The sequence below is a fragment of the Eucalyptus grandis genome, chromosome 11, assembly GCF_016545825.1.
Source record: "Eucalyptus grandis isolate ANBG69807.140 chromosome 11, ASM1654582v1, whole genome shotgun sequence".
Classification (NCBI taxonomy): Eukaryota; Viridiplantae; Streptophyta; class Magnoliopsida; order Myrtales; family Myrtaceae; genus Eucalyptus; species Eucalyptus grandis.
Window position 1 is genome coordinate 36,744,404 of NC_052622.1, and position 72,089 is coordinate 36,816,492.

At 38.4% G+C, this 72,089-nt stretch overlaps 2 protein-coding genes and 1 pseudogene across 2 annotated transcripts; 1 reads left to right on the forward strand and 2 right to left on the reverse strand.

The window, feature by feature from the left end:
- Nucleotides 1–22,841: 22,841 nt before the first annotated feature.
- On the reverse strand, nucleotides 22,842–33,606 carry LOC120289920. Its single transcript, XM_039305315.1, has 4 exons — nucleotides 33,595–33,606; nucleotides 32,552–32,854; nucleotides 26,330–26,388; nucleotides 22,842–24,061 (listed from the first exon to the last, which is right to left on the reverse strand). Exons 1-4 carry the CDS (start codon nucleotides 33,604–33,606, stop codon nucleotides 24,001–24,003), a joined length of 435 nt encoding a protein of 144 aa, XP_039161249.1. The 3' UTR covers nucleotides 22,842–24,000.
- A 956-nt stretch (nucleotides 33,607–34,562) lies between these two features.
- LOC120289921 (tRNA-specific adenosine deaminase TAD3-like) lies at nucleotides 34,563–36,124 on the forward strand. Its single transcript, XM_039305316.1, has 4 exons — nucleotides 34,563–34,688; nucleotides 34,775–34,902; nucleotides 35,355–35,546; nucleotides 35,840–36,124. Exons 1-4 carry the CDS (start codon nucleotides 34,563–34,565, stop codon nucleotides 36,036–36,038), a joined length of 645 nt encoding a protein of 214 aa, XP_039161250.1. The 3' UTR covers nucleotides 36,039–36,124.
- A 6,481-nt stretch (nucleotides 36,125–42,605) lies between these two features.
- LOC104431142 lies at nucleotides 42,606–44,635 on the reverse strand (annotated as a pseudogene).
- Between the last annotated feature and the right edge of the window lie 27,454 nt (nucleotides 44,636–72,089).

Here is a 72,089-nt window from a genome sequence, read left to right on the forward strand (position 1 = left end):
TGGCAATCAAAATGCGGGCATCAGAACAGATAGATCTATTGATGAACACGCACAATGTCATATGAGAAAAAAAGTATTCCTTTTTTTCTTTTTTTTTGGGAAAAAGGGATAGATTCAGCGAGGATCGATAGATAGAGTTTCCATTGAATATTTTTGTAGATTCACCTAATGGATATATGTAGTTCAAACGTTGAATTAAATTGATTAGAATCAAATCTTATCGTAATGTACGAATGATGAGCCAGTCTATATTAATTACTATGATCTCAAAGGGATGTACTGATAGTATCAATAATACACTTTAAATTTAGAGATTACTGTTTTTCTTTGCAAAACATGGCAATATCGTATACCTGGTATTGTGGCAAGATTCCATAGTGATATATTGATCCAATTAAGCGCTTTTAGTACTACCACCACAAAGAGGAGAGAATAAATCATGTCAGGAAATTAGGAATTGATGATGAACAAAAAGATACATAGCACAATCATGAATTGAAAATTGCTCATGCTTTATAATGCTTGATTATGTTTAAAAACAAATTGTATCAATCAATCTCCATGACCTGAAATCCAAAATCTACAATTCTCAATAAGCCTACTTGGCAATTCGACAATGACTAAGACTTCTCCACTAGCTTTTCAAATGTTACATTAGATATTAATTTGTGACATAAATCATCATTAAGATATTAGTTTGTATACATCGATGCAGTCCTTGTTCCTGAACTTTTTTGTAAAATAGGATCCCTGAATGATATGCTTTTTTTTTTTTTTTTTTTTGTTAGTTCTTCCACTAAACAGATCAATAAAATTACCTCGAGCCAATTTTGTGTCCTTGGAGTCGTCAAATGATGTATCGACCAAGCAGAGAGGGATAACTAAAAATGGGAACAAATAGAGTGAACGCTACGTGGATGGAGTTGCTTGAATTGCACGTATCCAACAAAAGAAGCGCAGCCAATACCTACATTTGTAAATACATTTTTCCCAAAAATTGAGTTGAGCTCCACTACGGAAGTGAAAAGGAATTATCGCCAAGAAATCCAAAAAGCCCACGCCATCAGTTTCCTTGGATGTCGTTGAGCCAGGGTACTTGCGAGCTAAAAATAAGCATATGTCTTTTGGGATGCAAGAACAAAAAAGTTAATTCAAGAAAATATGAGATAAGATGAGTCAGTGTGAAATCCTACCCAAATGGCCGGCTATAATAAGATGAGTCGGTGTGAAATCCTACCGAAATGGCCGGCTTCGACAAGGCTGTTCATGATGCGAGAAGATGGGGCGCATGTTAAACGCCTAGCCATGTACCACATGGCCTCCTTATTTTGCGGAGCATAATTAATAGCAAGGTGTAGGGCAAAGTCTCTAATATAAGGTCTGGCATCAGCTTTGTCTATTAATGCCTTTACCATCTTCAATCTTCCTCCCTGAGCAGCATAGAGAAGGGCTCTATGAGGATTGAGATCTTCATAAACCCGAGGGAATCGCTTGACCAGGTTCTCAACCAACTGATCTTGTGTGGCCATAATCGCAATATCAAGCACAGTAAAAGACTCATCTTCTATAGTCATAATTTTGGCCATCAATGCTGCATGATCTTTATTGAGGATTTTCTTGATAGTTTTCCAATCACCTCTCAGTGCGGCATCAAAGAGTGATCGATGGTTCTCATTCTCATTGACGACCGCTCTTGGTAGGACTGCAAAAATGGCACATAAAAAATTCCTCAGCCTTTCGTAATTTTTTATTTTCAGATCAAGTGTAATCATATCACTTGCTCAAAGTTTCGATAAAACATGGATGCAAGTGAAGAGGTGGTGGTTTACTCAACGGACCTTTTCACCTTCCTTACTCTTTGCAAGCAAAAAAGTTTTTTTTCTTTGGGTTGTCCGAATTGTTATTCAAGATATTATTTAGATTTTAAAAATAATTAATAAATTATATTCAGCATGTTGATATATCCCATATCACTTGACTATGAAATTTAGATACTTTGTATATATGTTCTCCCTCCAACTATTAGCTTGAAGTTTATGATTGAACTTTCTTGCACGATATCAAAGAAAGGGTTTGCACTAGTTAATTTGGCGCGTGGGTCCACCCCATTGGTCAAATTACCTTCTCTAACAATTTGTCTGCCGTGAAATAAAAATGTTTTGGATTAAATGAATCAGTACATGAAACATAAGATTTATGAAATATGAAAATTAAAAGTGTAAAGTGACAAACCTTTAGAATAATAGATTCCTCGCCTTTTGTTGCCACCACCTCGGATAGTCTTCCTCAGGACGTGCCATGTTTTCATAACTTCCTTCTTCTTCTTCTTTTTTTCTTTTTTTTCTTTTTTTTCTTTTTGGTCGGTCATAACTTCCTTCTTCATTACCAAAAGAAAAATGAACATAAATAACCTTGAAAACATGACTCCTATCATGCTCATTCATTGCATGGAAGTTTATGTTTTGAACTTAGATGAAATACTTTTAAATAAATAAAACTTTAAAGTTAAAATAATAGAGATCGTAAGTTTTTTTCGAGATAGGCATTGTATCATGAATTAGTTTTGTGGGACCTTCTAACTTTCATATCTTGGACAATTTTTTTTTTTAGTTTTTTATTTCTCATTGCCATTGATCTTGTCCACAATACCATTCATAAATTATGACTGCATTCTTTTACTCTTCGCAAGTAAAAAAAATATCTATTTTTGGGCTTTCTCAATTATAATTCATGATATTATTCAAAATTTTAAAATTAAGATAATATTATATTTGAATTTATATGCTAGCATTTGTATACTATGAACTCCAAGGAAAATTTCAAATAAAGGCCTAAAGTGCCCTCATTTTTTTTAAAAGAGCCTAAAGTGGACATTATTTCAAATAATGACTCAAAGTACTCTCATTTTCTTAAATAAGGGCCTGCAGCGAATCTTGTTTCAAATAAGAGCATAAAGTGGCCATATTAGTCTCAAAGAAAGGCCTCAACTCACTATTTGATAAGGGCAATTTTGTCTTTTTTTCCATAGAAAACAAATTAAACAAATTTAAAAAAAAAAAGATAAAAGAATAGAGACGGGAGGGAGGGCTCCCTTTTGCCTGGGGCCACCACCCCATCACCGGCACCTGGGCGAGAGTCGACAACCCTCGTTCAGCACCCTCGGACCTCACCCTAGGTCTGGGGGTGCTAGGCAAAGGCCACTAGTGCCTATGCGAGGGTGGGTGACCCTCTCCCAAATCTAGGAGAGGGTTGCCGCCCTATCCCACCTCTGGTGAGGGGCATATGGCCCTCACCTCTGGTTAGCGAGGGTCGTTGGTGCCTGGGCAAGGCACTGGCAACCCCGCCCCGTCAACGATGGGGCGGCGGCCGCTCCTCCCACCTCTATTTTTTTTTAAGTCTAATTTTTTTAAAATTTTTAATCTAAAAAATGTAATTTAATCTAGATTTAAATTGTATTTCGACGAAAATACCCTTGATCGACCAAATTTTTTTGCTGATCAGTGAGCCGGTGAGGTTAGGCCCTTATTTAAAACAAATATAATCACTTCAGGTCCTTTGAGACTGATGTGGCTACTCTAGGCCTTTATTCGAAATAAGATCCACTTCAAGCCATTTTTTTAAAAAATAAGTATACTTTGAACCCTTATTTGGAATTTTCCCTGAAATTTAAAATGTTTCAAATTAAAAAAAGTTAAAATGGATGAAACACGATATTTAAAGGGAATGAAAATTAGATGTTCAAACTGACAAACCTTTAGTTGTTTTGGCACCGTCTTGGGAAGCTTAATTTGTGGCTATTGTTGAGAAAACCTCCAAGAATTTTGATTTCGACAGAACCATCATGTGACATCCTGATTTTCCGATTCTATTTTCAATAAATTGAGACGGGCATTTCGTTGGCACGCATATAGTTCTTTTCCTTGAGTCGGCCACTCATGTGCAAGCTAGTCTATCGGGTGAAGCTGTTAAGAGTTCCTAATGCATCAGACTCGAGAATTTGATCGGGAAGCGATTTTTCGACCGAGCTAATCTGCAAGGGTCATTACGGCACAATTAAAAATCAATTAGAGATCGGAGATAGGTCGACTCGACAGAGGCATGTGATCAGGTGTGGGTGATTCCACCAGATCACACAATTCTTGTCGATAGGCACTGGACCGATTTTTCTATCGATTGGGTACCCTGTGTTCGTATTTGAAACCTTGAGATTACCCCGACAACCGAAAGTCGCCAATGTTTCAAAGATGTACATCGTGGCTTGAGATGATCAACCACAGGTCAAATGTATGAAAATTTCTAAAGGCTACCCAGAGGTAGGTTGAGGCCGCGCTAGTATCGTGCCAAAGTGAAATTAACCGTGGAATTGAGATCGAATTCGAAATTGGAAGTCTGGGTGTGTCACAAATCATTTTAGGATCATTGATTTATCTTCGGAAGATTTTTCATGCAAGCCGAGTTTTTCGGCAAATTAATCAAGGTATGGTAATTTGGCTCGAGAAATTAGTAGGCCCGCTTTTGGTCGTACTTTTGGGAGTTAAATTGGTTCTATGGACAAGTGAAGATGTGAATTGAAGTGTGGTGATGTTGGATTAATTTTATGATCTTCAATTTGATTCAATTAGAAGAGAATCATGTGAAATTGGAGAATTGGTTGTCAAGGTGGACCCCGGCGGAAATGCAAGTGTACTCTATTATTGGAATAAGGTTGGGGAGATAGTGGAGTATGATGTCATGCATGAGGTCATGGTGGGGCGCTTTTTGTGGATTAAAGGAAAAGAAAAAGAAAAGAAAAGGGCCCCCTCCTTCTCTCTCCTCCCTCTCTTCTTCCTCCTCCCGTCGGCTCCCTCTCTCCCCGATTTCTTCTTGCTGTTTGAAACCCAGCACCAGCGAAGCCGGAGAAGCCGCCGGACCTCACGCCTTTGCCCGTCCGCTCGTCGTCGCCGCCGCCAAGCTGCTCGCCGGCCGCACCACCGTCGCCCGCTCTCCTGCGCAACCGACCAGCTCGCCGCTCCGCCTCAGCCCATTTCCCCAGCAGATCTGAGTTCTCGTGCAGCAACTGACCGGGACCAGCCGAGCTCGCCGCCGCAGCAGGCAACCGGAGCTGAAGTCGTCGCCGTCGAGTGCCGCCCGCGCGTCTCCGCCTTCAGCCGTGTCGTCCCTTGTTTGGCCGACATCCCGAGCTGCTGTCCAGCTCGTGCAGGAATCGCCGGAGCTCCCTCCGCCGCCTCTAGCCACCGTGAGACCCCGCCGTTGGCCGCCTGAGCTACCGCCCCTCTCCCTCGCCGTTCCTCCGCCCGATTAGGCTCGGATCAGCCCTCCTCCGCCCATGATCAGAAGCTGCAGAAAATGGGTATGGCAGCCCATGTTGGCTCGTTTTGGTCGCCTTCCTGAGCCCGGATGCTCGGCCCGCCTTGAGGAAAGTCGATCCTCGCGTTGTCCTCGTCGTTTTGGTTCGCTCGGTTCGCTAATCCGGTGAGTTTAACTCACTAAACCTTGATTAGACGGTTAATGATGCCCTAACTGTGCTTAGCCTAAGTTAAGTAAGCTTAGTTGGTTAAATTAGTTTATTTGGTTGATGATTAGATTATGGTGTTTAATTAAGTTAAAGTGTGTTTAGTTTAAAGTTAAGTATGTTTATTTTTAATATAAAGCCTTGATGTGACATAATAGGGTTTTAATTTTGAATTATTTAATTGCTTCGAAATTCTGGAAATTTATAATATTATATTAATTCCGAAATTATTAAATATTATTATTTAAAAAAATCAGAAAATTATTTTTGACCTGGTTCTTTCAGAATTTCGTCGCCGGTCGCTACGGTACATTCGGATTTTGAAATTGATGATTGGATATTATAAATTGAGTGTGGATTTGAAAACTATTAATATTATTATTTAATTAATTTTCGGAATAAATTTAATTATCTATTAAATTCCGAAAATTTTCATTGGGACCTTATTTGCTCTAATTTCGTGCCGATCGGCACAGTGCATTTAGAATTTAAATTTGATGAATGGATGTGGCGAATTGAGTGCCGATTGTGATAAATATGGATTCTTTATAAAATTCTAAGTGTGGAAATTGATGGACGATTGGCCGTGATATGCCACCTATTAGAGGTCGTCGCCCGGTGGGGCCGTGATATGCCACCTATTAGAGGTCGCGCCGGTGGGGCCGTGATATGCCACCTATTAGAGGTCGCGCCCAGTGGGGCCGTGATATGCCACCTGATAGAGGTCGCGCCCTGTGGGGCCGTGATATGCCACCTATTAGAGGTCACGCCCAGTGGGGCCGTGATATGCCACCTACTAAAGGTCGCGCCCTGTGGGGCCGTGATATGCCACCTACTAGAGGTCGCGCCCTGTGAGGCCGTGATATGCCACCTACTAGAGGTTGCGCCCAGTGGGGCCGTGATATGCCACCTACTAGAGGTCGCGCCCAATGGAGCCGTGATATGCCACCTATTAGAGGTCGCGCCCAATAGGGCCGTGAATTGCCACCTGTTAAAGGTCGCGCCGAGTGGGGCCGTGATGCCACTGATTCTAATTTTGCCGAGTAGGGCCGTGATTGTGAGCAATGATTGATTTGTTGGAATGGCATGTAATTGGCCGAGTCGATTGATCGCTGAGACGATCCAAGTGGTTGAATTGTTTTGATAATGTGATTGAGCCATGGTTGTTTGGTTATCATAATTGTACGTGGTTGAATTATATAAATTGCGCTAACCCGAGATGAAGGCCGAGGCGAGGTAAATCTTCGTGTGATGTGGCTAGGCCACCCGGGGTGTATTTTCTTTCTAATAGGGGTTTAGGGGTTGAACTTGCTTGAGACATCGTCTCATCCGGTTGTGGGATTAAAATTTGTCCCCGGTGGACGGAGCCAGATAGCTTTGGTTGGCCTTGAGGAGTTGCGAGAGGTGAAGTCATAAGGGTTGGAAAGCGTGTCCTGCTAGTTGGTTGTAGGATAGTTCCCCTTTTGTCGTTTGATCTATTTTGTAGAAAGTCCAGTGTTGTATTTAAACCCTTTGTGTTTGTAAATGAGTGTTTGGTATTGTGATCGATTGCCTGCTTTTCTATCCCAAGTTAAATGTTGTCAGGGGATTTGTTTCGCTTCCGCATGCGTAAATAAATGAATGGGTCGGCGACATATCCTGGGATGTCGCATTTTTGATCGACCGTAGTGGGATGTGCGCGCGCTCGGGGTTTGGGGCGTGACACATCACTTGGAACTTATGATCTGATAGATTCAAGTGTTGTTTCTGCTCGGGCGGTACAAACTAATGAAGACTAGATGGACTTTATGGGTGAACGACTTAACAGAACAAGAAGTTTGTAAGGACTTGGAAGAACCAATAGGTAAATAAGTCTGTGGAAGCCTCATTCACACATATACTTAAGAAAATTGATGAAATATTATCAGCTGAATAACTGGGCAAAATTGCGGAAGGTCGACAGAAGCTATCCTTATATCAAACTGAGAAGATCGTTCTTGATGACATGGAGTAATAACGAAGACCCATATATTCCTTTGATTGTTATTACGTATCTAAATGAAATCGACGGCCAATCAAAAGCCTGGAATTGCGAATTTATTTACTCCGAGGAGAATCCAATCAATTATCCATTATACCGATGAACAAGGATTATTTCCTATTTCGGCGACTATTCCTGGAAGCGGCGAATTTGCTAGAAGATTTGGTTGCATGGACAACTGGATCTCCATTGATTTTATTCCAATCTGCAATGGCTAAATTGATTTTCTTTGCATATTGAGAGCGATTGTAAATCTTTTGAGAAGTGTACAAGTACTATAGTAATGCATGTATTTTGATAGAGTGATCTACCAACTTAGGGTAGTAGAAATGCAAGCCACATGTGTAATGACTCAAGAGCTACTAGTGAATTTCAGCCTTGTTGGTGCCTATCAATTTAGTAGAGTGAACATAGGCATGATCTTTAGCCGAACTAGTCCAATATCTGCGTGCACAATCTTCTATCTCTATTTATTTTCATATATATGTCTGATAGAAACCCCACAATCGATATTAGTGGCTTATCCTTGCATATGTCAAATTGTTCCTACTTATATCCACTTGATTCCGTTTAATTCTGCAAAATTTATCAAGTTGCAATATAAAACTTATTCGCCCGCCCCCCCCCCGGCCGCCCGCTCACCTACCCGCCCTAGGTCATATCATTAGCCGTAACAGCCATTCTTCCAAATTCCTTTCTTAGTGAACCTCTTTGTTACCAAAAATTGGAATGAACATAAATAACCTTAGAAAAATGGAATAAGTGCATTAGAGGTTTTAAAACTTGTCACGAAATGCAATTGAGTACTAAAATTTCCAAAATGTGAAATTAAGTCCTAAATCTTGTCATGAAATACAGTTGAGTCTTAAAACTTTCAAAAAATGCAATCAAGTCATAAAATTTGTCAAATTGATCCAATCAAATCCTTCGGTTGATTGCACTTTTTAAAATTTTTAGAAATGAATTGTATTTTCGTAAAAAAATTTATGACTCAATTGTATTTTGATGACAAGTTTTAGGACTTTATTACATATTTTGAAAGTTTTAGGATTTAATTACACTTTCGTGACAAGATTTAGGATTTCCAGTGCATTTATTCCTAGAAAAATTAGTTTACACTTTGTATGCCTTTAATCATCTACACATGACTATTATGAGGCTCATTCATTACATGGAATTTTTGACATTAAACTTTGATGACTAACATTTAAACAAAAGAAAAGCATTAAACTTAACAGAGATCATGAGTTGTTTTCTAGATAGGTATTGTACCATGAATTGGTTTTGTGGGACCTTCTAACTTTTTTTTTTGGTAAAGGGGACCTTCTAACTTTCATACCTTGGACAATGTGTTTTTCATTTTTTTAGTTAGTTTTTGTTTCTTATTGCCATTGATCTTATCCGCAATTCATTCATAAATTATGATCGCGTTCTTTTTCTCGTTGGAAGTAAAAGGTATTTCTTTTTGGGCTTTCGCAATTATAAATCAAGATAATATTCATTTTGAAAATAATGATAAGTTTACATTGAATATATATGTCAGCGTTTATATGCTATGAAATTCAAAATTTTTAGGAAAAAAAAGTCAAAATACATGAAATACGAGATTTATGAGAAACAAAAATTAAATGTCCAAAGTGACAAAAAGCTAGTTGTTTTTTGACCGCCTTGGAACGATTTATTAGTCGTCATGCCTTCCCTATTTCCTTCTTCGTGAGCCTCTTTGTTACACAAGAGAATTGACCAAAAATAACCTTAGGAAAAATAATTACACTGCTTTAGATTATCTACACATAACTAGTATTAGGCTCATCAATTGCATGGAATTTTCTGCATCATGGTAAACTTTTAAACGAATAAAAAAATTATCATTGAACATAACAGACATCATGATTTGTTTTCGAGATAGGTATTGTATCTTGAATTAGTTTAGTGGGACCTTCCAACTTTCATATATTGGACAATGTGTTTTTTAGTTAGTTTTTATTTATTGATGCTATTGATTTATCCACAATATCATTCATAAATTATGACCGCGTTCTTTTACTCTTCGGATGTAAAAAAGTATTTCATTTTGGGCTTTCTCGGTTATAATTCAAGATATTATTCACATTCTAAGGATGATGAACAAGATTATAGTTAAATTCATATGTCAGCTTTTGTATGCTGTGAAATTTAAAATATTTCGGATTAAAAAAAAACCAAAATGCACGAAACACAAGATTTTTTAGAAACAAAGACAAACCTCTAGTTGTTGTGCGACCGTACTGGGGAGAATCATTAGTTGCCATGCTTTCTGAACTCGATTCTTCATGAACCTCTTTGTTACCAAAAGTGAAATGAACATAAATAACCTTACAAAAATTAATTACACTAATGCTATAGATCATGTACACATGACTAGTATCAGGCTCATTCGTGCATGGAATTCTCTGCAACAAACTAGATGGTAAACTTTAAAAAAAAAAAAAATGTCAACATTAAACTTAAAAGAGATCATGAGTTAGTTTTCGAGATGAGTATTGTATCAAGAATTAGCTTTTTGGGACCTTCTTACTTTCATATACTGGAGAATGTGTCTTTAGTGAGTTTTTATTTCCCATGGCCTTTTATTCATCTGCCATATCATTCGTAAATTAGGACTATGTTCTTTTACTCTTTGGAAGTTAGAGAGTATTTCTTTCTGGACTTTCCCAAATATAATTCAAGACATTGTTCAAATATTAAGAATCATGGAAGCATCATATTCAATTGTTGATAGTCCATAGCTTTGCTTTGGCTTCGACAAATCAATTCAGGTTTAAGTAGCAAAAGGGTACTTGTAAATAGGGGGTGAGAAATTCTACGTTTCTCTTAAAACGTCAAAATAGGTTCCTCGTCTACTAAAATCCGAAACCTACCCTGCATATTCTAAAACCTAGAACCAGATCGGTTCCCACCAATTCAATTCTCCGATTTTAGGTTCTACCATGAAATCATGCTTACCCCTAACTAGTGTGGGTTAATAGTGGCTGCCCATGTCTCTGCTCATGCTCAATTTGATGATGCCTTTGGAAGAACGGCTGAGGCGGCGCAGTGATGGTGGCCGTGCATGTGAGCAAGCTCATGCTTAGTTTGATGATGCCTTTGGGAAAATGGCTGAGGCGGCACAGTGATCGATGGTGGCCGTGCATGTGAGCGACAGGGACGAAGAGCGATGGTGACAAGGAGGGTGATATCGAGCCCCAGAACCTTCCTTGGGTGTGATGTTGTTTTTGATTGGTTGGATTAAGTGATGTCATTTATGCCCTACCCGGCCACGTTGGATTGAGCCATGTCATTTTGCACGTCCACGTGGACTAGATTTCTTTAAAAAAAAATGCCAACTCATTTTAATATTTTAATTAGAAGTGCCACATGATACTTTTAGTCCGAAATTCTTGCTAGACACTTAAGGGCACAAATGATGGTCATTATGTTCCAGAATTCAGTTTTTCTTCTAGAAATAAATTTTCTATTTCTATTTCCTGGATAAGTTTTTGAATAAAAATACACGTTTGATAATAATACAAATTTTTTGTTTCAAGAATAGAAATTCATTTGATAATGACACAAAATTTCTCATTCTAAGACGCAATAGCAAATGGCAACTGACGATCGGCGACCACTAGCCATCGAAGGGCGGGCAGGCAATTAGTAACATGGGGGAGTGATGAGAAGTTTTTTATTTCTCATTTTTGTTTAGGAAATAGTAAAGTAAAAAAAATTTACTTCTCATTTTTATTCCAAACTTATTTCTAGACTAAAAATTTATTCAAGAAATAAAAAAATAAAATTGTATTACCAAACGGGTTTCTATTCCAAACCTATTCCTGAGAACAAAAAAATAGTTTTGACCAGAAATAAAATGGTTATCATTTGCGCCCTAAATGATCATTTTTCTCTAATTTGGCACTTAAGTGAGCTAATGAAAACTTTTGGCACTAAAACAAGCATCATATGAAACTTTTGGCATTTATGATGTCCTTTAGCCCATGAAATTTTCTGTATTAAACTTAGATGGTAAATTATAAAACAAAAAAAAAAAAATTAACGTTAAACTCAATAGAGATCATAATTTTTTAGGATAGGTATTCTATCATGAATTAATTTTGTGGGAACTTCTAACTTTCTTAAATTGGAAAGTGTGTTTATTTTTTTGTTGCCATTGATCTTTTATGCGTTATCCTTCATAAATTAAGTTTATACAAATAATTATGTATCTTCGCAATTTGATATAACAATTCTGTTACAACTATACTAGAATAAAAATAAATGAATTAACTTAATCATATCGATTTCATCATTTAATACAATTAATTTATTAGTTACATTGATACGTGATACAAGTTCGTAACATGATTACTCTTATGACACCGATGCATTGAATGGATTTTTTTAAAAATAAATTATATAAATTAAACTTGACGGGAAATACATAACGGTTAGTTAAAAAATTGATCTAATTTTTCCTACAAAAGCCATAGTATGCGTGGCAAGAACGCTCCAGCATTCTTGGACAAGGTGCTTGACAGTGAATTTTCTTCTTTAATGTTAAATTTACACTTGGATGAGTTATTTTTGGCTCAAAACAACATTATATATTTCTTTTTTGGAGATGACTCCACCAAATAGACTTGTTCGAGGATCATGTTTTCAAAGGCTTAAGTCTCGTGTAGTCTCTTAATGATAGGTAATTAACTATTTAGAACCCATTTGTTTTGCCCTTTGCTCTTGATGAAATTTGTTTGTAGTACAATCAGCGGCAAATTCAATTCGTACATTAAGTAGACATAGAAAATGATTAGTCTTTATGAGGTAATTGTTTGGACAAAACTCTCTTGATAATAGGAAATTTTCTGGTAATTAACCTTAATGAACTGATCATTGAGGGCATGTAAGTAATAAAACTAGGATGACAGAAGGCAGTGGTATTATCATCAACAACTATAAGGGAACTTTTGGAGCCAAGTCATACCAAATTAGGAGATTGACTTTGAGTAATACATTTTGTGGCTCACTGTTTACTTGGAAGGGATAGTCATGCCATTGACCCGAGAAAATGAATCAATTAGCAGTATTTGGTGGCCACACATTGCTTTTGCATTTTTGGGTTCGTGGAAATTAAATATTTTCGGCCTCTGTAATTAGTTCCAATTAAATATGCCGCCAAATAGATAAAGGAAACAAAGAAATTATAAGACCTCATCGCTTATACCATAAATTTTTCTGGTTTTGAACATGAACATGTACCTGGTGCTGGTTCTGCAGGATTCCAATTTCCTTGTATTTCACTTGGATGCGGCGTTATTGGGATGCTCTCCACGATGCAATCTTTCAACAACAAAGTAAACGGAGGATGCAAAAATGGGTAAGATATTCAAATATTAAAGAGTTTCTTCCTAAGCCGAGTTCATTCCTTCCTTTTATACAAGTGCCTCCCCTAATGTAAACCTACACCTAAAGCAAGTAAAGCATATAATTTTTTATTCACTTTATAGCAAGTAGATTACCCTCTTTTTTTTGTCGAAGCGGTTGAATTACTTGAGTGTAAAAAGAATTATCACTAGAAATAAAGACTAGACCTTTACAAGTTGGCAAGTTGGCTTAGGTTATGGGGCCACACATAATTAGGTTTAGTACCTAGTGATCGAACTATTACTTGAAGGTGACTCTGTCTCTCTTTGTTACAATACAGTTCATTCCGTTCCTTGACACCAAAGGAGTCTTTACCAAGTTAAGCTACTTCTTTCAAGCTCTTATTCAAGCAAGTTACTTTGCAAGCTTCTAGCCAAATAAAGCTGTCGGCAAAAATGGGCATCTCACTTTGTCTAGTCTAAAACAAGTATAAAAATATTAGAAGTGTCAAAAGTTTCGTCACTCATAATAGTGACAATTATTTTTATTGACAAGTTATTTTTGACTTAGAACAACAACATAATTTCCTTTCTGGAGATGACTATAGTGAATTGATTAGCTTGAGAATCATGTCTTTAAAGGACAAGTCTTATGTAGTCTCTTAATGATAAGTAATTAAATATTCCAAACCCGTTTGTTTTGCTGCCCGCTCTTGACAAAATTGCTTTGTTGTACAATCAACTGCCAATCCGATTTGCACTTCAAGTAAACATAGAAAATAATTAGTCCTCCCAAGGTGATTGCTCGGACAAAACTTTCCGATAAGAGGAAATTTTCTGGTAGTTAATTTTTACAAACTGGTCATTGAGTTCTTATAAGTGACGAAACTAGGATTGACAAAAAGCAGTCGCACCATCATCCAAAACTACGAGGGAACTTGTGCAGCCAAGTCATACCAAATTTAGGATATTTGACTTTGAGTAATACGTTTTACTTTTGCTTACTGGTTTCTTGAATCAATCAACTGTATTTGATGGCCACACATTGCTTTTGCATTTTTAGTTCGTTGTTGGAAATTTATTTATCTTTGGTCCCTGTATTTAGTTCCAATTACATATGCCGCCAAACTAGATAAAGAAAACGAAGAAATTATAAGACCACATCGCTTATACCATAAATTTTTCTGGGTTGGAACATAAATATGTACCTGGTGGTGGTTCAGCAGGATTCGAATCTCCTTGTATTTCACTTGGTTGCAACACCATTGGGTTGCTCTCCTCATTGCAGTCTTTCAACAACAAAGTAAATGGAGGATGCGAAAATGGGTAAGATATCCAATTATCAAAGAATTTTGGTCCCCCCAAGCGGAGTTCATTCCTTCTTTTTATAGAAGTACCTCACCTAATGTAAAGGTATGCAAGTAAAGCATAACTTGTTTTTATTTTGTTTTTACATTATAGTGGTTGGATTACTTGAGTAAAAATTATTATCACTAGGAATATAAACAAGACCTATACAAGTTGGCAAGCAGACTTAGACTCTGGGGCCACAGATCGTTAGGTTCATTTATTTTTCTGGGTTGGAACATAAATATGTACCTGGTGGTTCAACAGGATTCAAATCTCCTTGTATTTCACTTGGTTCCAGTGCCGTTGGGTTGCTCTCCTCGTTGCATTCTTTCAACAACAAAGTAAATGGAGGATGTGAAAATGGGTAAGATATCCAATTATCAAAGAATTTTGGTCCCCCTAAGCGGAGTTCATTCCTTCTTTATTTTTTATTTTTTATTTATAGAAGAACCTCACCTAATGTAAAGGTATGCAAATAAAGCATAACTTGTTTTTATTTTGTTTTTACGTTATAGTGGTTGGATTACTTGAGTGAAAATGATTATCACTGGGAATATAAATAAGATGTCCCTCTTTCTTATGATAAAGTTCATTATGTCCCTTGACACCGATGGAGTCTTTAACAAATTAAGCCATTTCTTTCTCAGGCTTAGGCAAGCTATTTAGGCAAGTTAATTTGCAAGGCTTTAGCCAAATAACGCCATCTGTAAAAACAAGCACCTCAATTTTGTCTAGCCCAAAAAGCACAAGTAAGAAACTTCAATTCCATAAATTTGCTTAATGTAGAAAATAACTAGGTTTCTTCGAAATTTCTCTTTTCGACAAAATTAAATTTTATGGAAGTAAATTCTAAAAATAAAGAGAAAACATAATGCACAATAAAGAAAAACAAAACATATAAGGGATATCCACAATATAATGCACACAACATATAATGCACAATTTCTCTTTTCGACAAAGTTGCCCTTAATATATAAGGGATATCCACAATAAAGAAAAACAAAACATGTGATGTTCTTAGTTATGGCAACTAGATCCTACACAGAAATAGAAAAGCTAACAAAAGAAGGAAAATATGAGGGCTACCACTTAAAATTGCAATTGAATAATTAAGGGCAACTTTGTCTTTTTAAAGAAAATGGGGTGCATTTAGTCTGATAAGGTATGGAAATAGCGCCACCCAAAAGTTTTCATCTAATATATAATGGAAATTTTCCAATATTTTCATTTCCAAATTTGTCAATAAAAGTACGTTTGGTAAAAGTTTTGATTGCTGTGTTTGAAAATGAATACAGTTAAACTTGGAAAATTTAATCACACTTTGTATGTTTTAGATCTTGCATAGATGACTGGTATCAAGCTCGTTCATTGCAGTGGAATTTTCTGCACAAAACTTATATGGTAAATTTCTAAACAATAAAAATTAACAGAGATCATGAGTTTTTATAAATAGGTATTGAATCATGAATTAGTTTTGTGAGACCTTCTAAGTTTCATACATCAGACAATGCGTTTTTACTGAGTTTTAATTCATAGTTGCCATTGATCTAATCCGCGATATCATTCATACATTGTAAGCGCGTTTTGTTACTCTTTGGGAGTAAAAGAGTATTTCCCTTGGGGGTTTCTCAATTATATATATTATTCAAATTTAAAAAAAAAATGAAAAGATTATCTCTAAGTTTATATGTTAGCATTTGTATGCTGTGAAATTCAAAGTGATTTGGACTAACAAAAGTCAAAATGCATTAAACAAAAGGTTTATGAAAACTAAAATTAAAAGCTCAAAAAGAGACAAACCCCTAGGTTTTTTGCAACCAACTTGGGAAGCTTTATAAGTTGCCATGCCTTCTGTAGTCCCTTTTCCGTGAAACTCTTTGTTACCAAAAATTCAATGAATATAAATAACCTAATTAATTTTACTCTATATGCTTTAGAACATGTATACATTATTGGTATCAGGCTCATTCATCATATGGAATTGTTTGCATGAAACTTAGATGGTAAAATTTTAAGCAAAAAAAAAAAAAAAAATCAACGTTAAACTTAGATCGTGAGTTTTCTCTTCTTCTTCTTCTTTTTTTGCTTTTCAGATAGGTATCAAATTAGGAATTAGTTTTGTGGGACCTTCTAGGTGCCACATATTGGATGAAATTCAAAGTGACTTGGACTAACAAAAGTCAAAATCCATGAAACACAAGATTTATGAAAAACGAAAAGAAAAAGTTCAAAGTGAGAAATCTCTGGTTGTTTTGCAGCCATCTTGAGAAGCTTTATCGGTCACCATGCCTTGTGAGCTATCTTCTACGTGAACTTCTTTGTTACCATAAAGAGAAACGAATATAATCAACCTTAGAAAATTTAATTCCACTTCGTATGCTTTATATCATGCATACTAGCTCAATCATTGCATGAATTTTTTTTTCATTGAACTTAGATGGTAAACGTTTAAACAAAAAAAAATTAATGTTAAACTTAACAAAGATCACGACTTTCTTTTCGAGATAGAAATTGTATCATTAATTAGTGGGAGAGACGTTCTAGCTTTCATATAGTGGACAATGCGATTTTGTAAGTTTTTGTCTCATTGCGATTAGGGGTGTGCATGGTCCGGGCGGGCGGTTCTCAACCTAGAACCGGGAATCGCCCGCTAAGGACCAGTTCCGAAAAATTGGAACCGGGATCCACCTGTTTGTTGCATGGATCCACCTGGGGGGGAACCGGACCGTCGGTCCAGTCCGGTCCCCAGGTGGATCCATGGAACCGATCTTGACGCGAAACAATTTTGGTTTTCAACATAGAACGACTACGTGACATCAAAACAAGCCAAAAAAAGAAAAACCAAATTTAAGTACATGGAGATGCGGACAGCGGGAGAAGTAAACGTAGCGAAATGGTGATAGGATTAGGAGCCGAAGACGAAGGGAGTGAGATGAGATCTAGGGTTTCTTTTAGTAATTTTTTTTTTTTTAATATTAAAAAGGTTCTGGTCCGGTCTGGCCGGGTGGGCGGGCAGATCCGCCCGTGGAACCGGGAACCGAACCGGTACCCACCGGTTCCCATAAATTGGAACCGGGAACCGGACCGGTTCCCTCAAGAACCGCCGGTTCCGAGCGGTTCCGGTCCTGTTCCGGGCGGTTTCCGGATATTTTGCACACCCCTAATTGCGATTGATCTTATCCATGATATTGTTAAGTAAATTATGAGCACATTCTTTTACTTTTCGGAAGTAATTTTTTTTTTTTTTTTGGGCTTTCTCAATTATAATTCAAGATATTATCCAGATTTTAATAATTATAAAAAGGTTATATTTCAATTTATATGTTAGCATATGTATGCTCTGAGACTTGAAGTATTTGGGATTGAAAATGTTAAGATGCTTGAAACTCAAGATTTATGAAAAACAAAAATTAAAAGTTCACCTTTGGTTGTTTTGCAACTGTCTTGGCAAGCCTGATCAGTTGCCATGTCCTCTGAACTCAAGTCTATGCGAACCTCTATGTTACCAAAAGAGAAATTGACATAAATAACTTTAGAAAAATTAATTGCATTCTGTACGCTTTGGATCATGTATACATAAGTAGTATCAGGCTCATTCGGTGCTTGGAAATTTCTATGTTAAACTTAGATGGTAAAATTTTAAAAAAAAAGTTAATGTTGAAATCAATAGAGATGATGAGTTATTTTCAAGATCTCGGTGCCATTAATCTTATATGCCATATCGTTCATAAATTAAGTTTATACAAAATTTATGTATCTTCATAATTCCACATGATAACTATAATAGAAATATACATAAATAAAAAATTATGAATTAACTTAATCATATCAATTTTATCGATTAATAAATTAATATATAATTCACCGTCTATACAAGATACAAGTTTACAACATTCATACAAATGCATTGCATGTATTTTTTTTCTCAAATGAGAATATTGTTTAACTTTATTGGATAGACATAATGGTTGGGAAAAAGAATTGATCTAATTTTTCTTAGAAAACCCATGTTATTTTTGTTGTTTTTGTGGCAAGAACGTTCAGCCATGCATGTATCTTTCACCATGTGTTTGTTAGTGAATTTTCTTTTCTAATGTTATCTTAAACTTTGTCATGACAGTGACAACCACTTTTATTGACAAGTTATTTTTCACTCAAAAAGACGTTACATATTTCTTTTTGGGAGATGACTATAGTGAATTGACTCATTCGGGGATCATGTGTTAATGAGATTAGTCTCGTGTAGTCTCTTATAAATAAGTAAACTATGTAGAACCTATTTGTTTTGCCTTGATAAAATTGCTTTGTACGACATTTCACTTGAAAGGAATAATCACGCCATGGGTCAAGAAAGATGAATCAATTAGCAGGCAAAATATCAAAAGAGTCTTAAATCTATTGCATTGGTGTCAATTTAATCTTAAACCTTCTAACTTAGAGCCAATTCAGTTCCTCCAGCTAATTTTGGCAGGATATTGCTGGTGTGAACACCGATCGGCTGATGTGACACTGCAGGCACTGACGTTGATAACTTTTAATAATATTTTAATATTTTCTGAATTTTTTTTTCTTTTTTTTCTTCTCCTCCTTCCTCTAGCTGATCTCTGGACCTCGGTGATCAGCCAAAGGCAAAGATTGATGAGGTTGAGGTCGACCTTGCTGGCCACTCTTGAGGCTCAAGCCCTTGTCAAAGGCCATGAGGGCAACCTCCGACCTCGCCAGATGCAGCAAGGTCAAGCCTTGCCTAGCCACTAGCGAGGGCTCGAGCCCTCGCAAGCATGACCTCACGGCCTCTAATAGGGGCTTGAGCCTCGCCGGATGTAGCAAGGTTGAGCCTCTCCCATGGTTGACAAGGCTTGGTAGGGGCCAAGAACATCAACCTCACCTGCCCTCACCTCTGGCCAATCACAGTAGTCTAGCAATCGACTAGAGGAAGAAGGAGGAGAAGGGGAAAAAAAAAAAGGAAAAGGAAAATAAATAAATAAATAAAAATTTAAAATATTATTGTTGACACCTATTTTAAAATTTAATTTATTTTTTAGAAAATAATAATATAGCATTTGGTTGTAGAGGGAAATTTTGAAAAAAAAAATTGAATTCAAAATAATTCAACGGCCGGATTTTGGAGCCATTTCTTTGTTGGAGAGGTTGAGTGAATATCGCCGGATCTTCAACAATTTCAAGTTTTTCTTCTATAAAAGAGAAGCCGAGGCTTCGGTTTGGGGCGTTTCTCTTGGCCTTTCGTCGAAAGAAAAGAAAATAGAAAAGTGGAAAAGAGAAAAAAAGGAAGAAAAGCTTCGGTTCTCTGGGGAAAGGGAAAGTGTACAGAGGGCAGAGAGGGAGGTGACGTGAGGGAGACTTGAGAGAGAGAGAGAGGGGATCAGCGGGACCCAAAGAGAAAAAAGGAAAAGAGCGAACACTGCTCATCTTCTTCCTCTCGACCGCGACCATTGTGGCGCCTCAACCTTTCGATTAACAGCACGGACACCGCCGCGCTCGGGCCACCAGCCACCTCCGACCGCCGACCGCCGCTCCCTCGCCGACGGCGCCGCTTCCCGATCCGCTCGGACCCTCCGCCCGGATCTGCTCGAGCACCAGCGGCACCGCCTCCACCCGCAGCCGCGAAGCCACCGAGCCGCACCGGTCACCTCACCAAAGACCGCCTCACACCGTGACCCGCGACCCCACCGCACGTCGCTCGGACCTTAGTCTCGCATCTCGCTCCGCAGCACCTCGCCTCCGCTCGCTCGGTGGTCGAAGCCCGCCGTACCCGACGCCCGCGCCTTGCCTCCGGCGACCCGCGAGCCCGAACGCTTGCGGTGCTCGTGTCCAGCTCCGCCGCCAATCTCCCCGTTCTCGCCGTGCTCGACGCCGCGGCACTTGACGACACCAGCTCCGATGTGCCCGCACCTCCACCACACCCGCACTAGCTGCCGCACTCGATGCCTTTGCCGCGATCGTGACCAAAGCAACGCTTTTGCCTCTTGCTGCACGAAGCCCATCGTCACCCGCAGCACCTCCGAGCACTAGTGTCATTGTCGTCCTCTCACCGGCGTCCCCGCAACCAACGAACACACCGCACGACCTACCGCTGTCCTTGCTGCGCCATCACCATCTGTTGCCTTCTCTGTTTTGCTGCGGGTGTGGTTATCGCTGGACTTCGCCGGACCTCCGACGACCATCCCGTTCCGAACGGCGACCCATCACCGAACCACCAGCTGCTCCTCGCCATTCCTCAGTCAACCGTGAGTTAGACTAGGCGAGTTTTTATATTTGATTTCATGTTTTGTTTTTATTCTAACTTGATTTATTTTTATCATTAGGAAATTTGTCATATTAAGTTATGATAATAAAAATATTGACCGCGAGACGTCGGGTTAGATTTTTTATTATTTCGACTTTTTATGGCAAAATTCATGAATTACTTTGCATCATTGATTCATATTAAAATAATATGCCATTGATTTACATTGATGGATTTTTATTTTGGCGTGTTATTATTATTTGCTCATCACATATCATGCATCACATTAGGTATTTAGGTCTATACACATTTCACATTTAAAGCAATGCATTTTATTTTTTTAGATTCATATAAGATTAGGTTAATTTTTATTTAATAAAACAAAAAGATGAACAAAAAATGTTATGCGTGCCATATGAGTTATAGTTTTTTTTTTAATAAAAAAGGAAAATGCTAAAAGATGATCATTGCACCATTAAGTTGCTTTCTTTTTAATAAAAAGCATTATGTCATTAAAAAATTAAAAAAGATCATTTCCTTGGTTAGTTAATAGGTTAATTCATAATTAATCTCATATCATCATTATTTAGCATAGGTTGCATATATGCATTAAAAATGAATCATCATTAAAATAAAATCATAAAAGAGCATGCATGTAGAAATACCATGTCATTCATCCCATATCATGTAGCACATGCATATTTAGGATTATAAAAATTAGATTGCATACATATAGTGATAAGTTTAAGTCATACCATATGAATTGCATCTCGCATGTCATTAAAATAAATTCATGCATATTAAGTTTAAATTAAGATTGCATATAATTAACATTTTTAAAAGAAAAAAGAAAAATTAGGTGTCATGTCATTTAGAAATCACATTTATGGCATGCATTTTTATTAGCATTTTTTTAATATTATTTTATTGATTGTGCACCCGCATGACCACCATTTGCATGTTAGTAGCTTAAGTTTAAATTAATCAACATTGCCTGCAAAATATTTTTAAAATAAAAGGTACCGAAAGGGTGTTAGACTAATCTAGCGTAACCATGTCCCCGGATCTACTGAATCTCTGGTTCGCAAAAGTAAAGTATTCTTCCATACTTTACTTGGGTTTCTAACCAACCCTAATTAGTTAGTGGCGGCTCCAAATTGAATATAATTGCATGTTTAAATGAGTTAATTTCTATCAAGTCGCGATTGGTAGGACTTGGGAGGGTCCGTGCCAAGTCTTCGGACTTAGTAATCCATTAACCTAAACTTTTAGGATTGCCCCTTGAAAATTTAGGTCGCGACAATTATTAAAAGTTATCATACGTCAACACCGACCATGCCTTGTTAGTTGATCGACATATATGTCAGTAATATTCAGCCAAAATTAGTCGGAATGACTAAATTGACATTATATCAAAAGGTTTAGAATTAAATTTGCATTAATAAAAAGTTTGGGATAAGTACACTAATGGTGCCATAAGATGTGTACGGTGCTCACTTTAGTGCCAAAAGTTTCCGTCGGATCACTTAAGTGCCAAAAAATTTGAAAAACGCTCACTTTGGTGCCAACGCCGATCTGATCGGCCGGAAATCTGACATGGCGTTTTTTTATTAATTTTTTAGGCTAACGTGGCTTGCCGGAGAGCACAATCAGCATCTAAACCACAAAAACGACGTCGTTTGGCTTCTTTCCCCTAAATCGAAATCCTAAATCCCCAAATTGAAAGAGAGAGAGAGAGAGAGAGAGAGAGAGAGAGAGAGAGAGAGAGGAGGCTCGTCGTCTTCTTCCTTGAAGAGCGACACCAGCAGCGAACGGCACCAACAACAACACCAGCAGCGCACCAATAGCAGCACCAACAATGGCACCAGCGGCGGCGGCGCACCGGTTGCAGCACCTTCAACCCCTCTTCTTCCTCCTCTTCCTCCACCTCGCCTCCTATTCTTTTTGCCACTTTTGTTTGAGCAATAATCTCATTCCCTCCTCGCTCACCTAGTCAAGCATCTACAATGGTGGCCGAGCAACGGTGGCCGAGCGTTGGTGGGCGAACAACGGTGGCCGAGCGGCGAGGAAGAAACCCTAACCCTAATTTCAATTCATGTACGAGCTAAACGGCATCATTTTTGTAAGGGTGTCCACGTATAAGAGCAAAACGACGTCGTTTCTTGAAGATGATGGAAAACGACGTCGTTTAAAAGCCAAGCAACTTTTTTTTTTTTAAATAAAAATGCCACATAATCATTTTGGCCGGAATTTCTCGCCGGTGGCACCAAAGTGATCGTTTTTTCTCCGATTTGGCACTTAAGTGATCCGGCGGAAACTTTTGGCACCAAAGTGAGCACCGTATACAACTTATGGCACCATTAGTGTACTTATCCCTAAAAAGTTTATGACTAAATTGACACAAATATAATAAGTTTAGGACTTTTCTAACACTTTTTCCTCGATTAGCTATATTAGCTTTTGCATTTTTGGTCTAGAGGAATTATATTTGTTTGGTCCCAGTAGGTTGGGAAATCTCACTTTTAGCCCATACACTTTGGTTATAAGTCCAGTCCTCATATTGTTCTATGGTGACAATTTAAATCACTTCGTTAAAATTACCAGGACAAAGAATTTTGTGTCCCCCAATAATTTGGATGTAAGCTCTCTTTCAAAAAGAAATTTTTTTTCCAATGATTTAGTTGGACTTTCCAAATTATTTAGGAGTCATTTTCCGTTGGTTATACCAGAAAATTCTAAGCAATGTCTTTTAAGGATACATACTTGAGTCAATCGCATGATTTTAGGTGCCCTGGACTCGGGTTAAGAGAATAACTTTAATTGTATGAGTTCCAGCTTAGTCAAATCGACATTTTTGCCTATTGAGTCAGCTCATGTATTTAAGGTACATTCGGTTTACAGAAATGTTTTAGTAAAAATTGCTCCTTATTTCAACTTCCATTTTCTTGAAAAGACGTTTGTATGGTGAAAAGTAACAGCTTTCAATAAGAATGAAAGTTATAGAAACATGTCGGGTGTAGTTGTTTAAAGCAAACCTCGTAAATATACTGTCAATTTTGGTCGTCTTGAGTTTTGAAGTTCAGATGTTGAAAACACGACAACCAAAATTTCTACCAAACGTATTTTCATTGAAAACTTGTGGAAAGGAAAACAGGAAATTGGAAAATTTTCTCAGACCAAAGCCACCCTCAAGTTCGGCACAAATTATTCTCCTTTCACACTCTTTCCCTTTTTACGAGGGTTTTCTTTATAAAGTGTCGGGATACTTGTTAAGTAATAAATAAATAAAAATGTTGCCATTTTATGTTACTTAGAAATTAACCCCCAGAAAGCGACACTTTTCCAATTTTTCCATCACCTTTTGGGATGAAATCAGAACAAAGAAAGGAAAGAACAGAACATACCTGGCGATGGTTTCGGAATCGAACTGTCTTGGATATCCATGGAGGTTTCCATGCCGTGCCGCGAGCCGGTGAAACTCTCTAGCGGAGAAGTAATTTCAAGGGGTTGAAGTCGAAGTTGTTTTCTGCTTCCATGGGTCTTCTCTTCTTATAATCGACCTGGGGATGGAGCCAAAGTTCCAGCTGTAAAGACGACGTACCCTTCTCTTTTCCCGAATGACGTCCACATCTCCAAATTTTATGACGTCAGAAATTTTATAGAAATTCCTTTTTTTTTCTTTTCTTCCACCATTCCCTTCTTTGCAAACAACATATTTCCATATATTTTTGTTAAGTGCACCCGCCGTGTAAAAATTTCTTACTTTATATAAGCGGGTTTTATAGAATGACAAATATTACGATTTTTATATTTAGCATGTATAAACAGGCTTGTGTTTCCATTCTGACATTGCTTGTACTAAAAAAGACTATTACCTCGACAGTGTGCGTGATATAAATCCTATTTCAATGGGCTTTTATCTTGTACAATGGTAGTATGAAATTTTCTTGACACAAGTAGATTTTAGGTAACCAAAACAATCAATTTTTACTTTTAACGTGTAACTTTATACGGTAAATAGATTTGTATTTCCATCCTAAGATTGTATAGGCAAAAAAAAATGTACTTTTACAATGACGATATATGTAATATAGATATCCATAATATTTGTATTTGCAGCCATTTGATCCATACTTTATATACAACATGGGGAAATCATTCTCTTCACCAATTTTTCTTAACTTTCATTTTTATTGTCAAAAATCATTCTAACATAATTTGAGCTTGGATTGCGCTAAAGTGTTATTCTCCCATAAGAAAGACATTGACATATTTAATTTTACCTCATAAGGTGAGATTATTGTCATCCTCAATTAATAAAATCATCATATACTTTTAATTAATGTAAGTATCCTAAAAATCTTAATATCAGAATTTTTTCTAAGAATAGAATGATTGAAATGGCTGAATAACCCGACTCACAGTGGACCTGGTTAACTGAATATGGAATTTATGCTTATTTTTAAAAAGTAAGGAAAATGGGGAGGACAAAAATTTTGGATGGAAAGTTCATCAATGAAATCAGCTCATATTTATATAATAAAGACGGAATGTTTTTTCCATGTATCGTGAGCTAAGTAGCATCGACACAAACATGCAATACGCGACACGACATGACACATTGACAAGTCATTTCTCAAAAAAAAAAAAAAAAAAAAGAGAGAGACTTTCGATACATTGTAACACGTTATATATTATATAAATATTTTTATATATACTATTCAAATTCATAAATAAATAAATAATAAAAAAGAGCCTATAATGAATCTACACTAATAACATTAATAAATTTATTCATAAAAAATTGGAAAGACATTTTCTGACTTTAACAAAAGTTATCGATGAAACAAATAACTAACGAGAGATTAAAGTCAAAATATATTTTAACCCACCTATTTATTTATTTTTTAGCCTTACCTATTCATTAATAAATTTATTTAGCATTCAGTATTTTTTTTTTAGGTGGGGCTAAATGGGCCCCACCCATTTATTTCATCCTCTCTGCTTTCTTCCCCCACTCCACCCACAGCCTATGTAGCACTAATACGGACACGCGACACGCAACATGACACGACGCGACACGCCGACACGTCATTTCTCAAAAAATGAAAATTTTCGATACATTGGGACACGTTATATAATAAATAAATATTTTTATATATACATATGATTATTTCAAAAATAAAGAGTAAAGTCAACTTATTTAAATAAATTTATAATATTTTCTGGTGATCATAATTTATTATTATTCAACATTATTCATATTTTTTCTTTCTTGAAATCACCCTCCACCCTCTCCCTCTAGAAAAGAAAAAAAAGACAAATCCTGCCCAATTGGACGGGCATCCCATTTTAATTTTAATTTTTTTTTTGCTCTTCATGGCCCATTAATCTATCATCCGCTTTGATATCATTTATTGAGAGCGCATAGTAGAAGCCCAATACCTTCGCCAAATGAGATAACCAAGAGAGAGTTTAAGTTCGAGCCCGTCAACATATCTAATTAAACTCAAGTTAATAAATTATGAACCAACTAAGAGATATATTAACTATTTTACACCACACTAATTTTCTAATATGAGAATTATTTAACACAACTCACTCACACTTACATCCAAACATGAACTTAACTTTTTGATAGCACAAGGTTGAGACTCTGTTTGCTGATGGTCATGTTAGGAAGTTCGAATTGCTATTTCTTCTGAGTTAACATTCTTTTCCTGAAGAAAAATAATTTGATGGAATATGGCATAGCGCGTGGTTGGTACGTTTATTTTTTCTTACACCTAAAGTCATGCGGTTGTTATGTTGACTTCGATATTATTTACCTGTTGAGCCGCCATAGCCGGTGGATCCTCTTCACAATGGGCATGGTGATTGGTGAACCCTGGACATAAACAATAACACAAATTATTACATAGAGAATGGCTGCCGGCCAAATATTGTTCATCACAAGCCCACCAATATGGAAGAGTCCTTCCCATCATATACCAATACTCTCCGATGTCTTTGGAAAGCTCCCATGTGGGATTCCCATAGGAAATTGCAAAATTTGCTAATCAAATGTATCTGTCTCATTCTCAACCTAACTATGATGTATTTCATTTCAATAATTTTGCTAATTAAATGTATCCGTCTCATTCTCAACCTAACTCTGATGTATTTCATTTCAATAATTTTGCTAATTAAATGTATCCGTCTCATTCTCAACCTAACTCTGATGTATTTCATTTCAATAATTTTGCTAATTAAATGTATCGGTCTTGTCCTCAACCTAACTCTGATGTATTTCTTTTCAATAATTTTACTAATTAAATGTATCCATCTCATTCTCAACCTAACTCTCACGTGTTTCATTTCAATATTTTATCTTCTACAGATGGCGTTTTATCATAAAATGAGTCATGAAATAGTTTTTTAGACGTGTACCTGATGCAGATATTTTTTCCCGGTTTTGATATTTTAAGTAGTCATCTTTTGGTTAAGAATGGTATGAGGGAGCAGGTGCATGTTTACATCATTTTGTCAAGACGTGTATACTTATATTTTCTTCGCATGCTCTAACTTTGATTGCATTCATCATGTGCATTTACCTGCTAGATTTGAAAATTTTCGTCTCTCTTTTATTTTATTATTTTGTTATTTTTTATTTTTTTAAAAATGAAATGCTTAGAGGGGCTAAACATTTGCGCTCACTTATTTTATAGATGATGTGAAAGGAAGATCCCAGCCCATGAGCTTGGTAAAGACAAGTAGTGTTGTTCAACATGAGTGCTTTAGCTTTTCTGTAGAAGCAAATAACCCTATCTGGAGTAATTATTTATGTTTTTGGCCCCGTAAATTGAACGAACATATAAGTTTCTGACAGGATATTATCCATAAATTCTTAAATATGACTTCGAATCAAAATTAAATATATTCTAATATGCCTTGAAGCCTCAACGACTTTGCAAAATTCAAAGAAATAAAGAACATGCTAGGAGTGGATTTGAGACGACACGGACTTTCAGTGAAATTTTATTGAACTAAAACAAATGACCTACATTCGTGGCGGTCATGCTTGCTCAACGACTAGAGTTGAATATAAATTGCTAAAGGAGATGAGTAGAGTGCAGAGAAAAAGTAAAAAGCTTACAAAGCACGACTGGAAAACTTTTACAGACAAAGATTAGCACTGAAAATGGTAAACCTAATCTAATTCGAAATTAAAATTCAAACTTAGGCAAAATCTAAAATAAATTGATCCATTATGAATGATCTTCTCATCTTCATATTCTTCAAAGTCAAATCCAATGTGTCGTTGTGATTTTTCCAAAGTCTTGATAGTTGATGATTCCCCTCTTTTCCTGGACCCTTTTTGTGTCTTTAAATGGCCATTCTGTTATGAGTTTTGGTTATTCTCAGCATGAATCTATAACTGTTTTGACTTGCGCTCTACTTTAGGGTGATTTGTAACTACTTCTGATCCCTTATTGATGGATTATCTTTGATTCAATCTTCAACTTCGGTGCATAAATTGAGTCAAGCTATCATCGCCCATCTCATGCTGTCCATTGGAAACTCATGATCAATGAGCTAATCATTCATTCCGTCGATGGCCCTTGTGATTCAACTGTATTGCCATGGCCTTCATGATATGATCTTAGCAGACATTCCATTGATAAGGCTTTGTGGATTAAGTGTATTGTCATGACCTGGTTTTGACAATTAGTTTCCTTACGTTTAGGTCCAAATGTTTTACCTGTGTGAATTTTAACAATTCGGTTGGACTTAGATTTATGATCTAAAGATTGCCAATGTTTTTTCATGCTGAGATATTTTGCAAGTGTCATAATACCGTTGAAAAGCTCTTGTCTCGTACTTGGTTCAGTTTAGATATTTGGGTTTTGATTTTACCAATGTTTTCCTACAAAAGGTGGCTATGTTCATTTGAGACGAAAGAGGGGTGTTGGGCGAGAGATGCCTTTTTGGATAGTTTACGGTAAACCTCAGTGCTCAAGAAGTTTCAGGGTGAGATGAGCTAATTCAAGGAAATTATACTAGCAAAGAACATTTCAGGATGGGTTCGCTATCTATCTTTGTATTTATATATAAAAGTGGGTAAAATTCTATCCGGCCAATTTTAGTCGGAAAATGTTAACATGGATGCTCACGGTGCCACGTAAGACTGCTGGCGCTGACGTAGATAATTTTTAATAATATTTCAATATTTTTCTATTTTTTATTCTTTTCTTTTTTTTCTTTCTTTTCTTTTTGACTTTTTTATTTTCCTTTTGCCGATGGCCAGCAGCTAGGAGAGGCGAGCCTCGGCAAGGGTCGGCCTTTTCTAGGCATGGCCTGACAAGGGTCAGCCTCACTAAGGCCAAGGCAGCCTCATCAAGCATTGGTTAGGCAACAACGACACCACGCGAGGCCACCCTAGCTTGGGCAAGGGCAGCCCCACCAGATCTGGGTTGGGTGAGGCTAACACTCGCTTGAGCCAAGGAGAGCCCTAGCAAGGGCTCCCCTCACCCAACCCATATCTGGTGAGGTCGGCCCTCGCCCAGGCTAGGGCGACGACACGATGCCTGGTGTCACCATCGCTCGACCGATGCCCAATGAAGTTGCCTTGGCCTAGGCAAAGCTGACCCTCGCTAACCCGCTTGGGCAAGGGTTTCTCTCTCAAGGGTCACTCTTGCCTGACCGGGCCTCAGGCGGTGGCTGGCCACCGGCAAAAGGAAAGAAAAAAGCTAAAAGGAAAAGAGAGAAAAAAAAATAAAAAAAATAAAATAATTAAAATTCAAAAAATATTAAAAAATTATTTAAAATTGTCCTTGTTAGTGCCTGCGGTCCTACATGGCACCACCGGTGTCCACATCGGCATTTTTCGGTCAAAATTGATCGAATGGACTCAATTAACAAGATTTGAAAAGGTTTAAGACTGAATTAGCAAAATTAAAAGATTTATGACTGAATTGGCAAAAGTACAATTGGTTTAGGACTTTTTAGATAATTTTCCCTTGGAACTTCCTTGTACATGTTCTTTACGATTGGCGCTCGGCCAAGCAAATTGTGGACCTTGATTTCAAGTTAATTACGGGTATATTTGGTTTAGCATTCCGAAGGGGCTTTCGATCCCTAAAGCCCATTCGGGAAATGCTAGACCTTTTAGCAACCATTTTAAATGAGTTTTCAGCCAAATACTAACCTTGGAAAAGCTAAAAGCCCAATGCTTGTAGGGTCTAGCATTGAGCTGCATTGAGCTTTCAGCATTTGGCCAAATAATAAAACTAATTCTTTCCTTTCAAAACTATCCTCACCAATTTTTGAAATTTTCAATTTTATCCCCGATTAATTTTTGTTATTAAAAAAGGAGACAACTTTCGCCGGTCCAACGAAGGAGGATGGCAGCCGGCGAGCCAAATCTGGCACCAATAGCCGTCGGTTGAGGTCGCCTGAGGTTGAGCGCCCTAAGCGAGGGCCATGAGACCTAGGCGGTGGTCGCCTGGGTCGACCTTGGGTGACCCTCGGCTGGGTCGCGCCGACCCAACCGCGACCCTCACTAGAGGTTGGGTGACCTCAACCAACGACCGCTAGCGCCAAATCTGGTTCTTTTGCGGCCGGTAAAGGGTTTGGTTCATTTTTCGAATTATATATATAACCAAAGCCCATTGTAAAATTTTTTTTTGCCAAACACACATTCAACTCAAAGTCTATTTATAAAGATGATTTAACCAAACACAATTTGCATTTTCCTAAATAGCTTTGAGTTTCAACATTTGCATTACACCCAAAGCTCATTTGAAAAGTTGAACCAAACACACCCTACATGACCCGACTTCCAGGACCTCTGGTTCGGACCTCTCGTTAGAGAGAAACTTAGCACCATCAATATTCTAATTTCATGTTTGAATCATGCCACCGATGCACTTAGCATGAGGACATAATTTGTACTTTTGTTATTTTTTTGTCTCTGGTATAGTGTTTTAACCGAACCTTATTTCAGCACAATTTACAAGTTATCATCTACTCAATAATAATAAAAACGGCAGTAAAAGTCAAATGTGTTAAATGTAAAAAAAAAAAAATCTCAAAAAACAGCGAGCAAGCATATCTTTTTCTCCTTACTTTATGGTAGTTAGATTAGTTAAGTGTAAAAATCTTTATTTATGGTAATATAGACTAGACCCGTACCAATGGGCAAGCAGGGTCTAGGGCCATAGATCATTAGGTTCCATCTTGGCGATCGAACCATTACTTGTTGACCTGTCCCTCTTTCTTACCAAAGAGTTCATTTCGTCCTTCGACACCACGATCAAATTGGAGTCTACACCGAGTTAAGTTGCTTCTCTTCTCGTGCTAGGGAAAGCTTGTCATGACCTACGCTCGAGAGACCACCCTTAGGAATAGATTTAGAGGTGTTTGCTTAAGAGAATCCTAGTGGTTCATTGAAAAGACAGCTCAACCACATTATCTTTTCAGCTATCCAAGAAATTGATCAAGAGCACAGACTCTCTCAAGTTCATACCTTGCGTAATGTTAGATTTTTTTATTTTAAGTTCAAATTAACCCTATCAAAATTTTATATAAGGAGTCGCCATTAACCAATTAAAATTGGCTAGAAACCAATTGAAAAGTAGGAGTGTCATCTAAATTTCTACGCAATTAGAGATATAGGATTGGGGGCTTGATTACACTAGTTATACAAATAGTCTCCTTTAGTACCTAAACTTATTTATATTGTTAACTAAAGTGTTTTTCATGCAACTTTTAAATCAATCTTAAGACTACTCCACTAAGCATTCATGCGATGTTTTTATTGAAATCCTAACCATGATAAAAGGAAAACAACAACCAATGTATAGAGATTGTGCAATCAAGTATAATCAAATAGAAATGTACAAACAGCGTCCTAGCATCGTCTCTAGAGAGAAAACAAAATAAAACAAATCCCTATTGTAAAGTTTTAAAAGCTTATTCAATTGGGTTTCAAATTTTTTTTTAGGGATTTTCAAGTTTATTCAAGACTAAGAGAAGTCTATTTGAAAAGAAAATTCTAAGGTTGATTAAAGCCACTAAAAGTCAACTGGAATCAATTAAGATGATTTTCCCAAACGTTTTTCCAATTTTTCATTTTTTCTTTTTTAAGGAGATGGACTTCGGACCAAAGGAAAGAAACCGGCCTGACTTGCTGACTCAGACCCTAATGGTCCGGGATAGGTTCGAAACTAGGCCGGTCTTAAGGCCCAGTTCAATTTTATTGAAATTGGCCTACAAACCTTCAACCTGCCTTCGATTCAACCCAGTCATATGACCCAATCTGACCAACCGAATCCGAACTGATTCAGTTTATATCCAATTTTTTTTATTACTTTTCTTTTGATTGATTTTTTAATTTTCGATTTTGTTTTCTGTTTTCTATTTTTGGTCTTCTTCTTCACCTTCTCTTCAAGAGAACCAGCACCAATATTCAGATGAGCTCTTGCTGGTGCCCAGGCTGCGGCCGAACACTCCCCGTCGATCACCTATTGTGGCGGACGCTAAACCACTGCCAGCCACTAGCTGGCCAATGGTTTTTATGTCGTCGGACTTCCTCTGACAAAGAATCCTCAAGCTGTGAAATTGCGCGTCCTAAAGCTCTTATCAATTCTAGGCTAAAGAACACCCAAATGCACATGAAACAGACTAGCTGGGGAGGCGCACACATGGCCGACTCGGACAGTGAATAATATGCCGCAAATCACATGAAAAACAAAGATTCAGTGACGATTCAACAATTATAAGAACAAATCAAGCATAAACGAGACTCATTGTCGAATTCCACAAAAGTAATTTCGGTTCTTCGTATATAAATTTTATCGAATAGTTAGCATGCGATTCAGGAAACGAGCTTCTGATTCGACTCCGATACGCCTTTCGATCAAAACATGATGTACAGGCGCCTAAATCATATTATTCTACAGCAAATAAAACCGTATTCGATCAATATTTTCTCGCAAACTCATCATTCGAAACCAATATCCCGTTCTCGCTTGAAACAGGGCACGTACAGAGCATATGAAGGAGCTCACCTGGCGGACAAACGGAAAAAAGCGATCGGCGACGGAAGAGGAGCTTAGGCTTGTTTCACTCCTTCGCAGTAGATGAAACACAATTCCTACGCAACTTCTGACTCCGGAACCGTTCGAAACGGCTCGCGAATCGAGCTTCAATCGGAACTCCAAGGCTCGACAATGAGCTCCGGCGATGATCTCTCTCACTCGAAAACGAGATAATCTTCCTCTTCCTCTCTCTATCTCTCGCGTCTTTTCTCTCCTTTCCGTTTCTCGGCCGAGAATATTCCTTTTCTGTTGTGCAACAGAATTCCCGGCCAGCTGTACCCAAAAGAGGTAGTGAGCTGGGTAAAGAGAGGGAGAGTGGGCTGGACGCGTAGCAGGCCGAGAGCTTGGCTAAAAGAAAAATGGGCTACGTAAAACCAGGCCACCCGATTTTGATTTTGATTCTTATTTGTTTCACTATTTTTTATTTAACAAAAATAAGGTGTCGACAAAGCTATTGAGGCAAGTTCATTTGCTAACCTTTACTCGAATAAAGCTATTGGCAAAATGGGCACCTCACTTTTGTGTAGTTCATAGGCAAAAGTAAGGAACTTCGATTTGATTCAAGACAAAATATATTTTAAAGAGAAAGCTTTCACGTAAAATATAAATATAAAATTTTAATTTCTCGTTTTCATTTTCAAATTTCTTTGGTAGAAAACTTGGTTGCCATATTTGAAAATTTGAACCTTAGAACTGACAACGACAAAAATTTACCTTGTTATGTGCAAAGATTGCTTTTAGAAAACTATACCAAACATGTTTTTGTAATTTTGATTCCTGTTGAAAACTCATATCTTTCACTCATCGATCATAATTTTAGGAAAATGGAAGGTGATATTTTCATGAAGCAAATGCATTCTAAATACCTTGAAAGATTTTATGGTGATTTATTTTTAGGCGGTGATGATACATGACTTGGCTCAAGAGGCAGAAATGTTGATTCGGCTAAGCTAACATTGATTTGGCGGCATTCCAAAGTGACCGTGTAAGATATTTTCTTTTTGGTCAAAAACCTGATAAGACATTGGAGCGCTATAAAATTATATATGAATCTCTATGTCAATAATTGTATAGTTAGAAAGGTTTCAAGTATTCACAAAGTTCTAAGTGCAAGAGTTGCGAAATTTTAAAATAAAAAAAAAGGTAAAAAGAGAATCCTTAAATTGCAAATTGAGGAGAGATTTGACGTCGACTGAGGAATTCATCTTGCTTATGGCTAATTGAATAAGAGTTATGTTAACTTAGGACTTTCTCCTTCAATCTTGATTGGTGAAATCATGCTCGCTACATCATCTTTATCAAGAAAAATATGAGAATAATAAATCCATATATACTTGTGACCTTCCTTACGGTGAAGTGGTTAAGCCCAGATATTATTTTCTTTTATTGCTACTTCATTTCAATACAACACAAGACACTATGCAGAGAGGTTGCGGGAATTGGGCATGAGACCAGGGGCAAGCCTCTAGCGTCATTGACTATTCTCGCCGCATCATCCATAAAATAGGGTCACAATAGACGAAATCCACAGGCTTTTTATGCTTCTCATTTAAATGCATTTAACATAATAAATTTACACTTTTACTTGGCAACCTTGCAAAGCCGTGAAGAATAGGAATAGGGGGGGAGAAAGCAGGTGAAAGTCACGTTTATTGACTTTGGAACCAAAAAACTAGAAGAAAACTGTTTTATAACAGTGGAGAACAATCCGATCATTTTGAAGGCTGGGTCCTTTAGACATTTATCCCTTGAAATGTTCATGCATAGATGTAGTAAAATAGAGGTTTCGGGAAGGAAATGTAGGACTTCATGTTGCTCCCTAGTCGTGCGTCCAATTTTGTTTTATGCTGGTGTGGGAACCTCTTATGTTGTGGATATTGCACAAATTTTGCTTTTGTTACACCCTTCTCTTGTCCTCAGGTGGTCAATGCTGCAGCAGTTGTAGATCCTCTATCTAATCAAGCGATTGCTGGGGCATGTGATGAAGTCTGCTCTTGGCAAACTCCAAAAACAGAAGTTGGTGCTGAATGTAGTAGTTCCACCACATCTTCTGCTGAAATTACTCAATGGACAAAGCATGAATCATGTCTTCAACGCTGTTCCTCAGGTGGGGCAGAGCAAGTTGAGACATCCATTTCTTGTCTACATCCTCGATGGTGGGTAGATGAACAGACTGGCAGGAGCTCTTAATTTTGGCACCCATTGCGACATGCTGCGATGGTGGCCATTGAATCATCTGCTGCCAGGGACAGACGCTTATTCCCTGATGTGAGATACAAAGATGAAGGTACCAAAGAGAAGTTTATTCTATCTACTGCAAAGTCTCAAGCAAAAAGACGGAAAACTGATGGCAACGACGTATGCTTTTCCTCTACATGTGAAGGAAATCCTGGCAAGCCTTTCTAGCATGACAATGGCATCTAAGTATCATCTGCTTATTTGTTATAAAGTGCATCGTCTTTTCTCAACATTTGTGAATATCATCATACTATTTCATTTGTTATTGCTCAACTCAAACTCCGATTAGCTCTCGGATGGTTGCTTGGGTGCATGTTATAATCATCCCTTGGTCAATTTCATTGTCTTGATAGACTTGCTAATAGTCAACTCTGTATATACAATGATTATTAAGTGAACACCTTTTCATGACAATGCTTACTCAACCAATAATACATGCACTGTCCACCATTAACTAGTTGGCACTGAACATGAAATGCTTGAGGATCATTTGGCACTGAACATATGGAACCAATTATTGCATTTGATTCTATAGATCGATTCTCTGCTTCTCCTTTGCATTTAATCTGACGATATTTCATCTTGGCACTGACACCTATATAATTGTGGGAATCCAGGTTGACAATGATGAAAAAGATGATACTGCTCATGGAAATAGTGATCTCTCTAGTAGACCGTATTTATGCACTGGCAATGACATCTACCTTGTTTGGGAACCATGCACAATGTAAGTTAAACAAATCAGCTGCAACTTGGTGCATGTGCAGCCTATTTGACTTATTACCCTTTGCCCAAATATCTGAGATTCTGCCTTGGACAGTACTGATTCTTTGCAAATGCACTTTGCATTCCTGTCCTCTTTGTAGATTAGATATTTTTCACATTTGAGATCTGGAGAAAATAAAATGGAGAGTTGCAATTCATTTGGCGTAACAAGTGTTAAAGAGTTGTAGATTTTTTGAAATAGAGTGATGAAATTCCTGATATTGAACTTTTCTGCTACATCTTGTCTTGTTTAAAGTGTGCAATGGCACTTGTGCATCAGAGAATCAGGCGTGTGTTTTACGCTTTTCCAAATCTGAGTGCGGGAGCGTTGGGCAGCGTTCACCGGCTACAGGGGGAAAAAAGCTTGAATCATCAATATGTGGTGTTCAGGATTGTGGTGCCACAGGATATCCTCGACAAAGCCAAAACATCGATATCTGGGAGCCGAGAATGAGAATGTCGAGTTGAGGGTGCCTCACATTTTGCAGGAAGAAGATAGTAGGAAGATTGTATTGCATCATTTATCTTCTTGGTCATCAGATTTTGACTTCTTTTTCCCCTTTCTAATCTTGTTCAAGTTATGTATTGCATTTAAATGCCCATATTTAAGTAGTAGATATTCCATAGTTATTATAAAGTTGGCCCTCGTGCTTTATTCTTATGAATGAGAGAATAAAATATGCAGAGCGAGGAACGAGAGAGATGGTATAGTAATTGGGAAAGAAGCATCTCAAAGACTCACTAAATGGCTTCGAAGACTAGGAGCGGTGACTTGTGAGTATAGTGAGAAATCGAGAATGCAAATGATGAGGAATGAATTCAGATGATGATGATGATAGAGAATGAACTCAGCAGGCGAAGGATCTGTACAAGAAATGTTCTTCTTTTATATCTTTGTATCAGAGTCTTATACATTGAGAAATCAAATGCAACAGAGCAATTTGAATCCCCTGTTCTTCCCTCTCCTCTATTCTCCTTATCTCTCCTTAGACAAGCTTGACTCTTTTCTATATATACGAAGAGAAGCTAGAAAACTAATAACAGAACAAACGATCTAACAGACTTGAACTAACAAACTTTTACAGCTATTTACAATAGAACAACAACTTTGACAAATCAAGCTTGGCAATCCGTGTCTTCTACATCAACTCATGACAATCTTCTGGTGATCCTCATCTTCTAGTGTTGACCCGCAGTTGACTTTCGATGTAGCAGAGTAAGATAAGGATCTTGATCCTTTAACATCCCCCCTCAAATTGGGAAGGGTGAATGATCCCATTCCCAATTTGGTTCGGAGAGTAACATGAGCTAATCGTGAGAGTGACTTAGTAAAGATATCAGCTAATTGAAGATGAGTAGAGATATATTGAACACAAATAGATCCAGAAGAAACTTTCTCACGTACGAAGTGAAAGTCAACTTCAATGTGCTTAGTTCGAGCATGCAGTATTGGATTGGCTGTAAGAGAAATTGCTGATCTGTTGTCACAGAATAAGGATGTAGGTGAGTGAAGAGAGATACCAATGTCTCGTAACACAAAGCTTATCCAGTGAGTTCGGCGGTTGTCGAAGCAAGTGCACGATATTCTCTTCAAAGTGGAGGATCCGGAAACATGAGGTTGTTTCTCGCCCGACCATGAAAGTAGATTAGATCCAAGAAATGTGCAAAACCCGGTTGTGGAACATCGTGTGATTGTACAACCGGCCCAATCAAGCACGAAAACCCATAGAGGTTTACCGAACTTTGAGAATGAAGATAGATCCCAAGATGTATAGTACCCTTGACATATGGAAGGACTCTTTTTAACTGATGAAAGTCTGCCACTGTAGGATTTTGCATCTTTTGACAAAGAAGATTGGTAGCAAAAGCTAGGTCTGGTCGAGTAATGGTCAAGTGCGAAGACCACCAACCAAGCTTCGTACTCCACAGGATCTGTGAGCTGATTTGTAGTATCAGCCATGGAAATTGATCGAAGTGGCAAGGGTGTTGAGATTGGTTTACAATCAGCCATATGAGCTTGTTTTAGCAAGTTAGTGGCATATTTTGTTTGGCATAGGAATAGATTCTGTGAAGTACGTTTGGCTTCAATGCCCAAAAAAATAGTGAAGATATCCAAGGTCCTTCATATGGAAGTGAAGACTGAGCTGCTGAATTAAGGTAGTTAAGAGCTGGGGTGAACTACCAGTCAAGATGATATCATCAACATATAGTAGTAATAAGACTGTATGTGATTCAGCATGAAGAACAAACAAGGAGGGATCTATTGTGCTACAGAAGAAGCCACTTTCGAGTAAAAATTTGCTGAATTTATCGAACCAAGCTCTTGGGGCTTGTCGAAGACCATATAAGGACTTTTGAAGCAGACGGACATAACTTGGCTTCTGAGGGTGTATAAAGCCAGGTGGCTGGTCCATGTATACAATCCCGTTCAAATCTCCATGGAGAAAAGCATTCTTAACATCAAGTTGATGTATTGGCCACTGTTTTATCATGGCTAGAGACAGCACTATCCGGATTGTTGTGTGTTTCACAACAGGGCTGAAGGTCTCAGTGAAGTCTAGTCCTGCTTCTTGGTGAAAGCCTTTGGCGACTAGACGAGCTTTTAGTCTGTCAAGAGTCCCATCTGGTGCGAGTTTGGTCTTATACACCCACTTACAGCCTATCACATTCATCTGGTCAGTTCTGGGAACTAATGTCCAGGTTTGGTTTTCATCTAGAGCATCCGTTTCTTCTTTCATAGCCCTATACCAAGCTTTATTAGCTAAGGCTGATTTGATAGACCGTGGTTCCATAGGAACTTGATACTCAGCTAAACAAGCATACTTTGGATTTGGTTTTCTAATCCCAGACTTCAGTCGAGTCTGCATATGATGATTATTAATAGTACCTTGAGAAGAAGACAGAGTAGAATTGTAGTGCTCTTCACCAGAACTACTGTCAGCTGGTAGATCATTGTCTGAAGATGAAGAGCTGGTAGTATGTTGTTCTTGAGTGGTAGATAGATCTGTAGACATACTATCTATTGAAGTTAAGACCGGTTGTTCATCTGTTGTGCTTTCATTTTGTAAAGGTATCGAGGAAATGGTCTGAGGTTGTTGTCTACTATATAAGTGATGATTATAACAATCATCTATATCAGGATGAAGCTGATTTTTGGCTGACTGATGAAGAGGACCATTGTCTGTTGACTCTGTTCTTGGAGGTTCGAAGAAATGCATCCCTCCAATCCATTGTTTGTATAGATTTGTATACTGTCCATACTCATTGGCCAACCTCTTTGTAAAAGGATAAGAAAGTTCATCAAAGACAACATGTCTACTGATATACACACGATTATTAGTGGGTACAAGACATCGATATCCTTTGTGCAGATTATTGTAACCCAAAAAGATACAGGGAAGAGATCGAGGATCAAATTTGTGGCTTGCATATGGTCTCAAGCAAGGATAGCAAGCACAGCCAAACACCCTTAAATGATCATACCTTGGCTGTCTATTATGAAGTTTATTATAGGGTGTATCCATCTTCAGTTTTGGTGTGGGGAGAATATTTATAATGTAATTAGCTGTCACAAAGGCATCCACCCAAAATTTTAGTGGAACTTTTGAGTGATATAGCATAGCTAACCCCAGTTCAACTATATGTCGATGTTTTCTTTCTGAGACCCCATTCTGTTCTGGTGTGTGAGGACAAGATATAAGCTGTTTTATCCCATAGTTTTTCAGATGAGTTTGGAACCTGTTGCTTACGAACTCTCCTCCCCCATCACTCTGGAAAGGTTTTAATCTGATTATTGTATTGCCGTTCAACTAGCTTTTGGAATTGAACAAATATGTCATAGAACTCAGACTTCAACTTCATAGGATATAACCAGCTGTATCGAGAAAAACTGTCAACAAAAATCACATAATATCTAAACTTTTGAAATGAACATACTGGTGAGGGTCCCTAAATGTCACAATAAACCTTTTCCAATGGAAGACTTGACACAGAATCCGACAAAGGAAAAGATAGAGCTATACTTTTTGCTATTTGACAACTACTGCATACATTCGTAGATGTTGAATTAAAATGTATCAGCTTCTGTTTCTGCAAATGTTTCACAACCTGTGCATTTGTGTGAGCTAATCTCTGGTGCCATGTGTCTTCATTGACTGTCCTTTGCCTCTGAGTAAAGAAAGCTTCTGTAGTTTGTGAATTAACTTGATAAAGCCCTCTAGTTTTCCTTCCGAGCTTCACCATTATTTTGGTATTGTTGTCCTTTACATAAACACCAGTTTTATCAAAGATGAACGAGCAAGGATAGTCATCTGTAAGCTTAGATACTAAAAGAAGATTCTTCTTTATCTCTGGAACAATTAGGACATCATTAAGAGGTAATGTACTACCCTTTGTATTCAGCCAAGTATCGCCAATGTATGTTACAGGTAAACATGATCCATTGCCTATCATAACAGTATCATATCCTTGATGTTTAGAAAGAGTATGAAGCATACCAGGATTGGCACTGATGTGGGCTGTAGCTCTAGTATTAGGATACCATTCGCTTCCTGTTGAATCTTCAATATGCATTGCTGTTAAAGCTGCTGGAATGTCTTCTGCTTGATAAGAGTTGTCAAACCGATACCAGCAGCGAAGAGCATCATGTCCAGATCGTTTACATATTTGACATTCCAGTCGAATACTACTTGTTTCTTTCTCATCCTGTAAGTTCTTATTTGAGTTTACAGATGATAAGTTTTGATGTTTTGGTACCTTTGAGAGTAAGTAGTATAGGGTCTGAATCCTTGATTCGTTGTAGAGATAATATTTCTCTGTCTAGGGTATTGATCTCCTTGTCCTTGGTTTAAGATATCTGTTCTATAATTCTGACTTCTTTCAGTATAACCAAAGCCACGACCTCTATTATTAACAGCTCTGCCACGACCATAGCTTCGACCTCCTCTGTAACTTCCTCTTTGAGATATAAATCCAGAAGTTTGAGAGATGTAATCTCCATTAGTGTTTTCTTTAGGTTGTAACTGAGACTGTTTTTGCCCAAAATAGGCCAAATTCGGGTTGAACTGATTCCTGGAGTAGGTCTTCAGCCTTGATTCAAACCTTTCTAATTGGGCAATAACCTCATCATACTCAGGTTGAGGCTTTAAGCAATATATGGTGGTTCGAAAGTTTTCATATTCAGGGCCTAAACCTTCCAAAACACCAAACATTTTGGTTATTTCATCCACAGGTTTGTCTATTGCATTCAACTAATCACATATGGATTTATATTCCCTGAGATAAACAGAGAGGGTTTGTTCATGCTTTTGGCATGATTGCAGTTTTCCCCTCAGTTCGAACTCTCTAGCAATTGACTTCTGTGTAAATCGTTTCAGAAGAGTTTGCCATACTTCAGATGATGTTTCTAATCCGATTATTAAGCTCAGAATATTTTCAGTAACAGCCCCACTGATCCATGATGATATCAACTGATCTGTTCTAGTCCAATCGGTATAATCTGGATTGATAAGATCAGCTTCACAACCTTCATCCTCTCTCTGCAGCATTCGAGGAGGCGAAGGAATATCACCATTAACAAAACCAAAGATCTCTTGACTTTTCAGAAATCTTTGGATTTGAGCTTGCCACAATAGGAAGTTGTCTTCAGCAAGTTTGATTGTGACAAAATTCGAGATATTCACATGTATTGGAAAGGAGTACTTTGGTGTTCTGATCGCCATTGTTACGATCCTTTAGCTTGAAGAAGAAGATAACAGTAATACTATGAACTCTAATATGATTACCTTGATACAGAGAGTTTCCGGAGCTTCAGATCTTCTGTCTTGATGCAAAAACCTACTGCTGAATGGATCTTTTCATTCAGATGCAGTAGAACCTGGCTCTGATACCATGAGAAATCGAGAATGCAAATGATGAGGAATGAATTCAGATGATGATGATGATAGAGAATGAACTCAGCAGGCGAAGGATCTGTACAAGAAATGTTCTTCTTTTATATCTTTGTATCAGAGTCTTATACATTGAGAAATCAAATGCAACAGAGCAATTTGAATCCCCTGTTCTTCCCTCTCCTCTATTCTCCTTATCTCTCCTTAGACGAGCTTGACTCTTTTCTATATATACGAAGAGAAGCTAGAAAACTAATAACAGAACAAACGATCTAACAGACTTGAACTAACAAACTTTTACAGCTATTTACAACAGAACAGCAACTTTGACAAATCAAGCTTGGCAATCCACGTCTTCTGTATTGTATAATCTTCACCGTTGATAAGACTGGCTATCCGTGTCTTCTACATCAACTCACGACAGTCTTCTGGTGATCCTCATCTTCTAGTGTTGACCCGCAGCTGACTTTCGATGTAGCAGAGTAAGATAAGGATCTTGATCCTTTAACATATAGCATGTTGCTCAACTCCATTATCATGTATGTTATGGCCTCTTGTGGCCTCTTGACCCTTTCTTGAGATGTCTTGTTGAGTTGAATTGCCCACTAGCTTGAAATTGGCTTTAGGATTGGGCAACTTCTTTGAAAGACCCAGTCTGTAACTTATTCGAAGAGTTCGTGATCCCTGTCCTTCCATTGCCTTGTAATGATGCATCTCTGCTCTTCTAAGATCTTTTGAACAATTTGTGAACTCAAAGTTTTTATAGCAAGGTAAATTTTGCAGATTATAGCTCCGGTAGGTCAGTCTGTCTTATTTAGTTTTGCAACTAGTGAGTTTGGCACCAAAACTTTTCCCAAAGGAGCGGTAATGTGCATGAGTTCAATCAGAAGTTATCACAATACAACAATTGATGAATTTTACTTATATTTTGAAGCTACGACAATGGACACAACAACCCTAGGGTGCAAAAGCCTTTACTGCTGAGCCAAGAAGGGGATACAAGACAGACGCTACTTAATTGAAACAAAGATTGAATTTGCTTGTACTTTTTCCAGAAGGTGGAACATCTCCTTATTCTTCAAGTCTTTACACTCATTTTGCAACCTGCACAGAGAGAGACTTGGCAAATTCTATACAAGAAAAGGGTCCTTTGAATTGCTCGGCAAAATTCACTTTGACGTCGAATCCTAGATTCAGCTCATATCAAGATGTCGAACATGTTCTTCACCAAGTTGTCCATCTGATTTGTGACTTCCATGGCTCATTGTATGTCCAAACACCAATACTCGAACTTACCATACAATGTGGACGGGGACGGGTCCTTGTTAGTTTTGGGGAGTTTGAGTGGGCAAGAGGACAGGGGAAGAACCAGCAAGTTGTCACAGTTGCAGATCTCGATCATGTGACCGTCCAGGTCGTGGAAGACAGCTGATCGACCTTGATGCCGCCTTCTTCGACGACTGCAGTCACGTACTCAATGTTCATCTCTTCCGGCTTCTTCATCACGAGCTTCATGTCGGAGCACTGGAAGGAGATGTGGTTGTCCTTGGGATTTATCGCACCTTTCTTTGCAGGAACATCCTCCACTTCAAGCAAATGGATGCCAATTCCATAGTTGAACAGCCTGAAAACGAGAAGGGCCGATTCTGTTATCAAATCCGGTCCGCGCCATCAACTCGCGTATCGAACGTCTTTCTTGAATTTGACAATTTCGCAAAAGAGGAAAAAATCAACAAGATTCACAAAGACCACTACTATACATGTAGGTTCCAAAAGAACTAAACATCCACCTAAACAGAACTGCCTCGAAGAAGCTATCAAGTGATGATGGATTGGAGACTTGTTCTTATTTAACTAATCAAGGTAAGAGTGTCAAGTCAAAAGAGTTGGTGGGAAGTTGACACAATCTGGTTATCCCAAATTTTGGATAATAAACCAACCTGCTTTAGAAGCAGGATTTTGTTATTGGGTTTTTTATTTTTATTTTTTTCCCCGAAACACTTGTTAAGCATTTAATTATCCCAAAAAAATTACTTTAGAAAATTTTAAATATCTGTAATGATTGTCTCGCCAGCGCACTTGGGGCCCTTTGCTAAATTAGAAAAGAGGAAATTAACCCAAAAAAAAAAAAAATGATGTTAAACGCACTCCAAAAGGGGAACCCACATCACCACATGTTTACTCCTTTGCTTCTTTTCCACACTAAACGAAGTCATTTTAGAAAGGCTGCTAACAATATAAAAGGGCAAAACAAGCTGTTCTAAGCACGAATCAAGCAAAGTTAAGGCTAAAATGCTTTAATATCTCAAAAGACTTCTGCAGGTCCAGAGGGTTTGATGATGGAGACCATGTTGGAGTAAATTTCTTTAAAAGCCCTCAAAACTATGACCCAAAAAAAAACACACACACACACACAAACAATTTGGTTTCAAAGATGACATGATAAAAGGTTTTCGTCGTTAATAAAGATTGGAATTTAGAGAAAACATGTTTCTCACTATAAGCTGAGCCTCGTTGCAAAAGCTTCTTGTTGATTTGAGTGAAATGGCATGAAAAGATTTATGCAGGACGGGTGGTTCGCGATGCGAGAATCGCTCTTTCGACCCCCACCAAACATCTCCAAATAACTTAGGGATGAGCCGAGAGATCTACATGCTCTAACTACACTTTACATTTCCCGTCGGACCGGACCGACCGAACCACGTACAAAGAAATGCCCACATCTAAGACCGGGGCCAGTACCACAATGCGTACGCCCCGGTCCGACCGACGTCATACAAGTTTCAAAGCATTGATTCCCAGCGATTCCAACGAGGGAAGCAAAGGGGTTTGCAAAGCGAAAAACCAAGAGGGGCATGCAAGGATTTACCAGGCGCCTTCGAAGTTGAAGGAGAAGGGCGCTTGACGAGGACGAAGCCCAGGACACGCTCGTAGAACCTCACGGACTCGGCCACCGACTTGCACACGAACGAGACGTGGTTCAGCGAGAGCAGGGGCAGCTTCGGCTGCTGATGCATGGACGAGGAGGAGGAGGACTCACACTCAGCCATCTCTGCATCTCCTCCTCCTCTGCGCTCACTATCTCTTTCCTCATCTGTGTGTGTGTGTGTGTGTGTGTGTGTGTGTGTGTGTGTGTGTTAATGATGCTGAGTGTTAGCGAGCTTGATAAGTGAACAGAATTATATGAAATGAGTGAAGGAGGAGGGGAAGGTTTATATGGAGGCGGAGCCAGCACCAAAGTGAGATATCCCGCTCGTCTTTTGTTACAGTAAAAATCTCTGTCATCACCTTCAAAAGAAAAAGAAAAAAGAGAGAGAAATTGCAAAAATATATATGATAATGTGAGAGCCCTTTCTTTCACCATTTTCTAGTAAGTGATGAATTGAGAAGGCTTTTTTTTTTTTTTTTTTTTTTTCAAACAATAAATCCAGAATAAGTCCTAGAGAATCGGTGATATTAATGCGTTTTATAAGCAATGATCGTGAATGAAGTTTCTTATTTAATACTTTTTTTTTTCAAAATGTTACCAATTTCACTTTCTACCTTAAAGGATAACATCACAGCGGTTATTGTTTATGTGTGTGTATGTATATATATATGATCTAATCTTTTATACTGGTAAATTCGACAGTCCTTTTTTATGTTGCATCTCTCTTCTTCGAAAGGGCGAGCAATCAAGAATTCAAGTTAAGTATCAATGATTTTGATGAAGACGAGGAGTTAAAACTGATGGTTCAAAAATAGGGATTTTTTATTATAAAATTTTAAATTTAGATATGTGTGATTATGTCTGCATCCTTCAATCCTTTATATTGGTCAATAAAGAAATGAAGGTGACCAATAATTCAAACAATGGAAAAAAAAAAAAAAAAAAACTCTACTTAAGTAGCCTCCACTACTAATTACAACATTCGTTTTTATTTATTATTATGTAAATTCCAAAATTTATAGATGTAAGTCCACCTTTTCCGCTTTACAATAATAATAATTGACGCCATATAATTATGCGAAACTTCTAAAACATTCTGGTGATCACAACACTGTTTCACTAATTTAATCTTTAAACCATGGGTAACAAGTTTTTGTCATGGTCACCACGATCAACAACGCTTTTACAATCATTGTTCTATTTGGGTACACGTCACCATGCACTTCGTAGCTAGGATTGTCTTTGCTCCCCGCTAAAATGACTCGATGATAAAAAATAATAATAATATCATCAAATATTTAGTATTTCCTATGATACGAATACGTACAATTTTTATTGTGTCAAAAAAGTCATAAATTATGCCCTCCACTTTGCTAATATCCCAATTGTTTTTTAGAAAAATTGCTCAATTTGTAACGAACATATTGTATGGATGTTAATTTAATCCTAAATTTTTGTGCGAAATTTTAATATAGTCCTATCACTGACATGCGGTCCAATTGTCGGTGTTAATCCTATGTAGGACATCATCATGTTCACAATTTTTGGAGAAAATTGGCCAACATAAATTGGTTAGAATTTCACACAAAGTTTTATAACCGAATTGGTAAAATTGAAAAGTTCAAGATCAAACTAACATTCATATAAAATATGATTTGAGACGATTTCCCCCATTTTAATCTTAAACTTATATCAATGTGACAAAAATTGAGGATTTTTTGTCACGCTATGCAAATTTGAGATTTTTGTGACATATAAATTTGGGTATTGATGTTATAATGTCTATAATTTAGGATTGCTTTACGGTACTTTTTAAAAATAAGGGAAGCATAAAAGCCATTTTTTTTTTAAACAGAAAAGCCATTTGAATTGGAGCTACAGCAGGCGAAAGTGAAGACAACGTATGAGCAGGCGAGAGGAGTGTAGGGACGGACCGACAATTATTAGAATTAGACCGCGTCGGGGTACCACTGATATCCTTTTTCACTTTTTTCTTTTATTTTTCCAAAAATAAATAATTGATTTTTGTATATATATATATAGCGATCTTATCCTATCCACACCGAATCTTGAACTCCGTGGTCCTTTTCAAAGGCACGTGCGGCATGTTGCCTTCGGTTACTTCAGCTGGTATTATTTAATTTAATTCAATATATTATTTTTCTTGGCCCTCTCATTGTAATTTAATTTAGGGAAAATCCCAAATAAGAATTCAAAGTGGACCAATTTTCTTAAATATGGATCCGAAATTAACTTTGTGCCAGATAAAAACCTAAAGTTGATCCATTGTCTCAAATAAGGACCAAAAATGATTGAATCAATTCCAAATAAGAACCTGAGCTTGCTGGTCAGCCAAATATTCGCCGACTATCAAACATGTGACATTTCTAACGACTGGAGTTTGGGCAATTTTGTCCAAAAAAAATATAAGGAAAATTAACAAATCCTTAAAAAAAAAAAAAACCCTAGGTTTTCTACAGTCTCCCCGTTCCTTGTACCCGTCCTTTGCAAAGTCAAAGACCGAAGTTCTCCCCATTCATGTACCCATCCTCCGCAAAGTCGAAGACCAAAATTCTCCGCCGATTGAGGCACGAATTAAAAAACAAGAAGAAAATCTTATGCTTCTTTCTTTGTTTGCGGAGACCCAAATTTCCCGCCGGTTGATGCATGAATTAAAAAACAAGAAGAAAACCATATGCTTCTTTCTTTGTTTGCGGAGACCCAAATTCTCTGTCGGTCGAGCAAGACGAGGAGCGACGAAAATCGAGTCACGACGAAGACCGAGAAGCGATTTGGTTGAGGAACACCGAGGGAGAAGAAAAAAGAAGACGTAAACATCTAAATAAATAACCTAAACTTAATTAATTTAGAATTTTCCATTTTTTTCCAATCACAAATTTTTGACAAAATTGCTCCTATTTTAATTGATGGAAAATGTCTGCCAGCGAGCTAAGGTCCTTAATAGAGATTAACTTGATCACTTCAGGTTCTCATTTGACACAAAATTCACTTCAAGTCATTCTTTGAAACAATAGGTCCACTTCGGGTCCTTATTTGACGCAAAGTTCACTTTGGGTCTTTATTTGAGAAAATAGATTCACTTCGGGTCCTTATTTGGAATTTTCCCTTTGATTTAATATATTAGTTCGTCAATAAAAACTTTCCATTTCAAAGTGCACCAAAATTGACAACGGTTGTGGGTAGATGCTTAAACGCGTACGAAAACTTTTCCATTAGTTGGCATTAGTTTAGTTTTTAGTTTTTGGATTACCACGAAGAATTCTCAATTGATGCGCAACAAAAATTTACACAAAATTAATTTTTTATTATAAAAAATTTTAAATCGATATATTCATGATAAATTTACCTTCCGTTCGTTTTTGTTTCGTTGAAAAGTTACCAACAAAAAAACCTTTCGAAATGTAAATTGATATGAAAATCGATAAAGGATTCGCCGAGAAAATTAAAGGTATGAAGAATTGAGGCAATCGCGGTCGACCATGTAAAAAAAGTAATGAGATGTAAAGATAACACGAAGATAAAATTAAATAATTTATATTCATTGCTTGATTGATGGTGCCTTTACTCTAACTAGAATCCTAATACTTATAGTTATTTCCGGCGGTTATAAAAGAAAGCAATATGGCTCCTAAAATTCAGCAGCATGTATTTATATATGGTTACTAGACAAGCCCACTACTCGATAATCAATAGCACTTCTCCACTTTTCACGTCTAGCAATGACCAATACTTTTGTGAATTGGGGCTCGACTTCCTAATGTTTAAAACGGCCCATTTTTCCCGGCTTTTATGGTCGTAAGCTTCCGAGATCTTCGGCTCCACTACATCATGATCGTGTCAGTTCCATTTCTCGATAGCCATACAGGCCTGCCCAAGCGAACTGTGTCTGAAACTATTGGTCCCATTACTTGGACAATTACCTGGTTCCTAGCTCGTAGTGATTTGTTTCGGTCGTGGCCTTCTTGTTGATGAAACCAAGCTTTGTGCATCGACACTCGTATTTAAGGAATTAATAATTTCCTTTCGTTTTTACCGTTTGCAAAACTTTTTTAGTCGTTGATTGTCTATATTTGCCGACTAAAAGCTCCCAACAGAATTTTACTTTTATCACGTCTTGTTCGCCCTCTCCAAGTCCCAGCCATCAGTCGGGAATTTAGGCACTTTTTTGTGTCAACAGCTTCCCTCTAATATTGTGGCGACCCTAAGGGCGTGGCTGGGATGACAGGGGAGGCTGCAACCCAAGAAGCTAAACACATCTCTCGTGTCCCACATCTCTTAGGGGGGGAAGTCCTGAGCTAGTTTATAAGGCTTGGATTCTCTACTTTGTATAACTCGTTTTTAAACCGTGAGGGTCGAAGGCCCTCGAATGATCAGCTTGCAATGTAAAGAAAATGAACTTAGATCGCCAAACCTACTAATTTTACCTAAAAACTTCCTCACATTTTAGAAATATGCTGAATTCCCTAATTTTATCCTAAAAATTCAGTAGATCTGCATACCAACTAAAGATTTTTCCTAATATGAAAATTAGGTTGTAGTAAATATGACATTGATATATCAATTTAGAATTTTTTACAATAACAATCCTTAATTTTTTCCCCGGTAACTTTTTTTGCAGGCCTATAAATTGGAATTGTCTAGTGGACACAATGACACAGAGAATTAAATACAGGAGGGATATGTTAGGGCTAGAGCACACATGATCTCTCCACGGTCACATGTGGATTATTGTATACTTAAAGTTGTACAGCTAGATGTCTAGTCACAAGTCTTTACCACGGGGGACCAACTATTTATTAGACTCGGTCCAATCCTTGCATATATAGGAATATATTCACACTAATTAATAATAATCATAACGTGACATGATATCTTGAATCGAATTTCACTTATCAAACTCAATCCAATCTGCCTCTTTAATCTATCTTATACAAAAGACCATTCTACATTATTGTAGGAGTTGCTTCATGTAACCTAATTTGAATTCGAAGTGGCTGTCTCAATGAGAGGTAATAAATCACTCGAGCAATGCCTTATTTTAGTTTAGTAATAGATTCTAGATATAATTTAGAGTGCGTTTAGTAATATTTTTGTTTCTCTATTTTTTGTTTCTTTATTCCTAAGAACAGAAATATAACAAAAATCCATTTGTGCAGGTTTTTGTTCCCTGAATAGATTTAGAGTAGAAAAAAAAATGTCTCTTTGTTCCCAAGAACAACTCAAAAAGCAAGCATTTTCTCTTTTCTTTTATTTCTTTTTTTCTTCCTCCTCTTCTACCCCTAACCGATTGTCGGCCTTGGTGATGGCTGACGATAAGCCAGACAAGGCTCGGCGACCTCACCGGAGCCTCGTTGGTCCCCGATGAGGTCCTCTCAAGCCTCACCTAGCCACCGTGAGGTCGGCATCGTCCGGCCGAGCAATATCGACTTCGCGGTGGCTAGGCGAAGGTCGGGGGCACCTCATTGGCAACTAGCTAGAGGAAAAAAAAGAAGGAAAAAAAATGAAAAGAGAAAAAGAGAAAAATGTTTAAAATTATTAATAAATTAAAAGAAATAATAAGTCACAAAAAAATTTGGAGTTGTACCAAATGTATTTTTGTTCCAAGAATAAAAATTTTGTGCAGTTACCAAATATTTTCAAATGTTCAAAAACTTGTTTAGGAAATAGAAATAGAAAAAAAATGTTTCTGAATAAAAATTATTCTAGGGAACAAAAATATTGTCATATGCACCCTTGTTGTTCATTGAAGGTTGTTTATTCTCTCGGTTAGTTCTTAGATGCTTCGGGTTTATGTTACAAGAATGAAACTGAAAGCCAAGCGGTAGGGATGGAAGAAGAAGAAATAGAAAAAGGTAATAAAAAGAAGAGAAAAAAGACAAACTGGGGAGGACTGAATTATAATGGGTTTAATTGATTAATTAGGTTTGGGCTAGAGCGTGTTTGGGCTCTGGTGAACATGGGCTCAAAATTAACTTGTTGAGTTTGGGCTCATCTTGTGTTATAATAGAACTGGAAGATTTTGGTGTTAAAGTGGGCTAGGTTCGTTTAAGCCTTTAAGGACCGGGCTAATATTTTTGTGGGCTGGAGGTAGTTGGGCTGAGAATAGAAAATAGAAATGGGCTGGAGGCTTGTTGACACCTAAATTTTTGGGGTTAATTTTTGCTAAATAAAAAATTAAAAAAATCATAATCACATGGCATATAATTTAGGAAAATTGTATTTCTTGTTATATTTCGTTAAGATTTTTCACATATATAGGTAATATACACTGGAGATGCACTTTTGCACAAAGGGGGAATTTTCTTAATGGAATATGCGAAAAATATTTTATCGATGTATTTAGGGGTATCGTGCTCAAGCAAAATTAGAAATGAAATATACCCCTAACATACAATTTTTGGGCTTATAAAAAGGGTCACGTACGGTAAATTGCAGAGGAGGCCACACAATGGATACATACGGCCTCAATTCTGAAAAAGGAGGACATTGAATATACGGCACATTTAAGAGAGATAGAGATGGAGAAGAGCGCGTCGCGGTTGAGCCCCGTCTTGGCCGTGACCTTGCTTTCATCGGTTTGCAGCGCTTTACTTCGATGACCAATGCTCCTCCCGCGGGTCTCATGCTCCGACGCCACACTCTTTGTTCCGAGACAACTCGCTGCGTTGATTTCTAGCCTGTTCGAGGAGTCCGTTGCGTTGCTGGTCATGAAGTTCATTGCACCCACAAAGACATAGCTCCCTCTCGATCTTCGCCACAACTCCGTTGCTACTCCCCGCTTCTGCTCGAGACCACACATCGATCTGTTGTGCGTCGTGGCCCATTGACGGCATCCCTATGTTGCCGATCTGATCGTTGGAGATTCTCTAGCAAGACACCCAGAGCTACCATCTTTGCTGGTTTTTTTTCGGATGATCCTTCTTATTATCTCCGTCATCGAGAAAACGATTCATCCAAAGATGAGGATTGAAGGCCATGAGTCTTAAGAGGTGGGTTTTGTCTTTTTCCATAAAATCTTGCTAACCCAAGTCAATAATATTGTCGAGAAAGCCAACAGCCGTGAGTCCAAGAAATAAAAAACAATCGGAAAGGAAGTGGCAGGCGAGGACTTCGACCGGGGCAAGACGCACGATACCTGCATTCGAGAAGAAGTCCATTGCCAAGCTCAGCCAGTTCAATTGCTCCTCGTTGCCATGAGTTCTCATTCCGGCGAGATACTTGGCTGAACCATCGTCATAACCGTGCTACGTGAATCACCATTCGCGAGCCGCCGACAAATTCGAATTGGGAAGCAATATACGTACAATATTCAAATTAGGTAAAATTTCTTATCCAAAATAATTTGAATATTTTATTTCCTACTTGCTGCATATTAGATCTCCTCAAGTAACAGGTAAAATCTATTAGGATTTGTTCCTAATTCGCAACTGCACACGGATTTTTTATTCCATCTATAAGGCTTTAGATGGAATAATTAACCACGCGGGAGTAAAATTGATATCTTGATCTTTAAGGCTTAAGATCAATTTATCGATTTTATTAGCGAAATAAATAAGTTTGAATTTCAATTCGAATGGTGGATAGCATTTTGATGATCATGGATGGTTTGATGTTTATCTCTTAATTGTTTTGTTTATCCCGAAAATACAAAAAAAATTGCATTTGCATGTCATGTAGAATTATGGCATATTTTGTACGTCATTGCTTATTAGGGTTAAATTGCACTTAGTTTAGTTTTAGGTAATATTTTTCTTAATTTATCATAAGTTTAGGTATTTTCTTAAATAGATTGCATTTTAGGATTATTTAGGTTAAGATAATGTTTTAGTTTAAATTAGGATTTGGCTCAACCTAATTCCTAATATAAATTAAATAGGATCTTAATTTAATTAGGTAATTTTCACATTTCACCAAATTTCGAATTTCATGAAAATACAAAAAATGCCATAGGTTAAATTAGTTTTATTATTTAGGATAAAAATGCATTCTTTTAGGAAAAAGAAAAAATGCCATATGCACGTCATTAGGGTTAGATTCATTGAGATGCATGTCATTTAGTATTTTTGCTAGGCCCATTTAATTAGAAATTACATGTCATTAGAATTAGGTTATTTAGTTAATATTGCATCGCATATTGCATAATTTTCATTAAATAAGTGAAAACAAAAAGAGAATTTGCGTGTTAATTAGAAACCATATCCAAGGTTGTTGATGTGGATTTTGGATTAACATTGTAGATGCTTTCGTTGCTACAAGGTAAGTCCTGCATTTTTCTATTTGCTTTCTTGGGTGTTAAATTGATGGATTGCACACCTGCATGATCGCCTCGCATGTTAGAGAATTAGATTTAAAATCAATCCAAGCTGCCTGCAAAACATTTTCTTCAAAATAAAAAGAAAGGTACCGAAAGGGCGTTAGCAAAATCTAGCGTAATCAAGTCCCCGAACTCATAAATCTCTGGTTCGTAGGAGTAAAGTAAAACTCCTATTACTTTGCTTGGGTTTCTAATCGACCCACCAAAAATAGATTAGTGGCGACTCCTAGATAAAATCCATTTGCATGTTAAAAAAAACTTGAACCTAAAGTCGCGAATTGGTATGGGCTTGGGAGAGCTCGAGTTAAGTCTAGGCTTAACAATCCATTAGCCAAAATCCTAGGTGATTTAAACCCCGAAAAAAATTGGTCGCGACAGCTTGGCGACTCCGCTGGGGACTTGTGTTAAAACACTTAGTGGACTTAAGCCAATTTTTTTTTTGAAAAAATATTTTTGTTTGGCAGCGAGGATTACAGGTACGCCCCTAACTTTTAAGGTGTTAAATGTTCTTGCAGATTGGGAGGTATAAGGAGAGTAGTGATTGCTAATATTTGTCTTGCAGGTTGGAGTTGGGGATGAATATTTTAAATTCAAGTTATTGAAGTGTTGCTTGATCTAAATTGTTGTGCATGTCTTGCATTCAACACTACATTATTGCACACACAACCCGCCGCCGGACCTGGGCCGCACTAGGACATTTAGGATGGTATTGAGCTGGATACGACTTCGACCACGAGGCCGCGTAGTAGAGGTTGCCCAACTCAATCCCGAAAGTTTTTCTTGGTGTTAAGAATGTTTACCTCTGCCCGCGAGGCTGCGTCGCATTGGGGTATCATTCTTAACTGAGCCGGAGTTAGGATGACTTGACTTAGTATGCGAGGCTGCAACTAAGTCATCTCACCCTTTTAACTCCACCTTGTTTAGCCTTTCTAGTTAGAAATCGAACATCACACTTCATGCGCTTGTCTATGTGATTGCCGTCGTTTTACCTTGGTGAAGTAAGTCTTCTATCTTTATACCATGCAATTTATTTTGTAATCTTTTTGGTCGGTCCATGACAATTTAGGTCAATCATTAATTTAACTTCTTTGTCAATTAGAGATGGAATGAGGAAATTGACATGCAATAAATCATTTGGGAAAATAAAAAAATTTGGAGAATTTGTTTTTCAATTCATGTCTAGAAAATTTGATCTTTATCCACTTTTCTAGCTCTCTTTAGGAAATTCTCTTCTTGTAACAACTTTTCATAAATAAATAAAAAAAAAAGTTGATAGATCATTGTCATGGATTGACTCTCCATTTACACCTCGTGCTTACATGTTCCCATTTATTTAAATTAGGTGATTATGGGGCACTCCCGCTCACCCATCCGTACACGGCCGAAAGCTAAAATGGCAGATCGAAACGATGTACCGGACCGTATCATTGACAATATGAACAAGCGAATTGCACACCACCAAAGTCAAGTCGATGAATTGTCTGCTACTGTGGCTTTTCTCATCAAACAAAAGGGCTGTGATGACATAGGTACTCTATCTTCAATGAGAAACTGCGACTCGAGGAAGAAAGTCAAGAGGACTTTCGAACCGTCCTATTTTCCTGAGGTAGCTGAATTTGATGCCACTATGAAGAGACTAGTGATATATCTAGAAGGAATAATCTCTGACCTAGAGGATTTGCATCACAAGATCAAGGAGGGTGAAGAACTCAAGCACACATGATTCATGATCCTAAGTAGTTTGCTTTCCTTATTTAGGGGCATGTTCAATTGCACCTTCCCCTGTGTGGGAATTCTTATTGCTTTTTAAGGATTGATTAAAATTTCTTCTGTTTTGCTTTAGTGCTTGAATATCACATTTTTCATTCCAATAAATGTAATTTGATTGACGAATATCAATAAAATTACAAGTTTTGTTTTGAGGACATGATGGGGTATGCCAAACCAGTCTGGTGACGATATCCAACAATGAAAAGAAAATATCATCCAAGGAGAATTCTGAGGACTGGGCTTCTTCATGCTTCCTCGTCCAAAATATTCCTCAAAAAGGAAAAAAAATCATTTTTTAAGCCATTTCCAAAAACATGCATTAGATTACCCTTGTTTGTTTTTCTAATTCATTTACTTCATGTCTCAGAGCATAACAGAGAGGCGTTTGAAAATAACTCGTCAATTTCCAATGATAGCGGGCCCATTGATTTGGGAACATACATCCAAAGGAAAAATAGGCATGGGGGCAAGGGATCATTTCCTAGCTGATCTTGATGACATCTCCCAAGAGTAATGAAGACATTAAGCACTACTTATCCTCTTACTTGTCCCGAGCGATTTCCTTGCACATCAATAAGAAACCGAGGGCAAGTCAAAAGGAGATCATCTAGATTCCAAAGTGTGATGTGCGACACATCTCATTACAATTTGTGTGAGATGTCATTCTCGAAAGCCAAATGAAGTTTCTCATTTCCGTGAGAAAATGATGAAACAAGTCAAAAGAAGATCATCCGTCTTGAATGAAATGGATACATTGCGTTCATGAATATAATTAATTTCGGAATTGACACTTTTGTTCTTTTCCTTGCAGATGAAGAATTGGGGTACTACAGATTCTAGTAGTGACATGACTGAGACAAAATCTCGATTCGAGCCAAAATGGTTGTTCTATTTGAATTTACTCTGATGTTGCGTAGTATCCTATTCATGCACGTTCTCTTGTGCAGGGACCAAAGAGGATCTCCACTTTTGATGGATAGAGACGATATGAGGACATCCATTGCTAAGGCAATTCTTTTGTGGAGCGATTCCCCTGAATGAGTGCTTAAAACCATGTTTTGAGTGCGATAAATTGTTTGCTTTGAAGTCACAAAAGTTTTTCATGTTTAAAGTTGCCAGACTCTTTTGAAAAGAGAATTTTCATATTGATTTAGCTCACCAATTTCTTGTGGAGATTTATCAAGATAGACAACTCAATGGAGTGACATCAATGTTTAAGAATGCTAAATGAGACGTATCAGGATGATGAAAGGCAAGCCCTATCCTATACACAATCCCTTACTTATACACTTGTGAGATGAATGTAGGAAGTTCCATATCTGTGAGGTAAAGAGTTCTCTCGCAAAAGGTACGATGACCGAAATGATGAGGGGCAATTCATTTCTCTATCCTAAACACTACAAGAGAATCATTGCTTAACCACTTTGAGCCCCATACACTTGTGGAAATTCTTTCAAATTTCCCCTGTCAAGAACCACCCCACATTGGGGCAAGTTGGAGGTAAGATAACATTATGAGGTGAGGAAAATGAAAAGGAATTTCTTGCTCTCACTTGCATTAATCTTCAAGTCACGCTATTACATTGAATTCTTGTGCTAATTTAAGTGCCTTAGAATGACGAAGAGCATTTCTTTCTCTATCTTACACACTTATATCCTTTGCATAGCCCATTTGAGCCTATGAATTCATTTCACATTAAACCCAGTTGGTGATCATCCCCACACTGGGGCAAGGCAAAAGGTAGATGAAGACCCTGAAAGTTCAAATGTCATTCAAAGTGTAATTCCTTGACGCATTGTGCATAAGAATTGAAATCAAAATAGAACTAAGGGGCATGAAAAAGCAGTGTGCCTGGTAAAAGCAAGGCCAATGCCCATGAAAAGAAGTAAAAAAATGCATGAGAACTGGGGGTATGAAAAAAAGCGGTGTGCTGGTAAAAGCAAGGCCAATACCCATAGATGAAAAAAGAGTCAATATAGGTGACTGTCAATTGCAAGAATTGAATTCCAATGGAGCAATACTCAAAGAACTCAAATGCTGAGTTTTTATAATCAATGGGGCACTTCATGAAGACAATCCCCGATGGTGAAAAAGAAAACTGGTGGCAATGCCAAGATGATCATCAGCTCTCACCCTTTACACATATTTTGAGTCTAATGATCCTTTCATTTCTCAACCCATGAACTTAGCCTACGTTACGTCATTTACAAAGTCTCTTCAGATTAGGGCACTTGAATTAACATAGGAGTTCATATGTTTATAAGCATCGCTTGAAGAAGTGCGAGCAAGATTATTTCTGCAGGGTTCTTGACTTGTAAACCCGGAGATGATTACAAAATTGTTCTTTCAATTGCCTTGACTCAAAGAGTCCCTTTGTTAAACCGTTGACCAAGCCCACATTACGGTCCTTGTTAAAGACCTCTCAGATTGGTAAGGTTGTATCGCTTGCGAGAATACTCGGACCCTTGTTGGTATGATGATAGTAAGATGGAGTGATTCTCATAAACTAGCCTCTAAATGAGAGTGAGTGAAAGTCCTTTCTAACTGAAGGTCTCTCATTTGGTATTCTTAGGAAATCCATGTTATGAGTGAAGATTGTCTTGAATGATAATTCTCTCCGGTGGAAATCTGGGTGATGCAAAGGTCATTATGCATGAACCCCAATTGAGTTGAAGAAAACCTCACTAAATTTTGAAATGTGCATTCTAGAGTAGCTCAGTTTGTTTATCTCTTTGATGAATGCATATCAGTTTTTGCTCTAAATCATGTCTGACGGGTAATGTTTTCTCAAAGACACAAGAGCTCCTAACATTCAGGTTCCTTCCAGAAACCTTCATGAACATTCAAGGTGCATCCTTGATGTTCTTAGAATTTATTTCTACCAGGAGATGAAAGACCTCCACAGGATATCTAAATTTCAGAAGACATATCCCCAAGAATCAGAGATATCACTAGGTAAGTATATCTCTACCTATACTCTAAAATACTTGTCATTGTGCAGGTATTCTCTCTCAAGTGCATCGACACTTGACTTGGTCAAGCTGTCCAGTTATATCGACATTGCGTGCTTTCGTAGCCCAGAGTCCATTTTATCGAATCGGCATGCTTCCGTAGCCCGGATTTCTCTTATCGACCTGGCGTGCTTTTGTAGCCCAGAGTCCATTTTATTGAACCGGCGTGCTTCCGTAGCCCGGATTTCTCTTATCGACCTGGCGTGCTTTCGTAGCCCAGAGTCATTTTCACCGACACTCAATGGAGTTGTCCCCAAAGATTTTTCCTCCGATTCAATCGATTAAGGCGACCGAAGAATGGTTCGAGTCCTGGTCGGATGATTTCTGTCGCAAGGCTGGGCGACCGAAGAATGGTTCGGGTCCTAGCCAAGCAAAATCTCAGTCTAGGCGACCGTAGAATAGTACGGGTCCTAGACAACATTTATTGCTCTAACAGGTGACCGTAGAATGGTACGGGTCCTGGAAAAGCAATTTCCTCATTCAGGCGACCGTAGAATGGTACGGGTCCTGGAAAAATAATTTTCTTCGTCGAGGCGACCGTAGAATGGTACGGGTCCTTGACAACACTTATTCCTTATTCAGGCGACCGTAGAATGGTACGGGTCCTGGAAAGTGAATCCCCGTTTAGGCGACCGTAGAATGGTACGGGTCCTAGACAAAACCTTTCTGCCGTACTGGGCGACCGTAGAATGGTACGGGTCCTGGGAAAGCAGTACAGAACCAATCTGCCGTATTGGGCGATCGTAGAATGGTACGGGTCCTGAGAAAGCAACTCCTTTCTGCCATACTAGGCGACTGTAAATTGGTACGGGTCCTAGGAAAGCAGCATCTTCACAAAGTCATATTACTATTCTAGGCGACCGTAGAATGGTACGGGTCCTGGACAAGTAACACCCACTACCTCAAATTACTCTATCCTCCTCGAAGGTAAGTTATTTCAGGTAGGTTCATCTATCATTTGCATTAGCATTTCCATGCATCATACAAATTGCATTAAAAATGGAATTCATGTTCCAACAAAAAATCATTCATTGCATGAGTATGACCAAAATTTAGGTCTCAATTTGTCTTTGAAGGCAACCTCTACGAGCTCACCTTCAAAGAGGGGCAGCTGTTGACACCTAAATTTTTGGGGTTAATTTTTGCTAAATAAAAAATTAAAAAAATCATAATCACATGGCATATAATTTAGGAAAATTGTATTTCTTGTTATATTTCGTTAAGATTTTTCACATATATAGGTAATATACACTTTGGAGATGCACTTTTGCACAAAGGGGAATTTTCTTAATGGAATATGCGAAAAATATTTTATCGATGTATTTAGGGGTATCGTGCTCAAGCAAAATTAGAAATGAAATATACCCCTAACATACAATTTTTGGGCTTATAAAAAGGGTCACGTACGGTAAATTGCAGAGGAGGCCACACAATGGATACATACGGCCTCAATTCTGAAAAAGGAGGACATTGAATATACGGCACTTTTAAGAGAGATAGAGATGGAGAAGAGCGCGTCGCGGTTGAGCCCCGTCTTGGCCGTGACCTTGCTTTCATCAGTTTGCAGCGCTTTACTTCTGATGACCAATGCTCCTCCCGCGGGTCTCATGCTCCGACGCCACACTCTTTGTTCCAGAGACAACTCGCTGCGTTGATTTCTAGCCTGTTCTGAGGAGTCCGTTGCGTTGCTGGTCATGAAGTTCATTGCACCCACAAAGACATAGCTCCCTCTCGATCTTCGCCACAACTCCGTTGCTACTCCCCGCTACTGCTCTGAGACCACACATCGATCCGTTGTGCGTCGTGGCCCATTGACGGCATCCCTATGTTGCCGATCTGATCGTTGGAGATTCTCTAGCAAGACACCTGAGCTACCATCTTTGCTGGTTTTTTCGGATGATCCCTTCTTATTATCTCCGTCATCGAGAAAACGATTCATCCAAAGATGAGGATTGAAGGCCATGAGTCTTAAGAGGTGGGTTTTGTCTTTTTCCATAAAATCTTGCTAACCCAAGTCAATAATATTGTCGAGAGAAAGCCAACAGCCGTGAGTCCAAGAAATAAAAAACAATCGGAAAGGAAGTGGCAGGCGAGGACTTCGGCGGCAAGACGCACGATACCTGCATTCGAGAAGAAGTCCATTGCCAAGCTCAGCCAGTTCAATTGCTCCTCGTTGCCATGAGTTCTCATTCGGCGAGATACTTGGCTGAACCATCGTCATAACCGTGCTACGTGAATCACCATTCGCGAGCCGCCGACAAATTCGAATTGGGAAGCAATATACGTACAATATTCAAATTAGGTAAAATTTCTTATCCAAAATAATTTGAATATTTTATTTCCTACTTGCTGCATATTAGATCTCCTCAAGTAACAGGTAAAATCTATTAGGATTTGTTCCTAATTCGCAACTGCACACGGATTTTTTATTCCATCTATAAGGCTTTAGATGGAATAATTAACCACGCGGAGTAAAATTGATATCTTGATCTTTAAGGCTTAAGATCAATTTATCGATTTTATTAGCGAAATAAATAAGTTTGAATTTCAATTCGAATGGTGGATAGCATTTTGATGATCATGGATGGTTTGATGTTTATCTCTTAATTGTTTTGTTTATCCCGAAAATACAAAAAAAATTGCATTTGCATGTCATGTAGAATTATGGCATATTTTGTACGTCATTGCTTATTAGGGTTAAATTGCACTTAGTTTAGTTTTAGGTAATATTTTTCTTAATTTATCATAAGTTTAGGTATTTTCTTAAATAGATTGCATTTTAGGATTATTTAGGTTAAGATAATGTTTTAGTTTAAATTAGGATTTGGCTCAACCTAATTCCTAATATAAATTAAATAGGATCTTAATTTAATTAGGTAATTTTCACATTTCACCAAATTTCGAATTTCATGAAAATACAAAAAATGCCATAGGTTAAATTAGTTTTATTATTTAGGATAAAAATGCATTCTTTTAGGAAAAAGAAAAAATGCCATATGCACGTCATTAGGGTTAGATTCATTGAGATGCATGTCATTTAGTATTTTTGCTAGGCCCATTTAATTAGAAATTACATGTCATTAGAATTAGGTTATTTAGTTAATATTGCATCGCATATTGCATAATTTTCATTAAATAAGTGAAAACAAAAAAGAGAATTTGCGTGTTAATTAGAAACCATATCCAAGGTTGTTGATGTGGATTTTGGATTAACATTGTAGATGCTTTCGTTGCTACAAGGTAAGTCCTGCATTTTCTATTTGCTTTCTTGGGTGTTAAATTGATGGATTGCACACTGCATGATCGCCTCGCATGTTAGAGAATTAGATTTAAAATCAATCCAAGCTGCCTGCAAAACATTTTCTTCAAAATAAAAAGAAAGGTACCGAAAGGGCGTTAGCAAAATCTAGCGTAATCAAGTCCCCGAACTCATAAATCTCTGGTTCGTAGGAGTAAAGTAAAACTCCTATTACTTTGCTTGGGTTTCTAATCGACCCACCAAAAATAGATTAGTGGTGACTCCTAGATAAAATCCATTTGCATGTTAAAAAAAACTTGAACCTAAAGTCGCGAATTGGTATGGGCTTGGGAGAGCTCGAGTTAAGTCTAGGCTTAACAATCCATTAGCCAAAATCCTAGGTGATTTAAACCCCGAAAAAAATTGGTCGCGACAAGGCTCCAAGTGGGCTAAGAATTTTATGGGCTGACTTGGTCAATTCGGAATGGGCTCTAGGGCTAGTCTGGATTTAGACCCAACCTGGACCGATAAGGTGCAGGTCGGCTTAGTCGAGCCGGGTCACCCGGCTCAAATTTCTTTCTTTTTTAAATAATAACATTGAAATTCATGAAAAGAATTAAAAAAGAAAGCAAAAAAAATTATAAAATTATAAAAAATTCAAAAAATGTATAAAAATATTTTAAAAATAACTTAGAAAAATAGGAAAATCCCTAAAATTCCAAAAAAAAGAAAAATAAAAAAAATTAGAATTCCTTGAAAAGGGTTAAAAATAGTTTTTGGGTAGTTTTCTCCTAAAAGTGTGGGAAAATCTTGGATAAAAATTATGCTCAAAATTGAACAAACCTAGGGCTTTACAATAGAGTTTGAATGTTTCTTTTTGAGACAAATGCCTTTGATTGAGCACTTTCCCTTTAGCCTAGTTAGAAATGGTTGCTGATTATTATTTTAATAATTGTACATCTGCATGATCATCTCATATGCTAATGAAAAAATTTAATTTCAATCTCAAATGCATAATTTTTTTTTCTTAAATTGAACAAAATAAAGTACCGAAAGAGCACCAGTTGATTCATTACTCTAATCAAGATACCGACCCTAGATTTTTTAGTTGCATAGGAGGTGAGGTATATTCCAATGTTTTACTTGATTTCTAATTGATCCCAATAAGCCAATGACGACTCTTCATTTGAAAATCCTCATTGCATCATTTGAAGCTAAAGTTGAATACCCCAACATAGCGCGATGTTTGGGCTTGAAAGAGCCCACGCCTACATGAGAGCTATAGGCTCGCCTTTTAGGCAATATCCCTAAATCTATGTCCTTTCTCCTCTTGACAAAAAGGGTAGGTTGCAACAACTATGTACTGAGCATCATATATGAGGGGCAAATAAGTGGGAAAATTAAAAATAACAAGCACGTTGGTGGATTTAAAAATATATATAAAGAGATATATAGCTTAAATAATCCTAAACGGCAGTGTCGAGACCTCGATTTTCGGCGCCCAATTAGTGACGGCGCTTGCGGAAGTTAATGGTTTGGCTAGATCTATTAGGCTTAACCCGGGTTCACCCAAGCCTACCAATTCATGACTTGATGGTTTTAAGGAGTCGTCACAAATTAATTTGGGGTGAGTCGATTAGAAACCCAAGTGAAATATTGAGAGGAATATTCGTTCCTACGCAACTAGAGAAATTAGGTTCGGGGACTTGATTAATCTAGTTAATCACTAATGCCCTTCTTGTATCTAATCTTGTTTAGACTCTAAGGTTTTGGATTTTGAGGGCTTTTCCATTCATTTTGTGGAGGGAAAGCACTTTTTTGGTCTTTTCTAATTTTTTTGGGCATAAAAAAACATTTTTTTGGGGAAAATATTGGATATTTTTGATATTTTTGATTTTTCTGAAAATAAATCATTATTTATTATTTATTATTTATAATTATAATATTATAAAAAATGACCTGGGTCAAATTTTCGGGTTGAGCCTGACCGAGTCGCACACGACCGGCCCAGATGGGCTTGAAGCGCTAGCCTAAATAGGCCCGAAATGCGGGTCTAGCCCGTAGCCTCCCTAAAAAAGGGCCCACATTCTCCTAGGCCTGCGTATGCATGAATCCGGCCTACTACGCCTAAACCTTAGGGTGCCCGGGTCACGCGCTTGACCAGGGCTCGACCCGGTTTCACGGCCGTCTCCCCTCTGGTTCATCTGCGGCGCTGATTAAAGAGGTTGGGAGGGTGGTGTTAGCCAAGCGGCAGCACAACGTTCGACGGCCGCGACGTGGCGGACGACAGCAACTGACTGCTCAGCAAGATCGGCAACGGGGCACACGGCGCGATTGAAGCAAGCGCAAAGCACGCTTGGCCAATCAAGACCGCGATGTGGCGGTGGATAGGGTTTCGGGGAAGGCAACGATGATGATGCATCGGGTGGCAGCTTGTTACCTGTTTGCAGTGAGGGCATGGCACGACACCGTTACTGGTCAGCGAGATGGTAGGCGCATCTCGACTAGTCGTCGAGGGACTGAGCGATAACAACTACCATTGAGCCAGAAGATTTTGAGGCTGCTGGGCTGGTAGCTAGTTGACAAGGCGGCTGGACAGGGGCTCGGTCGCAACAACGGCGTCGAGGGGTGGTCAGGACGGCATGGCACGGCTCGGCATGGCGTTGGGCAGTGTTGATGGCACCTTCTTCCTCGTCAGATCCGGCCCCCCCTCTCTGGTTTCTCTCCCTCTCTCCGGCCCCTCTTCGCAGATCTGGAACCTTCCCTGATCGGAATTCCCCCTTTTCGGCCAAATCTGAATCTCCGGCCAGCCGGCTCTCAGACCTCCCTCGATATCTCTCAGGGAAAGTGATAGAAGCTAGTTGCCTTAAATCCTTCCTTGGTCGTGGTTTGGCCTTCCCCTAACACCCTATTTATAGGCGAGGGGAAGGCCGGTCGACAGGGGTCCGGCCACCGGTTCCTTGCTCACCGAACAGCCTTCGCTGGCTGAACTGGCGTCCTATACGTCGAGGTGGCTCTCGCATTGAAGACGCGTCTTCTTTGCCTGCTGCGTCGTACGTCGCTGTTGTCTCCTCCATTCTGGCATTGCGCGCGTTCGACCTCCGACATGTGCTGCTCGAGGAAAAAGACAACTTAAGGAAGAAGACAAAGGGGGACAGGGCTGGGCCGCGGGGACTTGTGTGAGAGAAAAAAGAAGGGGCTAGGCTCGTAGGCCCAGCCCTGGTGGTTGCTGCTTCTGTTTTCTATTTTTTGCTTTTCTATTCTTTTTTTCTTCATTATTTTATATATATATATATATATATATATATATATATATAAGGATTAATGGACAACAAATAAGGCCTAATTAAAAAAAAAAAACCTAACCAAAATTTAGGTGTCAATAGCTGCCTCTCTTTGAAGATGAGCTCGCAGAGGTTGTATTTAAAGACAAACTGATACCTAAATTTTATTTATGTGTATACAATATATTATATCTTATTTGGGACCTATTGTCCTATGCAGAAAAGAGCAATATAACATTGCATATACTAAGACAGATAAGAAGGTACATGTAGTTACTTAACGGGAATGAGTGAGATAAGGTGCGAATCCCAAATTTGGCAAGTATCAGAGCATCATCTTACCTGGTGCCATGAGGAGGCTGCTTTTCCAAGACCCGAACATTTCTTCAGTTGCCTTGATGGGTAATTGCTTTTCCAAGATTCGAACCATTCTTCGGTTGCCTGTTAGAGCAATGAGTGGTTTGTTTAAGACTCGAACCTTTCTTTGATTGCCTTGATGGGAAATTGCTTTTCCAGGACCCGAATCTTTCTTTAGTTGCCTATTAGAGCAATGGGTTGTCTACTCAACCTTTTTTCGAGGGATGCGCCAACCTTTCTCAGGGCATCTATTTGTTGGGTGCCTGAACTCCGTTAAGGACACCAGTTTGTTAACCGACTACCGCGACCCGATCTCGCCGCCCTCGAATATCCAAGGGGGGAAAGGTTAGGTTTAGGGGTACTTGATCACGAGAGTTCCCTCACGAGATCGCGAGCTCTCCCAAGCTCGTACCCCACATGACAGCGGGTTTATTTATGCGGTCTAATTGTTTAACAACCTAAGAATATATAGGAGTCGCCACTAGCCTCATTCTTTGGGGGTCGGCTAGAAAACCCAATCGAGGGTCGGGAGAGTTCCCTCGATTCCTACGCAACCAGATATCTAGGTTCGGGGACTTAGGTTACGCTAATACTTCTATTAGCGCCATTTCGGTACCTAAACAGTATGTTGTGTTTTTCCTAACATGTCCATGCATTTCTTTTTACATTTTCGGGATCATCAGTTCTATACTAAGTAACCATGCGTGATGGATCACTTTCATTCTATTCTATTCCTAAAAAAAAAAAGAAAGGGAAAACAATCAATGAAATTGAAATTACAAGACATGAAGTAAACAATCAAGAAAAGCAGTAAACCTAATCATGTAATCCTAAAGAATATAAAAGAGGAAACAATCAGGAAAGAAAGGAAACCCGCAACTCGTTGGGTTTTATACAATGCATGGAACCCGAGACATATGTTAGGAAAACAAATAGTACATGACAATGGTTAGAATGGACATCGACCTCCACCATCTGCACGCTATATCCATGTTCAGGATCCTATTCTAAACCTAATCTAAGAAATCTCAATGACTAGATGCATACAAATGAAAGAAACAATCATCACGTATCAAAACAATCAAAAGCATGACATCTTTTGTGTTCAAAAAGAGTGACTAAAGTCATAAAGTCTCTAGATCAAATTCTAGGTGATATCCCAAATAAATCTCATAGAGACACTATCATCATATCAACACATGAATTTCCAAAAATACTAGAATTTGAACTAGTCAGTCTACCATAGAACAGGGCAACATGGAATATTATCATTTCTTATATGTTTCAAGCCTTGAATTGCCCCAATTTGATGGAAAACAAATGTAACATCAATGCGGCATCTCTCTATATATTCACACAACTGGAACACTCCCAAAATGGCATTGAAATCCTCGCATTCCCCATGAGAACAAAATGGCCAGCAAACACTCTTATTATATTCAAAGCTGGAAACGATAACAATTTGATGAGCAATCCATATCCATACACCATGCATATTTACACACCTCAAGAACTACATAACATCAGTCTCAGGTCATTCATATAAGAACTTCTCATGTCCAGCAGCTTAGAGGACTAATATTATGTACATCTTCAACATCAATTAACACAGCAAATGCACGCATGAACAGCGAACAGCACATCAATGACACAACTAAACAATTCCACACACCAGGACAAATGAACAGTAAGCACACAAAGAATAGACACAATTCGTAACAATTTGATATATCTATCGGTCCTATGGAGCTTGAAAATGACTATAATCTCTTTAAGAATCCAAAACACATCAAAAGGGTTTTCCAAAACAACCATTCAATCCCACAATATTCCACTATCTTGAAGCACCGACCCATGAATCTAAACATAACCTCCAGCAGGAAATCAGAAAAAAAGAAAAAAACAAGCAAGGTTGAACAATGTATGATTTTATAAAGATCAGGGACTTCATGTATGTCAGTCATCAAAAGCAGATTCTCAGTGCAGAACAATGACTATTCATGGACGATCACCCTAGCCAAATGAACTTATATTTTTATGAAAATTTTATATGTATCTACATGTCCTGATCAACTTTGATGGGACGCTGACTTAGAAAATCCTAACAGAGATCGATTAAAACAGAACATCAGAACAGAACAACTGCAACACCAGATTAGTGCTCGATCTTTGCAAGAAGCATCAGGCAGGGCAAACGATGGCCAAATCGCACATATAATATGTCTATGGAAAGCTTGAGAAGTCTATTACAAATCTCCAGAAGACATTAAGTACTAATAACATCATCTACCAGCTCATTCCAGTTAAAACAGAAAATCGCAGTAAGTCAGAACAGCAAATCGACCTAAAAAACTACTGCAGAATCAACAGACTTTGTAGGTGTTTTTCAGTGACCAAACGACATCCGTTATGGGCGTGCAACATATCAAATCGAAGCTCTAGAAGTGTATTTTTTATGTCTGGAAGGGCTTGAGATCAAAAAACTCATCTAGCACCTCGTTTCAGCCAAAACAGAAAGTGACATATCAGGCATACGGAATCAACTCAACTACCCCTGCACCATATTTTCTGCACCCCTGTGCCTTATGTTTCTACATTATGAACACCGTGACAATGGTTGAGAATGAATAGTTCTAGTCTAGATGGAATCCATGAAGTGAATATGACATGACAGATTAAATAGAATCCAATCGAACCATATCACATTTAGAGTCCCACATATAGTCAACGCAATTCAAACATCAAAGACATGATTAACTATAGCATTGCAAATTCAAGAATGCAGCACGTACCAACGAGTAACAACACATTCAGTCATCAAATCCATTTCAGATGTGGTCTTAGCTAGCCTAAAGTCTCCAATTTTAAGGTCACAATTCGCATTCAGAAACAAGTTGCTTGGCTTCAGATCGACACAGGACTCACATCGACAATCTCGGATCACCACTCAAAGATAGAAAAAGAAACAACACATTGAGATTATATCGGCACCAAGTTTTAAACAAGCAAGCATAAAGACGATGAAGTAATTGATCAGGACATAAGGATCATCAATGGTAAAACCTAACCAATATAAAGCATCCACTGATCTATCACACCAGGACTTCATTGACACAGGCTTCACACAAGCATCAATATGAAATCACACCCCATTTCTCTTAGTGACTATTGCTAGTATAAACAGGGGATCAACTGCCGTTGAAGAAGTTGTACCAACCTTGAATGAATCGGCGAATGATCGAAGACCGTCGCTGCCATCAACACTATCTGAGCCCTAAACTCCAAGCTCCTCGACCGACCGTTCCAGCAAGTCAAATCCGGCACGCGAGATAGAGCGATCTGGTGAGCTCGATCTAGAGAGATTCGGTTAAGCGTCGTTGTTGTCGCAACTATCGCCGATCCTCACTGGGCGGTTTCGGATCAAGTTAAATCCGACGAACGGAACCGTGGGCGTCGTCGCCGATGTCACCAATCCTCGACGGTCGGCTTTGGATCGAGCCTCACACCTTGCGCTCCTTGGCCGGTGATTGTTTGAGACGATTGAATGAGCGAATGTCCGATCTCCGAGAATGATCCGCCACCGCCGTTGTCGTCACCGTCACCGATCAGAGGGCCAAACTCGCTCGAGAGCCACCGAGAGAGAAAAACGAAGAACCAGAGAGATCGAGCGAGAGCCACCTCGTGCGTACGAACACCGGCGGCGAAATCTATAACGAACTCCTACTCCCCTCGCCGGAGACGGGGATTTCAACGGAGGAAGAGGTTATCACCGCCGAGAAGAGAGAGTGAGATCCGGAGATTTCAGGTTTTCTCCCCATCTGCCATGGAAGAGCTCCATCGAGCAGTTACACAGAGAGAGAGAAAGAGAGAGAATCCAGAAAGAATCCGAGCCTCTCTAGAGAGAGTTCGTCTCTCAGAGAATGTTCGCCCCAGAGAGTACGTGAGTCGAAAGGTTTTGAGAGAGAGCCCCCCTCGCACGAAAAAATGAGCCTCCCTTTATATATTTTTTTCAGCGTTTTCCCCTTTTTTTTTTTTCTTTTTTTTTTTTTTTAATGTTTTCATTCTTTTTTCATTCTTTTTTTGGGCTCTTTATTTTTTTATATTTTTCTTGCAAAATGAATGTTTAAAACGTCGACAAAAATTTCGGGTGTCAACACCGACCTTTCTCAAGGAGATGTGTCGACCTTTCTTAGGGCATCTTTTTGTGGGGCGCCTGATCTTTATCAAAGACATTGGTTGATTACTCGACCTTTATTAGGGGATTCGCCAACCTTTCTCAGGGCATCTAGTTGTGGGGCGCCTAATTTTTATCAAGGACATCGGCTTGTTACTCGACCTTTCTTGGGGGATGCACCAACCTTTCTCTAGGCATCTATTTGTGGAGATACCTGGACATTCACAGGCATTGAAAGAGTACCTGGATATTCACAAGTACTAACCTAGAAGATATTTGGACCTTTGTAGGCATCGAAGGAGTACATGGTTATTCACAGGCTTTGAGAGAGTACTTGGATGATTATAAGTACGAACCTTGGAAGATACCTGGTCATTTGTAGATATTGAAGGGGTACTTGGATGATCACAACTACGAACTTTAGAGGGGGCTTGGCGTTAAAGGGGTACTTGGATGGTCACAAGTACTAAACTCTGGAGAATACCTGGTAGTTTGCAGACATCGAAGGGGTACTTTGATGATCACAAGTACGAATTCGGGAAGGCTTCCCTCCTTCTGGTAGTTGGAAAATTGAGGACGTACCTGGAATATTCACGAAGGTCTCCCACCTCCTAGTAATTGGAATATTGAGGACGCGCCTCGTATATTCGTGAAGGTCTCACACCTCCTGGTAGTTGGAATATTGAGATGTGCCTCGCATATTCGTAAAGGTTTCCCACCTCCTGGCAGTTGGAATATCGAGGACATACCTGTGATATTCATGAAGGTCTCCCACCTCTTGGTAGTCAAAATATCGAAGGGGTGCTTGGAATATTCGTGAAGGTCTCCCACCTCCTGGTAGTTGGAATATCAAGAACGTGCCTCGCATATTCATGAAGGTCTCCCACCTCTTGGTAGTTGGAATATCGAGGAAGTACCTGGGATATCCGTAAAGGTCTCCCACCTCCTAGTAGTCAGAATATCGAGGACATGCATGGGATATTCGTGAAAGTCTCCCATCTCCTGGTAGTTGGAATACCAAGGACGCGCCTTGCATATTCGTAAAGGTTTCCTACCTCCTGGTAGTATAAATTTGAATGTAGCACGAGGCTTATCTGGATGGTCGTAAGCACTCAAAAGGGTTGGAACACTTGGGTAACCATAGGTATACAGAGCAGTGGAATACTTGGATAAATACAAATATTTAATGATACGATCTGGGACCACTCAGGCAGGTTCATGCGTCATGATGATAAGAGAGCATACCTGGCTAGCCGCAGGCGCACAAAGCAGTGGAATACTTGAACAACTATTAGTATTCGATGATATAATTTGAGGACAACTCGGACAGATCAAGTGTCACGGGAAGGGAGTACTTGAACTACGATAGGTATGGGATACTTGAATAGTCACGAGTATTCATACTATAGGGATAACCCAAACGGGTCGAGTGTCGATGAGAGGGAGTACTCGGACAGTGATAGGTACTTAAAGACAATGGGATACTTGGATAGTTACAAGCACCCAAATTCAGAAGGTAGCTCGAATAGGTCGAGTGTCGATAAGGGAGTACCTAAACAGTGGTAGGTACCTAAAGACAAAGGGATACCTAGATAGTTGCAAGTATCAATACTCTAAGGACAACTCGAATAGGTCGAGTGTCAAGAAAAGGAAGAGTACCCGAATGATGGTAGGTACTCGAATACAAAGGGATACTTGGACAATCACGAGCATCCAAACTCTAGAGACGGGTCGAGTGTTAAGGAGACAGAGTATCCAAGCGATGGCCGGTACTCAAAGACAAAATTTTGGAGATAAGGGTGGAGATAAGGTTAGAGATATGCTTACCTGATGATATCTCTGATCTCTGGAAGTATGTCTGCTATTAAACAACTTGCAATATGCACACAATGATTGTACGCGCTGTAAATTCATGTATTTAAATATGGTTCATGCATGACAATTTTGTCAATTTTGCATAATCTGAGTTCCACTGGGGAAAATTTTGAAGGACAGTCTTCATTTAGAGTGTGAATGTCTTGAGTGTGCCAGATGAGAGACTTTTAGTCTGAAAGGACTTTCTGCTCACTCTCATGGAAAAGGTTGTTTTATCCTGACCATTGATGTACGATTTATAAGGACCACACTATCTTACTATCATCATGTCAGCAGGGGTTTGAGTATTCTCACAAGTGGTACGATTTTACCAATATAAGAGGTCTTTGTTGGGACCGTGAGATAGGCTTGGTCAGCGGCTTATCAAAGAGATGCAATATGGTCATCTCCGGGTTTGTAAGTCAAGAATCCTGCGAAAAGAGATAGAATAATCTTGCTCGTGTTCTTCGAGCGATGCTTATAGACATATGAAATCCTATGTTAATTGAAGTGCCCTAATCTGAAGAGACTTTTACGATGGAGATACAATGTAGGCTTACGTGTAAGAGGGTGAGAGTTGGTGATTGTCTTGGCATTGTCACCAGTCTTTCTTCTCACTGTTAGATGGAGGTTCTATTGACCCACGATAGCAACTTTTCTCGGGAATACGAACGGCTGTATTTTTTGTCTGGGGGGCATTGGCTTTCCTTTTACTAGGCACATCGCTTTTTCATGCCCCTAGTCTTTTATTCCAACTTTCCCATCTTATGGGCATTGACATTACTTTTACCAAGTACATTGTTTTTTCATGCCCTTAATTTTTTCATTTTTATTGTCTAAGGAACTGGCCTAGGCAAGTTCTAGCAAACACTACTACAAGACTCTTGTGTCTTCATCTTCAGCTGGCACTCCGGGCTATACTGCTTGAATGGCAATAACTTATGTTTTGCTTTCATGTGATGGTGAAATTACAGACTCAATTGAGCTGTACAGTGGATACAAGTGCATCAACAATGAATTGCTCTTCATCATTTTAGGGCATTTAAATTATCGCAAATGTTCATATGCAACAAAGACACTCAAAGATTGATGCAAGTGTGAGCAAGAAAATTTCTATCCCCTTTCTCACTTTGTGATACCACCTTGTCTTTGATATGCCCAAGTGTGGGGTGGTTCTTGACCGGGGTATGAAAGAAACTTCACAAGTGTATGGGGCTCAAAGGGGGTAAGCAATGAAATGCCCCTCACTATTATGGTTATCGTACTATTCGTGAGAGAACCCTTTACCCTACAGGCATAGAATTTTTTGCACTTGTCTGACAAGTGTATAGATATGGGACTGTGCGTAGGATATGGCTTACATTTCATCATCTTGATGCGCCTTATTCAGCATGCTCAATCAATCTTATATTTTTCATTTAGCTATCTATTCTAATAATATTTAGTGGAATCAGTGATTTAGACAGACAAAATTATCATGCGAAATCTATTTGGAAAAGGCATGCAGCATTTCAAATATGATGGATTTTGTGCAAATAATTGAATTTGCTCAAAATTTTACTAACAGCATTAGAAGTATTTATTTAATAGAATTGAAATTACAAATATGTTAAATTTTGAATATCAAAGGAGTTTTTCATAAATAGGAGTCGACGAACTATCCCT

Coding starts and splice junctions, on each gene's coding strand:
- LOC120289921 (XM_039305316.1), top strand. CDS start 34,563: ATGAAGTCTGCTCTTGGCAAACTCCAAAAACAGAAGTTGGTGCTGAAT. Junction 34,689..34,774: donor TCTTCAACGCTGTTCCTCAG/GTGGGGCAGAGC, acceptor AGCTCTTAATTT/TGGCACCCATTGCGACATGC. Junction 35,547..35,839: donor GTTTGGGAACCATGCACAAT/GTAAGTTAAACA, acceptor GTCTTGTTTAAA/GTGTGCAATGGCACTTGTGC.
- LOC120289920 (XM_039305315.1), bottom strand. Junction 26,389..32,551: donor TTTTTCCGTTTGTCCGCCAG/GTGAGCTCCTTC, acceptor GTTTATGTCCAG/GGTTCACCAATCACCATGCC. Junction 24,062..26,329: donor CGGCTATGGCGGCTCAACAG/GTAAATAATATC, acceptor CTCCATCCCCAG/GTCGATTATAAGAAGAGAAG.